The following is a 72,089-nucleotide window of genomic DNA, read 5'->3' on the forward strand; positions in this document are numbered from 1 at the left end:
TGTTCATTCTCCCATTATCCTCCACAATCTGCCCAGAAGTATTTTAATGTTGGAGCTGTTCAAGATGGTCATTTTAAAATGTGTTAAAAATATACTGTACATGAAAGACAAGACTGTTATTTGTTTTGCAAGGTTTTTTATTAAGAACAAGGTCTACACATGTTTACAGTCAAAGGAAATAAAACACCTTGGCTAGCAAAAAAATAATAAAATATTCAAACTGTGGAATAAAAAATCAAATTGGCTGCGTCCACTTCCAGACTTTCTTTGAACATAAAGTGCAACAAAAAACTGAAGCTCAGTGCTTTATCAGTCCTCTTGAAACAGTGACTGCCTGTATGTAATGTAATGTAATGTAATGTAATGTATGAAGCAGAGTTTGTTCTTGGTGTGTAGGTCGGTGTAGGCGGGTGTGGCCTTCTTTGCATGAATGGTGATGATTGCTCCTGGAAATGTCCATGTCCACCGCTGTTACTGTGGGGGACTGGGGGTGTGCATGAATTAAATCCCTCATCAGGGAAAAGCCATCCCGAATAGTGGCATTCATCTGCTGCATGCCGTCTGCGTTGCGGATGGATGTTTGCTCCTTTAGTTCCACCATCCTCTTTTTTATTTTGAGGTCTTCCTGCACTGCATGGTCAGCAGGAAGTTTCCTCTTCAGCCATCTGACTAAGTTATAGCAGCACACACACGTACAGAAAATCAATATCCATTATTTAATAATGCAATGTACTGATCCAACCGGTTTCACGGGCCTCATCCGTGGCCACAAGAGCATCGCCACGACAACAAGAATAACAGATAAACTGCTGGTGTGCTAATTGAATGCGCGTATATGTGTGTGTGTGTGTGTGTGTGTGTGTGTCTGTGTGTGTGTGTTAAATGTTACTAATATCAGCAATGCATCTTGGGTTACACAGCGAGTGGAAATTGTTGTGGATTGCTCACAGGCTATTTGTCGTTGAGCTGAGTACTTTGTAACTGTCAGTTTCAGTCTGACAAAGAGATAGAGATTTTAGGCTGTATGTGTTTTGGCTAATACAGAACATCGTTGCTGTGCAGGCCTGCAGGATAACATATGACACCCAAAAGTACCAACATTTGCTTTGATGGCAGCGCTGTCTGCAGACCTGTGCTGCGAACATAACTCTTTTACAACTCCTCTCACTTTTCTTCACTACACAGTAGGGGACCAGGTGTTTGTGGCCTGTGTCTATGAAGCCGTCTTATTGTCCCACCCACATTGAGGATGCTTCCTACGCCCATGAGTAGGCCTATAAGAAACAAATAACATGTACATGATTAAAAGCCAAATTAGCATTTTAGGCATCAAATCATTTTATTTACCTTTCATGTCATGCTGTGACGTAAACTCCCCTTCTGGGAATTATGAAACTGTGTGGACAGCTACTACTCAAGTATTTGAGAAGAAAGGCATTTGTTTAATATTATACATTTTAAATAGTTCACATAATAGCATCTCCAGAGCCTTGTTAATATTGTCCTTATAAACATTTTTATCTTATGTTTAAATGACTATTTCATGAGTAAATAATCCACACAACCCGATAGCATTATTTAAAAATCTTTATTTGTTGTCATTATAGAACATTAAAGAACAAAATCACAGTGTATAACTCTTAAGTGCAAACAAACAATGTAATAAAAAAAATAAAAGTATTTGATTAGCTCTACCTACCCGTCACATGGAAATGTATACTGCAAACAAAAGGTTTCTGAACAATAAAAAAAGAATGTGCAACACAATATTTGTCAGCAGGTACAATCTGCTCCGAACAGTTTCTACTTAAAATCATAGGAATTAGAACATATCTTTATAAGCATCTCCCTTTTTTTAAGACCATATGTTTTATTTCAATGCTAAATGACACATGAATAGAGTGCCACAGTGACGCGTCCTAAAACCCGGAAGTAAACTCCTTCCGGTTCCTTCGACAAAAACCAATGCAATTTCTCCATAGGATTTTGGAAAACAGCTGGAAATAAGGTCTGTGGTTGAGACACATTTAAGAGACAGATCACGTTTTGTTCAGCCAGATAACATCCACATGTCTACCCTACTTTTATCATTTTCTAATCATAAATCTATCTATTATTTTCCAAAATCCTATGGAGAAATTGCATTGGTTTTTGTCGAAGGAACCGGAAGTGGTAAAATGCTAACTTACTTCCGGGTTTTAGGACGCGTGGCTCTCTATTGTGAAATGGGCATCTTGACTTCCTGAATCGCGCTTCGTTGTTGAACATTTGCTCATAAAGACGCCATTTTTGTTTTTCTTCACATCAACTGTAAAGCCTGAGGTTTCCGTCAGGCTGCAGAACTACAAGCCTCAACATTTGACACATTTCACAACCATATCACCAAACCTCGAATGGGGAATTTTCAGAGAGCTCTGTGGCACTAGGACTGCATATAAAGTCAGGACTGTACTGCAATGATTTAAATTCATGCCAAATAAGGATTTATATACAGTACACGTATAACACTGCTTAATTCTAACTTTTTTTAAATTCTTTTAAACCAGCAGTTTTTTTATTTGTATTTGTTTTGAATTACATTTAATAAAAGAAGCCAGACAAAAATGCATTTACTGATGTTTTAATCCACCTTCAGGTACGTCAAAAAAGCTCTCCTCTCATTGGACTACAGCCCTCTCTGTGCTACAAAGCTTTCAGAAAATTACTTAAGAGGCCAGGCAATTTCTTAACTGCCCTCTCGACCATCTAGGCAATGTGGTTTGTGAATGCACTGTGCACGCAGAGAGAAATCACTGCAGTAATCAATAACATCACAGATATTTCAGCGATTCTCATCTTGTTGGTTTTTGTTTCTTGTACAAAAGACTCTCTTGTTCCACATGGCAGCCATCCAGCAGAGTCAAGCCTTGGAAGCGAGAAAACTTCCTTGCCAACAGCGAGTAAGCCAGTCTCATGTGAGTATACTGCTGAAAATAAACGCCCTCTCCTCTTCAGCAACTCTTGATATTTGCTGTGAACTGTATGGTATTAATGGAGCACTGTCAGCATGCAGTTTGTTACAGAGCCTGTGTTTCTGGGTGCATTAGCTGCTGCACGACCAGGTCTATATTAATGATGGGACTGAAGTACAGAGCCCAGTAGAAGAGGCAGTTGCACACAAACTGAGGGAAAAAAGGCCACAGGAGGGCGAAGGCAAACCCCTGAGATAGCATCTTCCACAAGTGGTTCCACATCTTGCGTGGCATAGCCCTATGGAAAGAGGAACATAGAAGTTAGTGTATAAAGTCTTCTCCACCTCCGAAACTGACCCACCTATAACTTCATTTGTAGCTTTAAGAGAACATAGTATGCTTATTTTCAGGTTGTATTTTGTGCTCCTACTGTGACATGTTTACATGCTTTAATGTTCAGAACGTGTTTTATTTTTCTCATGCTGCAGCACTTCTTTTCACCCTGTATGTAACCAGGACGTAATCTACTCTTTTTCCAAGTGTCCTTACACACGAGAGGCGACTTAAAATGTATTTAAAAACATAAAAAGACAGAACATAAAACCCCCTGCCAAGTGTTTAGATAGATAGATAGATAGATATAGATAGATAGATAGATAGATAGATAGATGGATAGATGGATAGATGGATAGATGGATAGATGGATAGATGGATAGATGGATAGATGGATAGATAGCACTTTATTGATCCCAAATTGGGAAATTGTTGTTGTTACAGCAGCATAAAAGGCATTTTACAATAAAACAAAACTACAAAATATACAAGAATAGAAAGAAAAATAAAATAAAATATAAAATATACATGTCGAAATAGAAAATATACATGCAGATATTATATATATATATATATACAAATATATATATATAAATATTCAAAATATATGGAATATGGAGTATAAATATTGAACAGATTATAGAGTAAAATGTGTTTACCTGATGCTGGCTCTCGCCCAGAGTCTCCACAGTGCGCAGCCCTCCAGCACGGACAGCAGCATGGCGTTCACGATGATGAAGCGAGACGTCCAGTAGTGCACGGCCAACCAGTCCCAGGCAAACTCTGCTATCAGCTGGTATGGGAGCAGGAGGTACTTCACAAGAAACTCTCCCCACTGCCGCCAGCTGGGCTCCATCTGACAAACACAGAAACATCATATGAAACAATTAATGAATGTTAAACATACGAGTAGAAATCAATTGTACAGTAATTAAATATCCTGCATTATATTTGTTACAGGTAATTTGTATTTCCACTTGTACATTTTCCACATGTATATATTTTTTACTTTTTAAATTTGTAATGCTATTTTATTTCTATTTCTGAAATATTTTGGAATGTTTATTTCTTGTGTCTTAATTTCTCTTATGTACATTGCCTTGTATTTTTTATGCTGCTGCAATGCAAACATTTCCCAAATTGGGATCAACAAAGTATCTATCTATCTAACTATCTATCTAACTATCTATCTATCTAACTATCTATCTAACTATCTATCTATCTAACTAACAATCTATCTATCTAACTAACAATCTATCTAACTAACAATCTATCTATCTATCTATCTAACTATCTATCTATCTATCTATCTAACTAACAATCTATCTAACTAATCTATCTATCTCTCTCTCTCTACTATCTATCTATCTATCTTCTCTCTATCTCTCTATCTATCTCCATCTATCTATCTATCTCTCTAACTCTCTATCTATCTACTTCTATCTATCTATCTAAATCTAGTAACCTCAATGAAGTACATTATATTTACATGCAAGTGGACAATCAGATGTTAAATCAAGATAGTCGTTGATGTGATATTTTAGTCGGAATAAGGTTACAACACATCATTGTTAGAGTACTGCCTATTTAACATTTCCAAAATATTCTTATTTTTTATTTCAGTGTGTGATCATGGGATCAAGATGACCCGAAGCCCCAACTTTGAAGAGGACCTAAGAGAAGGATACACCAAGTTTGCAAAGTGTCACCTGTGTGTTGAGGAAGCTGCTCTCCACTGACTGTCCGATGTTTGTGATGGCCGGACAGCAGGTGTGCAGGAAGGGCAGGAAGGTTTCCGAGTAGTCGAATAAATACAAATAGAAGAGTGTGAGGCGGGGGGAGCGCTTCAGCGCGTACAGCAAGAACAGCGACTTCCCTGCATTAGTAACCTGGCAGAACGTAAGAGAAGAACAGGTATACAGAGTAAGAGGACAGTCATTTGTGTGAGAAATATGGCAAATACTATCTGGAGATTCAGTGAATTCTTCAATAGGCGCTTTCACACCGGAGTACTTTTCCCAGTATAGTTCCGATAGTTCTTGACATTTTGCATTCACACCAAAAAAATCCGGAACTAGAACTTAGTTCATGAGAACCTTTTCACCCCCTTTTTAGTCCCTGCTAGAGAGGTGGTACTTTCCTGGGGAGGAAAAGGTTCCCATTTCTGATTGGCTGGGCGGATTGCAAACCACGCCCCGTAAAACTCAGAAATGTTTTGTGAAGCCGCCATTGTCTTTGCTGGCATTAGCATTATTAGCATTATTAGCATTAGCCCAGCGCACAAACGGAGAGAGACTAACTTATGGCAATACAAAAAAAAACATGGGAGCGGTGGAGTGATGAGGAGGTGTCGGCGTTCTGGCGATTTACTCTGAAGGCTTCAGTAGAAGCTGCTGGGAGTCCCACTGTGTGTGCTGTGTGCTCTGCATGTGAGACCATTAAAAGAGGGTTTCATCCCTCCCCTATATTAAATATATCAACTTCCTCTTATGATCATTGGTATTGTCTGTTATTACATTTGAAGCAGACCAGACTGTTTACCTTGTATTCCCAGAGGTTCTGTGGAGGTTTGACTCCGAGGGTTTTCACTCTGTCCAGTTCAGCCAGAATAGCCCGGCGGTGGGCCTGGTTGTCGATGCTGTAAGGAGCCTTCAACAACTCTTCATCCCCCAGCATCAAGAGCAACCTAAAGCAGAGAAAACAACATAATGACACACAACATGAGATTATGTTTTTCTCTCAACTGCAGGGTGGCCTTTGCAACCTCATCAGAGAACTACATTTAGAAGACTCAACATTCTGAATGAATACAGCTCATATCAGTTCTATTTTGCAGTGTATAGTTTAAGCCCGGGTCAAACTGTCCCGAAATTGACACCAGATGGACACACGATAAAGGAAATGTTCAAATTTGGCTCTGATCGTAACAACATCGGGCCATTCGTGAGGGCATCTTTTATTTTGAAGGCGAGTTCACGCTGTTGACAGGAAGTTGTTGTTGCTATGGAAACAACATGACGGAGTGTGTGGTTCGGGTGCCATCGTGTGGCCTTCTGTAGGCATCGTACTTGCTTCGGCTGTTGCTTGGCTGTTGACCGAGTTCGGGGCCATCTTCGTGCGAAATTCACAATTCCATATTCGTGTGTCCATCTGGTGTCAATTTCGGGACAGTGTGACGCCAGCCTTAGAAAAGAAACAAAAATGTTGCTGAAATAAAATGTAATTTCTCTTACCTCCCGTTGACACTCTCCTGCTGGAAGGGCTCCCTGTAAAGCTGAGCCCAGGGCCCCAGGAGCTCCAGCCAGGACACCACGTCCTCCGGCGTCCAGTGAGACACGGGTTTACTGATCAACATGTCCTGCTGCTCCACCACCCCACTGCTCCAGTGGTACACCAGCACCATCACCTGCAAACACACACACATTAACAAACAAGGTACAGTTTACATGCTGTTTATCACACAAGAAAGCATTATGGGTAAAAGCGTCATTGGGTGTATGAAAGGCGCTCTATACATTTAAGTAATCATTATTATTATATTTATTATGTTTGGATGCTAAGAAAATATGTATTTCACATGGCAAGGTTATTCTACAGTACATCTTATCGCTGCTCCGACACCTGAATTCTTCCTACTAATTAATAAAGGTTTATCTTATTTTATCCAGTTACAGTGTCTTGCATACAACAACCATGAAAACAATGGAAATGGGCGTGGTTAAAACGCTCATGTGTCGTTTCAAAGAAGAAATAAAACAATCCTAAAAACAGAAAACCTCCTGTGTATCACAATGTGCTGCAGCTTTTGTATCTCGAAACCTTTGAGGAAAAAAAAATATTTGTAATTATTGAAATCAATGATTATACCAGGTAGTTTCATACTGGGACTTTTTTTCGTGCTTTTACCCAGCAAGATGACACCTTTTGTAAAAATCAGCATTCATCGTAATTAAAAGATAAACCGTACAAATCTCAGTTTCCAAGGAACATCATTTCCAGTACAGTTCATGTGAGCCAATAAAACACAAGCATCCCAAACAAACTGAGTCTATGCACACAGGTCAAGGCTGCCTCTACCAAAATGACACACACACACACACACACACACACACACACACACACACACACACACACACACACACACACACACCACACACACACACACACACACACACACACACACACACACACACACACACACACACACACACACACACACACACACACACACACACACAACACACACACACACACACACACACACACACACACACACACACACACACACACCACACACTACACACACACACACACACACACACACACACACACACACACACACACACACACACACACACACACACACACACACACACACACCACACACACACACACACACACACACACACACACACACACACACACACACACACACACACACACACACACACACACACACACACACACACACACACACACACACACACACACACACACAACACACAGTAACGCTGCTCCAAAGTGCCACATGAACAAAATAAACATGGTCTGTCTACATGACATGAACCACCGACCTCCCGCAATACTGTGCTATTACACACCACTGTAGTTAAAATACATAACCTAAAAAGAACTGTCATTTTCCACGCTATAATAGTTACGTTTACAAGACTTTCCTAATATCATGAAGCAAGAAGAGGGACATAATGTATTATAAATAATATTGATTATTGCGCACCATTGCGAAGTAGTCTTTTATGCATACTGTATGTTAAGGAGTATGAATCTAATTACCAATCAAGTTATGTTAGGCAATCATTAAAGCTCAAAATAGAATTTGTTTAACAATATATGTCCTTTTTTTTAAGTTCGGACTGTTAAACACACAGGTTTTTAAGTCAAACAACCAAAAAGATTTACGTTTTTGACATAATTTCTATTTTCCAATAAGAAAAAACGAAATGACATTGTTTACAGTAAAAGAAAAAAGTGTTCAATAAGGTTACTTTTTCATGGCAACCTGTGGATTATTGTGCCATGTCAATAAATCAATATAAAACCCTAAAAACGTAATGAATCTGATTAAAGTAAAAGTGTCAAGCACAGGTCAATGGCACTGGTAAGAATGCAGCGGGGTAGCAAACTGGTTTAGGGCCAGTTACCATTTGATGTTCACAAAAAACGTTTTTTACTGATGTTAAGCACTTACAGCCACACACGTGAGTGCCGTCAGGACTCCAGAGAAGAAGAAGCCCGCTCCTTTGTGCTGGTTTGGCTTGGATTTACCCAAGTTGTCACCATACCTAAAAACGTGTAGATATATTTGTCAGACCAGGTAGAAAAGGTATTAAATACAAGTAAACAGATTGAAAAGACACTAGGGCAAAAAATCCTCATTGTCAGAGGGATCTCCATTCACGTTGCATGATGGGTAATGTGTGCACTAGGTTTTGAGAAGGAAAAGTGTGGAATAAAAAACATATCTCTCGTTCTGCTGAATCCATTTTAAGCATTTTTGTTTTAAACCATCCAGTGTGAGGTCTGAAAATGTTACCAGAGGGCTCTAATAATTATGTGGAGTGCTCATTCCGTGTATACTAGGTTTACACACTGTACCAAAGATTAGATTATACAGTACTACCTCTGAAAGGCCAGCAAGCTCCGGGAGATTTTGGGGTTCTCCTGGATCTCTGCCCTCCTCCGCTCAACCACCTCAGTGAACAGCTTGTCAGTTGCATCCCTAGAGATAAGAACATTCGATTAACAACAGCCAATAAAACCTTAAAAATACTTTGTGGGTAGCGACAGCAAGGTGTATTATATCATATCAAAACTCTCTAGTAGAGCTGAGTATTAGCCTACTGAAAGAAAATGAACCTCCAACTACGGCTGCTCAATTAATCGTATTTTAATCGCAATTACGATTTTGGCTTGCAACGATTATGAAAACAACATAATCGAAATAAAACTATTATTTTTTTTATTATTTTTAAATAATTTTCTTCATTGGTTTTTCAGTTGAATTAAACTTAAAGTTCAGGGTAATCAACTGTTAAAAATATACTGTTCACATTTTTTTTTTCAATAAATGGATGTTTTCAAAGTAAATGGATAATCGTTTTTAATAATCGTGATGTCAATTATTGACCCAAATAATCGAGATTATGATTTTTGCCATAATCGAGCAGCCCTACCTCCAACTATAGTGTCAATTGATTTGGTTAATTTTCAAGCAGCAATAAATAACTGGTTAATGGTTTTCTATTGTGAATATTCTTTTAATTCTCTTGAATTTGTAGGAATATAATTTCTGGGATTTTGAATGCTGGTCAGACATTTTAAAGACGTGGCCTTGGGCTCTGGAATACTGCAATGGAAAAACTGTATGTGAGACATGCGAGTACTGTGCTCAGAAAGACAAACATTCATCGCATGATATGATCTGGCCGTGAATAGCATACCTCAGCAGTATGTTGATTTTAGGAAAGCCTGCCCACTTCTCCCGGCACTCTGGGCACTCGTTCTTGTGAGAGGACTCCCACCACAGAGCCAGACAGTGGCGGCAGAAGTTATGGCCGCACGTCAACGTGGTGGGGTTCACTAAGATGTCGTAGCAACAGTGGCACGAGAACTCATGTTCTGAGATGTTGGTGGTGGAGGGCATCGACTGAGCAGACTCAGATAAGTAAGGGAGGGCCTCCATTGATCCTCCAAGACCGTCATCTGATGAATCCCACTCCATCTGGTGCAACAAATCCAAGTCTGAATGAGAAGAGAAACAAGGTTCAAAGAGAAGTGTCTAAACGTTTCTCAGAGAAAACCTGCAATATAAAGTCTGTACCATGATTATTTAACGGTTCTCCGATAAATTACTTGACTTTCAATCATCTCCAAAGAATATGATATAAGCAATGTCCTGAGGTGAATACATACATTACACTTTAAATAGTAAGAGGTGGAAGTAGTGAAGTAATCATATGTTGTACTTAAGTAAAAGTACCAGTACAGAGTATACTGCAGTCCTGCATTGCAAATGTTACTCAAGTAAAAGTATAAAAGTATGAGCATCTTAATTAAATATACTTAAAGTACCCAAAGTAAAAGTAGTCATTCTGCAGATTGGCCCATTTTGTTATCATATATATTATATGTTTTGATTATAATTATTGATGCATTAATGAGTTTATCAAAGCTGGTAAAGGTACAGCTTATTCTAATGATTTTGTATACTGCAGGTAGCTTGTGAATGTACTATTTACACCACTGCAGCTAACGTTTAATTAGCTGATCTCATACTGATCTGGACCAGGAATCTGGACGTTAGCTGTACTGTAACCAGTAAGCTTTTCGTTAGCTTATCAAAAGCATTTCATCAACATGTTCTGCCCTTTAAACCCGAAAAACACTCAATATGTACCATCGTTAGCTTTCAAACTGATATGCTAGTTAGCACGCAAATGATACCTGACGCTAGCATAACAGAAAGTGAGAGTAACACAACATAACCTGACATTCAACAAGATGACAGTTTTACCTCGTCTCAGAAATGGCCTTTGCTGGAGGATGACATCTTGTTAAAATATCTTCGGTGTGATTGTCGGAAGGTTATCCTGCATTGAAACGTCCGCAGATGAGATGAATATCCTGCCGGAGGAGCTGTCACCATGGCTCTGCGCCGTGCTCGCTCCCGTGTGGAAAACCCCAACCAAGCACACGCTTACGTCACCGCGTCACCGTGCGGGTTCCTGATAAACACACGGCACGTCATTGGTCGAGCCCACCTATCACATGTTATGCTGTGTATTTCTACTCGATTTTCAGTGGTAGAAGGCAACTAAGCATAGGCGTCATTTGCGCTCGGAACATGTCCCTACCACTTTTTGAAATGGCCAATTCTGTCCCCACCACTTATAAATGTTCTGAAAAATAGCGTGCACAAAGAAATGTTATAAACAAGAACACTGGTTTAGTGTCAAGATGTGCAATTTGGACATGGACGACATCTACCAAAATCACTTCACACTTCTCCTATCTCCTAAGTCCTAACACTTAGGTGTTACTCCATTAATAACATCTGTCTAAGATATAAAGACTTTTTTATCCAGGATTTTATTTATTTATTGCATGTGCTTATTTTTTGTGAATATTCTTTAAGGAATTTTATTTATATTTGAACCCACGTCTCACAGAGAACTACATTACATTACATTACATTTCATTTAGCTGATGCTTTTATCCAAAGTGACAATAAGTGCATTCGACCAAGAAGATACAAACTTGAAGAAAACAGAATCATATAAGTACATCAGTTTTCATAGAGCCAAAACATTTCAAGTGATACTCAACAGGCTTTAGATATGCCAGTCCTTTGTTAGTATGTAAGTGCTTAGTTAGTATACAAGTGCTTTTTATTTTGTTTTTTTTAGAACTAGATATGGACTGTCTGCTTTAACCACCGAGCTATACAGCAGCTTGTGCAGGCAGGATTGATTTGAAGTGCCTGGATCACATGACCTTTTTAAACATGAAATCTCACAAAGATAATAAAACATTTACAAAAAAAGATTCAAGTCTATGATAATGTTTTAAAAAAGCAATATATTTAATTATTATTTTTTTCACTTAATTTTAGTAAAACTTTTTCTTTCATATTAAATATCTTTATGTATTATTTTTCAAGTTAGTTTCTATGATTGTCTTATGTATTATATTATCATTTGATTTTTTTTTTTAAATAATTGATTTTCTGTTATATGTCAGAGGGAAATATTCAGAGATTCAAAGGCTTTATTGTCATATGCACAGTAGCTACAGTGTAGTTATTATCTTAAGTCCCAGGCTCCTCCATTAATGCAACATAAACATGTATATAAGACATAAAATAATAGACCAAATGTAAAGAAATAATGCAAATAAAAATAGTGCAAGAAATGACAGATTGAGATAAAAAAAAGTGCAAGAGAATGTTGCAAGACTGATGAGCAAATAATGCTAGAGAAGTTATTATATACATGTAAAATAGAATAAGATGTGCTATAATTTACTCCACTACTTTAGTTTGACACTTATTGCTACTTTATAAGTAAACAAAAAGAAATGGGATGCGTATATGATATTATGCTGTGTAATGCTTACCTACCAAGAATATGAAATTACAAATTGAGTACGACATTAAAGTGCTCTTCATATTCTTATTAGTGATATCATTTGCATAATATTATTGTTATTTGGATAACATTTTCATTTTTTATTTCTATTATGTTGTCTAGAGTATTCTTAGGTTTGCCTAAGTAGAGTAGTTTTTCAACCACTGTCTATATATCTTCTTATGGGATAAACCTGAATGTTATGGAGTGGTGTCACCAACTTGCTAAAAAAAAAAAGGATTATTTTTAAATTAAATGGAAAGTAGTCTGGAAATAAGAAAAGTATAAAATTCTATCTTAAAAAGAAAAATGGACAACTTTCCTGCACTAATTTTATGAATTGAAATAAAATAGCACCATATGCTTAACTAATATTTAAAAACAAGTCTGTGTATCTGTACATCAGTATTTGAACATGTGTATGATAAAGAAAGTGAAATGTGTGCCTTCAGCAGCAGTAGAAGAGGAAAGAGGAAAGAGGAAGATGTCGTCTAATCTCTTCCTCAGTGATGTTCAAACCAGCTGATGTCTGCCATGTGGCGTTTTGAATCTGCTTCAGTGCAAAGTTCAGATCAGATTCTGGACTGAACTTATCATGAGGTATTCCTGACCTTGATAATAACAAACAGTAACCTATTAACTTTCACGTTGGCTCTGCAGGTACAGGAGACACCACAAAGCCTCCATTTGCATAACAAACAAAAAAAACTATATTAATTTTTCGGTACCACTTTACAATAAGACTACCCTTATAAAGGGTTTACGAATAGTTTGTAATTCATTTATTAATTAGGTTGTGAACACTTTATAAGTCATTAATAAGCTTTTATAAGAAATTAGATAAACAGGGCATCTGTGACCGGTTGCTTGCCAAATAGTGAGCCCACATGTATCTGTACTGTTAAGTCTTATATTGGCTACCTAGCTTACTTCGTCTTCTTCATCAGCCAGCATCCTTGGTATCTGTTGCTCACTGAGTTGATTGAGTAGCCAATATAAGGCTTAGTCATCTTGCCAAATAGTGAGCCTGTGTTGATGTATGAAAACTATGTTACAACTGGTTTATAAATGTTTCTTAATGATTAATAAAGTGTTTACAACCTAGTTCATAACCTAATTATAAACCCTTTATGAATCCTTTATAAGGGTAGTCTTATTGTAAAGTGGTACCAATTTTTCTGCAATGAATACTTTAACTCCCAAAACTTTGAGTATATTTACCTGCTTTTACTTAAATACTTTTACTTAAGTACCATTTCATTTTTACAGTGAAGTATTAACACTTCTTCTTAAGTAAAGGATCTGTTATACTTTTATAACATCTGGTAGGGGGCGGTGTTATCCTCCAAGTTTGTAGCCTGCAGTCACGGAAGGTAAAAAAAAAAAAGCAGCGAAGAAGAAGAAGAAGTGGTGGCCTAGCAGCAGCAGCGGTTAGTTCCTAACGGCTGCTGTCACCACAACAACGCAACAACGTAGCTTCATTAATTCCTCACCCTGGTTTTCTTATGACATCCTTCAGACCCGGAGAACACTTCCCATTATGTTTGAGGTAAAGTGGCTGCTTTTCGGGGCTGTTTCTATATAGCTAACTGTGTGTAGCTTTACTGTTATAGTTAACTAGCAGCTGGGTAGATTAACATGGTAAACAGGTGAATCAAAAGTGATGTTGGGTGTGGGTGAAACTGGGTGACTTTAGTTTAAATATAACCCCTTCTCACTCCTATATTAAATATTTATAATATAGTCAGAATAGGTTTATTGGTAGCTAGTTAGCTTGTGACGTTTGTTATTAAACTAATGCTGGTTGCATTCAGTAACATATAAACAGTGGTGTAATGTAACTAAGTACATTTAACATTTTGAAGGACTTGTAGGCTTCGTTACTTGAGTATTTTAATTTGTTGCTACTTTGTCCTTCTACTGCTCCATTTCAGAGTTAAATCATGTATAATCCACACTTGAATAATACTTTAGTTAAGATCTGAGTACTTCTCCCACCTCTGATTGTTATGGGAACATGTGTTGCATTTGTTCCTTCAAAAACCCAAGAAAAAATATCATAAAAATACGTAAAAAGGGTATGTGTTTGAATCAAATAAGTACTTTAGTTTTATTTTATGAACCACTGTAATTTCTCCTGAAAATGTCAATGCGAGACACTTAGAATTATGATCACACACAATTTGTAACAATGGGATATTGTTTTATTCTACTGGAGTGCATGTGGCTTCACTCGTCCAGACTCCAGACGGATCTCGTATTTTTGTATAGCATTTTTCATTTAATGTATGCTGCACTTAATGTTGTGAGACATCTCCAAGGTTTCTGAGGTTGGTTTTTGTATGTCTTTGCATTTACTGAGCAGCATTATTGTCTCCGTCTGTATTTAGGATCCTGATCTCCAAGATCCGTTGTCACTGAGTTTAAATGAAAACTATAATGGCCAGAATTTGCCACAACATGATACAGAAAAAGCTAGCCCTGAGTATGATTGCGAGACACCAGAGATTCGAGTCATCATCAAAGAGGAAGAGGAAGGGTGGACTGTGAGTGAAAATCGTGAGTGGTGAAATCTTAAATATCTGCATCACCTTAATACATACACAAACATATACTTGCTCATGATTTTCACATTTTTGTTTGTATTTTTAAACACAGATGAGGGCTTCAGATCAGAAGGAGAAAAAGAAGAAACTTCCACACACTCATGTCCTCCTGATGTTAAAGCATGCGGGACGGAGAGCTCTGTTTTATACGGAGTAAAGAGACAGCAGAGAGATTATTCAGAGGAGACTGGATGCTCCTCCACCAGAGAGGAGCGGCCGACACACATGCTCACCGACTCGGAAAAAACCCCTAGGATTTCATGTATACAGGGAAAAGCAGATGGAAATGTGACTGTGCATCAGTGCAATAACACTGAAGAGAAACCCTTCTGCTGTGAGACGAACCCCGGACACAAAAGGAACATGAAATCCTGTCAGAGACAACATGCCGGGGAGGAGAGTCAAGAGCAGAGCTTGCATGTAAAACAAAGCACTTCAACAACAGAAGAAGCAGAGACCAAAATATCAGCACCTTGCCAAACAGTATGTACAAATAGTTATTGTGGTAGAAGTTGGTGAATCCGAATTGTACGAACAATCCTGACGGTTAAATTAAGAGAGTTTCAGAACAAAAATATACCTGTATCATGCGCCTTTTTAAAGGACGAAACTGCACAGAGACCCTATAAGTGTTTGACCAATCACAACAGAGCTGGCCTGGCAGAATGAGAAAAATAAAGAGCTTTTGGAACATTAGAGAATGTAAACATGTTCCACTGGGACAGTAAAATGCTTCAATCTGGTGCACTTTGAGCAGAATTACTAGAGACTAGATCTAGGGGGTACAACTCTAAAACACCCATATGAAAAAGATCGGTTTACATTTTAATAATCAAATAAGTATGTGAACATAACCAATAACCTACCATAGCCAATAACAAATAAATGTAACGTATTTTATTTTTTGTTGTTATTTCATATCTTATTTTACCTAGTTAACATTTATTTATTCATACATATTTGTTAATATCTCCAGTTTTAAACGATATTTTTGGTTACTGTCCTATAGTATACATTGAAATTATTTCAAACCTGTTGTTATTTATCCTAATAATTATAAATGAGTGCCTTGGAAATATTTGTTTACATAAATTGTGACCAAACAGTTTGAGACCCACTGAGATAACTTAGACTAAAGTGAACTATCTAAACACTCAGAGTCCTTTACCTCACTGAGCTGTAGTTATCAGCCTCAATCCAACAACAATCCGCGGTAGATGCATGCGCGCCCTCTCTCTCTCTCTCTTGCTCGCTCGGAGGCTCGCTTTCACTTTGGCTGTGAGCTGCGGGCGCCAGATAAGTCAACATCCCCCACTTTCATCACTTACAGCGCACATCGTACAGGGGGGCAAATGCAAAATGTTGCCGGCCCGTGGTGCAAAGGGTGTTTACTTTATTCAATTATTAATGTAAATGTATTACATCAAGGGTAGAAAATTAGGCAGAATAAAAAAAAATAATGAATTAATTAATTTCTTTTAATTATTATCTTTTTTTCTCCCAGCGCAGTGCCCCTCCAGATCTGGCGCCCTAGGCGACCGGCTAATTCACCAGTGCCTAGGGCCGGCCCTGTGTCCCACAACATGCAATTATTAACCTGAAAATGTGCATAATATGTCCTCTTTAAAGTGTTAAAGTTGTTAGAAATGTTTTTATCACTGTGCATTCCAACAAAGTTAGAAAACATTTCCAAATCTGGTTGTTGTGTATTCAGGATTCTGCTGAGCGTAGCCCCCTGAAGTCACAGGGACTGAAGATGGCGTCTACAAATGTAGAGGACCAAACGCTCCATCTGACTGTCAGGCTGCAGGCAGGGGAGGAGGAGGAGGAGGAGGAGGAGGAGGAGGAGGAGGAGGAGGAGGAGGAGGAGGAGGAGGAAAACAAACAAGATGAAGAAATCGGGGGTCTAATCAACTCTGATGGAGAAGTGGTGGATTGGGATGCCAGTAAGTGATTCATAAAAGAATGTCTGTTTCGTCGCATTCACACCCAATAGTCCATTTTCAGGTGCGCACCAGACGACAGTTTGTTACATTTTTCAGAAGGTTCGGTTTGCGTTCACACGGGCAAAACTCAAACGGACTATAAACTTTAAACACAAGTCATGTGCACGGAAATGCTGTTCAACCATTGGTCAGACATTAAGGGGGTAAAAACGCAAATCCCGACAATTTATACCGGAGCCTCCGCCATGGAGCATCGGCACTTTCGGTAGGTTATTTTCATGCTGCTGTTAAAATGGAGAGCATATCAACCGACTCTAGCGGCCCGCGCATATGATTATATAATCAGACAACGTCTGAGAGACGTTCTGCAGTCAGGAGGAGGTTTCACAGACGACAGGTGGCTCTGACTTTTATGTATAGTTGACGGAGCATTTGTACTGTTACGACACTGTTCAACACTTCATTCTGCTTCACTCTTTAACTAAACAACCGCGGATGTCTTCAAAAATCTTTAGCGACATCCGCGTTCTTGTGACGCGTAAATAATACACTTCCTATGTTTTGGTGCGGACTGCGTTCACACCAACGATGAACCGCTCCAGAGTTCACTAGCAAGCGCTCCGAGACCACCTCTTTTAGGCGGACCAGAGTCCGGTTGTTTTAGTTCACTTCAGTGGTCTCGGACTGCGTTCACACCGACCCAAACGAACCGCACCAAGCGGGTAAACGCACCAGGGTTCGATTCAACCGGACTATACAAGGCTGGTGTAGTTTTGAGATGATTTGGTAAAGCTTATTAAAGCTGTTAGAAATAAAAGATATTTCCTGGGAATTTGCAACCAAATAATTCAAGTATTTTCAAAACAAGAACTTGTTTCGATTAATGAGATATCTATTGTCTTTTAGTTTTCTGTTATCATTTTGTTTACGTTGTTAATGAATGGTATTTGAATGCAGCTATTTATGTTACACCTATTACAGGTTTAAACTTATAATAATATACTTATAATTATCTTGATTTCTTTTTACAGAAGACAGTCCTGACCGGGGCTCTGATTGCAGAAAAAGTCCTCAAGCTAGCAAGGTAATTTCTTCTTGAGACTCAATTTATTAATTTTCCCAAGTGCAGTTTTCCAAGTGCATATATATTTTCATTTTCAATAAAGAAAATAACAAGAACTCAGTACTGTAAACATATTGGTTGTATAATTGGACCAGGAAACGACACACACAACATTAATTTAATCACAAGATTTATTTACAAAGATTTTGAACATGAGCCAAACAATCCCTCTCTTAGTGAATTATATAACTTTCCTCCTACATGATTTTTAGAAGTTGCTTTCATTTTCTTACAATAAGATGAATTTTCCCCCCCAAACGGTGTCTCAACTTCTCTTGAAGGACAACATCAGATTTCAGAGATTTCCTACAATTGAACAGAAGGAAATTCATCCCAACAACCCACTTCACTTTTGTAGCCTTTCTCGCCAACACTAAAATAAATGTAATTGTTTCCTTGTGTAACTTCAAATTAAAGTAGGTATAAAAGTGAACTAGAGAGCAGTTGTTGCCCTATAACAGTACTTAATTCTTTACATGTTGCCCTCCAGACTAATTAAACTTGCAACCTAGTGCACTCAAAAGTACAACATGTTCTGCTTTCAGTTATTACTTTTGCATTTGGGACACTTTGAAATTGCTACTGATGTGAAATTACTATGAATATATGGAAAAATGTAAATTGACCGTTAAATATTCCACTGCATCCACCTTTACGATTGCATGTTGATATTCTTGAAGGCAAAAGCAGAATTTCTTCCTGTGTGTCTTTATCTCTTGCCACTTGATGCAGTGTGCGACCAGATGCTGATGGTTTTGAATGATTATGATCACAGGGTGTCGTCCCGTCCAAGTCTCACCTGCAAGGCCAAACCCAGAGAGGCAGCAGTAGTCCAACGCTCATCATGGAGGTTGTGTCTGTGGGGGAAGAAGGGGAGGAAAGAGAGAGAGTAGTAAAGATGGCAGCTGTCTCGCCCTTATATTGTGGTAAACACAAGTCAAAACGATACATTAAAAGAGTACAGGATGTAAACAATAGTTATGACTCGGTTATCTTTTCAATGAAATGTTACCAGGGAAGAGACACAGAAGAAAGAAGAATGTTCCAGAAATAACGGGGGTGTCATTGGACGACACAGAGAAAGAAGTTCCTGCCGATCCTGGTGAATGAAGATTTTTAATATAATACACATCTTGAATATTGGTTTAAGAAGTACATATGAAGGAATTAGAAGGGTTGTTTTTTGTAACATGGTACTGCGATTTCAGCATCAATATAATAACGGTGTCTTTCCATTTTGTAATTATGTTTCATGGTGCTTTCCTTTGTCTAAAAGTAAAAAGAAGGGGCAGAAGAAAGGTTTCACAAACTCCTCCAATGAGTGCCGAGGACCCAGAGGCAGAGCCAGGAAGTGAGTGTACTTGACTTTTATGCCAAATGTCTGTATATACTTTAAATTAATCCTTAGGATTCATTTCAAAATCCTTTTATTTACTTTTAAATCAGTAAATGGCATGACCCCACCATATCTTTCTGAGCTGCTACACCCTTACACGCCCAACCGCCCTCTCAGCTGATCAACTGCTCCTGAATGTGCCCAGAACCAAGTCAAAGCTCAGAGGGGCCTGCTGCTTCTCTGTAGCGGCTCCCACACTGTGGAACGATCTGCCCATGCATATCAGACAGGCCTCCACACTGTCTGCTTTTAAATCGCTTCTTAAAACCCACCTCTTCTCCTTAGCGTATTAACATATTTTAGAGTGTTGCTTTTATTGCTTTTAAATTGTCTATTGTTTTTACTTGTACTTGTTTTATGGTGTGTGAGCTGAGCTGTGTTACTTTTTGTATGTTTTGTTTAGTTTATTTGACTGTACAGCACTTTGGTCTGGAGGTTTAAAGTGCTCTATAAATAAAGCTGTATTGTATTGTATTGTATTGTGCATGTTATTGTTTTGTTATATTAACTTGTTTTTTTTCTTGAAGTATCAAGGCGTACCCTAAGAAAGAGAAATGTCCCTACCTACGTGGAAACAGAAGAATTTACCTCCAAAGTTGCCCGCCGGGTTGCTGGTAAAACATGAACAAATACGTTTGGATATTGTTTCATTGATTCCGATTTTACTCTGTGATTATGATGCCTTGCATAATATTTAAAAAAAAAAAAAATCACTGGTTTTAGAACAGAAAACAAGTCGGATTTGAGTCTTCTTGATACCCAACCAATTCGTTTGATATTTTAGCATAAATATGTTTTCCACTAAAAGCATTTGTTTTTGTTATGCTAGCAAAGCGACCTTACAGAAGGAGGAAAGATACCAAACTATCTCCTGAAGGGGAAGGAAGAAACGCTGGTCTTTCTGTTGGTAAGAGCAAATAAAATGGTCCACAATATTCTATAACAAGCATGGTGGAGCAGTTGCAGCTAATCCTGGAGAAACCATTATCATTGAGTAACCTATGGGAGGAAGGATGTCTGTGTTCTTAATTGATTTTTTTACCATGTTACCCAAATGTGAGTGTAGGATATAGTTAAAGTACTTCTGCAAAGCTGCCTGCAGTTAAATAAACCTGGTGCAGTGATTTAGTGCGATGGATATACTGCTGTGTAAACTATTATTTTGATATGCAGATTTCCAATGCAATGCAAGAAACATGGTTAGTTTGTGATGAATGTTGCATTTTATTTTTTATTTTGCCTTTATTATACAGGTGTAAAATCTCATTGAGACACAAGGTCTCATTTTCAAGAGAGACCTGTCAGTGGTAACACTACCACACAAAGTTACAGACAGACAGGACACTAAACACAGAGGCAACACTAAACATTGTATGTCTTCAATCTCTTTTTGTAAGCATTAAATCAACAGACAAACCTTTTAATTTCACTGTTGGTATTCCCATATGTAGGAAAGAAGCGCCCCGGCAGAAAGATGGTTCGTGTTCCTATAGAAATCCCTCCTGAGCTCCTGAAGAAGCCCAAAGAGAAGATGGAGTACTACTGCTCAGTGTGCAGCAAAGAGTTCCCTCATGCCTACAAACTGGAGAGGCACAAGCTGATCCACACCGGAGAGAAACCGTACTGCTGCTCCATCTGTGGGCGGGGCTTCAACCAGAAGGGAAACCTCAAAACACACCACAAGGTCCACTTAGGTGGGAGCTGAATCATATCTAATCATTTTAAATAATCTCATAGACTATTTGCAATTCTATTTCTCCCAATGAATACATGTCATGTAAATATTAACAGTTGTCTTTACTTTTTTTTAATTAACGGTGTCCGCGGGGTCTTAAAAAGTATTAAAAGTTGATAAATCAATTTAGCCAAAATTAAGGCTATTAAAAAGTATTAAAAGTATTAAACGGCATTTTCCAAGGTATTACATTTTGTAGCTTGTTTTCAATAAGTATATAAATGGTCCAAAGAGGTTGTATTCTACAGTCTGCCTGAATGTAATCATTGCGTAGGTGTGTAGTGAGATTCTGTGTAGTTTATTTATGGCATCCCGTTGGATTTGACGTCATCTGAACAGGACATCGCACGCTCACTGCTTGATAGCGCGCGAAGGTCCGTTTACGCCGGTTGTTAAACAACGTCGTTATGGGGAAATGCAAGTTTGCGTCCAAATGGTTGGAAGATAAGGAGGAAGGACAATCAATACTGTATATAGTCAATGTGAGGTAAAGTGTGTCGCCAATGTAACCGGTTAAAACTCGAAGTGGCGATGAGGTCTTAAAATGTATGGAAAGGGTCTTAAAAAAGATCTTAAAAGGCATTAAATTTGACTTCAGGATTCCTGCATATACCCTGAGCAAGTATTCTCAAAGATACCAAACAAACGATCTTGAAATTGGCATTTTGTTAAGATAATCTGAATTGTTTTTTATTTAATTCCTACATTTATTAAAAAACATAACTTCAGTCAAGCAGGCTTAAGTCAAACCTCATGTTTTCAGCAGATTCAGTAGCTTTTTTCTATTGCACATTATACACAGAGCAGTGAAGGAAAACCAGCATGAATGTCTTCCAAGTTGCCTTAAAATGACCTGTGACGGAAAAGTAATGCTGTAAGTCCTTAAGGAATGTTACAAAAAATGTATAGTTGATGAGTAAAACATGATTTTTCTCTACTTTTGTCTCTGTGAAGGTCTTAAGGGCTCTTCTGATCTTGACGAGGAGGTGAATCCGATAGCATCTGAACTCTCTGAATACTTAAAGTCTCTGCCGGGCGAGTCCAGGATCAGATCGTCGCTGCGCTGCCTGGACTGTGGAACAGAGTGTGAGAGTCATTCAGCTTTACAAGCACATCACGTTACTTCGCACACAGAAACAGAAACAGCCGGGGAACCAGACGCCGTCGAGCACAGCCCTTCGCCGCTTCTCTTCTGCCGCCGCTGTGGCGTTCAGTTCAGTGAGAAAGAAAAGCTGGAAGAGCATATGAAAACACACACCAAGGCCAAGCCCTACTCCTGTCCCGACTGCGGGAAGAAGTTCATCAACGAGAGCTACATACAAATTCACCAACGCATCCACACTGGGGAGAAACCGTTCCTCTGCTCCGACTGCGGCAGAGGTTTCCACACCGCTTCCTCTCTCAAGCTCCACGAGATGCAGCACTCTGGAGAGAGGCCGTACGCATGTTCCATCTGCGGGAAGACGTTTCGGATAAACTCGTACTTAACGGCACATTACCAGACCCACATTAAAGACAGGCCGTTCATTTGCAGTGTCTGCGGGAAAGGCTACTCCAGAGCGGAGGAACTGAAGGTGCACCACCGGCTGCACACCGGGGAGAGACCCTACGAGTGTGGAGAGTGTGGGAAGAGCTTCATTTACCGCCAGGGTCTGCGGCAGCACCAGCGCACGCATGCTGGGAAACGCATCGGACCAACCAGGCAGCTGGGCAGACCCAAACAACTGGCCAGCATGGACATCTAACAGTTGATCTATTGATGTTAGCTGTTTGAAGATATTACAGTTAATCAAGTGCTTATTTCCTGTTCTTCTTCCTTCCATTCCTCCACTCCCTCCACTCTTAAACAGCAGAGACAACAGAGTGGTGCCGGGATGACGTATTTACCCGGAAGTAAGCTGCGCATGGGTTCCCTCGACAAAAAAGCAATGGGATTTCTCCATAGGATTTTGGGAAATAGCTCAAAATAGGGTCTGTGGAAAACGAACCTGTTTGATAAATGCACGTTCTGTTCAGCCGGATAATCTCCACATGTCTACCCTACTTTTATAATTTTCGATTAGATCATAAATCTAATCGCCAGAAGCAAAATGCTAACGTTATGCTATAAACGAACTACGGCCGAGTACAGCAGGGTCGCACGACTTCAACGTCACGCCAATTTCAGATCGATATTAAAACATACAGATTCTAAATGGTACAAGTTGAAGCGTTTGTTTGAACAGTTTGCAGGAGGCAGGTACTTGCTTTCAAGCAGAACACGGCAAAAAAACTTAGAGGAGTGTTTACGTGTTCGGCGTAATGACGTACAACGTCCTCCACAACTTCTGTAGTCCTATTCAGCCACTTGTTAACAACCATTGTTTTTCAGACACGTAAACTCTTCAAAAATCACCAGTGGGGTCACTGCTGATGGATTTAATGTCGTAGAACAAAACGTGATCCGTCTCTTAAATTTGTTTCAACCACAGACCTTATTTCCAGCTATTTTCCAAAATCCTATGGAGAAATCCCATTGGCTCTGAGACGAGGGAACCGGTAGTGGTAAAATGCTAACTCACTTCCGGGTTTTAGGACTCGTCACTGCACCACTCTATTACTGTGTTGGAAGATATTCGCTACAGAGTCGGTGTGGGTTGCCAAGAATATTTTTAAAGATTTATTGTGTTGTCTTTCTCGTATCATGTTTTGTACCCATGCTCGTATGTTTACTCTTCTCTAGTAGCCCATCTGTGCAATTTGAGTGCCTTTGTATCCTGCATGCCAAATACTAATACTTAATGTTAAAAGAATTATGCACAATATCCTTGTTATTTTAAGAACCATGTCAAATGAATACAGATTTTTTTCAGAAACCTGTCTGGGTTGTTTTTTCAACTGTTCAATAACGTATCCCCACATTATAAAACTTATAGTTCAAGACAGATTCTCAAACAAATCATTACATGCATGCATAACTTACTGGTTCCTAAAGTTAGAAATCATTCCAAATCTTGCCATAAAACCCTGTCGTTTTAAAAAGGTTTCTTTGGCTATTTTAATGTTTGCCTAATGTGTTTTCAGTATATATTTGAAACTTGAGTCCTTGCGTTTATGGTTCCGTAGATGAGTGTAAAAAAGCAAAAACACTGGTTTTGATTCAGAATCGTCACTGCATAAATGCTCCAGGAGGCTTCTGTTTACTTTTTTTTCCGACATGAAAATCCTTTGAGTACTCTGGCATAGATTAAAGCTGACTACGCCTGCTGTTCCCTTCAGGAGGAAGTAGGCGCCTTGAGTCATGCCTTCATATAGAATAGATGGTGAGTATGACACATATTTGTATTTCACCTTATTACCAAAAAATTGTTTTAACTGGCTAAGTATGTACATTTCTAACAACATTTATTTAATCACGGACCCAGGTTTTTCCGGTCACCCTTTTGGATAATGAGCTACACTCAGAGAAAACTACTTCAGCACCACGGACAGCACCTTAGATTTATCAATACTCTGCACATTAACAGGACAGGCTACAGGGATACTACTAACTTGCAAAAATGTGTGTCAAAAAAAGGATCAATGAGTCAGGCAGAATGGATTAACATATCAACTGAACAACCCTCTGACCCTGCACTGTGTCTAAAGAGAATAGAGGTGGCAGGTTAACGGTTGTGGTGGAATTCACAATAGTCTTATCCCTTGTGTTGTGTTCGAAAGCTGTTACCGTTCGTGGTGTTCGCGGGTCAATTTTGACCGATGATTTATCTCAGTCCAAAACACACAAAAAAAAAAGACTATCATCCAATATTGTTTTAACTACATCATAACTAACTTATAATGCATTCATAACCGTACAATCCTGTTGTAACTTAATGTTATGGCCCAAAACACATGACACCACATATTGCACACGTGCAAGTGTTAGAGTACATATTCTTTGAGAAAGGTGGAGTTCCCGTGGGGGGAGGGGGGCAGAGAGAGGGGAGACCAGGTGCATGTTGCGAAAGATTATTGTTACAGTTGATGAAGGGGGTGGGGCTGGGGTGTCTAAAGTCAAAGATTAATCTTGATTGGGCCAAATTTGACCTCGAGTCACCCAAAACCAGACCCGAACACCAAATTATACACTTTTTTTTTTTTAGACCTTCAGACTTGGCAAAAATGGTCAAAATCTGTTTTGTAGTGTTTATATATAATAATAATATATGAAAAGACAAAACTTTCTTTGTTTACTATTTTCTCACTGATTAGTATAAGGCAGTGGTGCATAACATACTCAGATCCTTTACTTGACTAAACGTAGAGACTCCAAGTAAAAGCTCTGACTTGAAAATGTCACATAAGTAAAATGTAGTTATGGTTTTGTGGTTTCTTGCTTTCCTCCACTGACACTGGAAATTCATTTCAAACAAGGCTACTTTCGATAGGTACAGTTTGCGGATACTTATGTTACTGTTATCTAATTGTGGCCACATTAGGGCAGAAAACAAAACGGTCTAAACACACAAAATGAACATGGTATTACATTTGAATAATAATTTACTGAAAAAGACAGTATAAAGAAAAAAATCATTGTAAACTAAACCCATCATTAACAAAGTATCACAATTAAATAATAATTTACAAAAAAAGACAAGAAAAAGTTATTGAGTTTTATTCAAACGTAATGTAATTGTCAGACTTAATCTACCTGATTTGAATACAATACATGTATTTATTAAATATATATAATTGAAAAGTCTAACATAAACCCATAGACTGTATATAAAGCATAAACCACGTTAAAAAAAACTAACAAAAATGGGGCCGGTATTTTGGTTTGAAAAGTCAACCGGAAGTACAGACACTGCTTTAGGTGGCTAGCAGCTAAAGCTAGAAAGGTTATCATCAGAGCCAAACGCTTTTTTTTAACTTAACTCATGAGTTAGGGGGCATTTATTTGACACATTATGAGGAGATATTGAGCATGAAAATGAGAGAGAAGTAGAAATATATCCCTGTCTTTCATATAAACTTCTGTCGAGGGACTACTTTTTTTTACCTGAGGGGAAATCAATGCTGAGGTTGGTCAAAACGTCTATTGTCTGTTAAACGTTAGCTAGCTGAGATAGCGAGTCTTAAACATGCAAAGGTAATGTTTACAGATAATTACCGTATTCTTTTCACGTTGAAAAGTATAGTGGGTATGTCGCAACTGTTATTTGTTATTGTTGATAAGCGTCTATAGCTTAAGGGGAGGCAACCGTTAGCTAATTGCTAATATCAGCGATGCTCGTGAACGTCAATGGCTAGCAGGCTAATAACAGTTTCCTCAGAAGGTGGTCGCTGACCAAAGCGCTGGTCATCTCCTTCAGAGGTCAAATACTGGCTGCTGTGCTGCAGGGGAATCCTCATTACAATGGGTTAATTACACAGAATAACCGGATTGACAATCAGGTTGCTGCTTAACTTAAATCTGTATTAATGTGAGATTTAAAGGGATGTAGAACAAGTGAGTGCCATTAAGCTAGCTTTTGAGCTAACAAGGCTACTCTGTGTTGACATTCACTTACAAGCACTGTCAATTATTTTGATAGTGAGCACCATGACAGTTCCAGTGCTTATAGTGTTGCAGCTGAAATGCATATTCTTTTTATAACACGTGTTTAATCTTTAAAGGTAGTCTGTCCATCAGATCAGGCCCAGCCATGTTCACACCCCCCATCACAACAAAGCATCCGCCCTGCTGAAGTGTCCTTGAGCAGGACGAAGGATGTCTTCCAGGGTGGAGGCTCTGTTTGGCAGACAAGAGACACACATTTCCCCCAAAGAGATCTGGTGCACAACTCAATACTGCTTAAACATGAGATATAATACTTGGTTGAAATATAATAATCAAATGTATTGTGTGAATTGTAAAGATATCTAAAACAAGAATTCAATGTTCACAACCACCATATGTCACAAATGTTTTAAAAATAATTATTTAACCAAAATTAGAATACGCCTTAATGTGATATTTTGAATAATATGTGAATAAAGGAAAGTCAATTTGTATATTGTTCACAGTCGGATTAGTCCGTCAAGGCAAGTTTGGTTCATGCTAATTTGAAATAATGTGTATTATTAAGTATTTTATCTGTGACAGTTCTATGATTCACTTCCAGCCTTTGAGTGATCAACTTTGCTTGCAAAATACGTTTTATATATACAATCACCTGTTGTAAATGTTATTGTAATTCCTGTTCACTGACTCTTGTTTTTTCACCTCTTAAAGGTTGTATATCTGAGAGATGAGCTCTGAAAACCCAGAAGACTTTGGACCAGCTGTGACTCTCGCTGAGGAAGATCAGCAAGAAATTGGAGGCCTGATCAACTCCGATGGAGAAGAAGTGGAATACTCAGATCTCAGTGAGCAAGTATTTTGTTACACCAACATATACACTGAGTGACAGAAACTACCGAGGTATCTACATTTTAATGCAAAACAATGCAACACTAGTAAATCCTAGCTTTGTGAAACGTAATAATTGGAGTTGACACTGAGTTTTTGTAGTTAGTGGTGGACCCCTGAATGTAAATTACATTCACAATATATTAAGAATTCCTTCTTATATAATACTTAGCAATACATTTCAACACGGTAAAGACTAAAAAAAAGAAAAATAACAACTGAAATAGAAGTATGAAAAAATAACTTTCACGTAAGGTTTTATTACATTTCTAATTTTATTGTAAATCATGTGTAAAGATTGGAGATTTTATTCAGGAAAACATTATCATACCGACCTACAGAATACAGGACTTCATTACATGTCTGAACAAAATAAGTATAACTGTTTGATGTGCTCAGGGACTTACTATTTTCTCATCTTTTTGATCAAACAGGAGAGAATGACCTCCCTGGCACTGAACCTGCAGAGTCTCCCTCCAAGACATTCGATCAAAGCGAGAATGAAAAACTGTCGTCCCTTCACAGCTGCTCAGTTTGTGGGAAAGACTTCCCGTACGCCTCTAAGCTTCAGCGACACCTACGCACTCACTCAGGCGAGCGGCCCTTCCCCTGCTCCATGTGTGAGAAGAGGTTTCCAGAGAAGGGCTTGCTAATGATCCATGAACGGGTCCATACCGGGGAAAAGCCCTTCCCATGCACTTTCTGCGAGAAGAGATTTGCCAGTCAGGGTGAGCTCAGGCTGCACCGGCGGACACACACAGGCGAGCGGCCGTACCACTGCTCCATCTGCCTGAAGAGCTTCTCCCGACACTGGCATCTGAAACGCACTTAGAGGCGATGCACTCTGAGGTTGTAGCGGGCTTCGTGAGGAAGAAGTTCCCGTGTTCGGACTGCGATAAGAGCTGTAACTCAGCCGCCGAGCTGAGAGATCATCAGAGGACTCACACCGGAGAGAGGCCCTACCAGTGCTCTTTCTGCGACAAAAGGTTTGCCTTGTCGGGAACACTAGTGAGACACGAGCGTCTGCACACCGGCATCACGCCCTACCACTGCTCCGACTGCGGGAAGACGTTCGCTCAGCAGTGGACTCTGACCACACACATGCGGACTCACACGGGGGAAAAACCCTACAGCTGCACACAGTGCGATAAGTCCTTCGTAGCTCCTGGAGAGCTCCGCAGGCACACCAGGATCCACACGGGAGAAAAGCCGTACACCTGCAAGGACTGCGGGAGGCACTTCTCCCTGGCAGGAACGCTCAGAAACCACAGAAGATCGTGCACACTGAACAAGGATGTGTCAGTTACAGGGGACGTCTCAGAGCCAGTTCAAGTAGATGGAGAAGCACCCCAGCAAGAACCGCCCAACAACACCAGCCCTGAGGTAGAGATGATACACAGCTATAACATCTCTGTCAGTGATTTATACATAGCTCCTAAACCTCCTATCTAGGGCTAATCCATTTGGAAATGATTACCAATTGCGATGATTTTTGACTGATTGCAATTGTGATATGATTTACAATATTGCATCATAATCCTCATTATCATTGAAGAAAATAGATCTTGGTTTGAGGAGGATCTGTTTAGTTAAGTCTGTAGATTTGTATGCAGGGCTATCTCTGCAGCTTCAAAATACTTTATTCAAAAGGGTATTTTAACACATATTTAGTCTTTAACAAATATTATGTCCATTTTGAGATTTCGATGAAATAACCCCTTAATTATGCAGCCTTACTCCTAACATGATGTTGCCTCTGTTCTTATGAAATTGTCTTCATAGGTGGCTGACAGTCAGAGTTTGCCCAGTGCAGGTGAGCCGCGCGCCTCAGAGGATCTAACCTGTGACAAAGCAGCTCCTCGTGAAACTAAACTGCGAGAACCAGAAGACCGACCAGAGGACAGGGCCGCCAGTCCGCATATGAATGTAATAGTGAAGGAGGAGGAAGAGGAGGAACCTTTGTGTGGTACATAAACATGAGATTACACATTTCTCTCACTATCATTGTTTATCTTAAAGATGCCTGAGGTCTCAAACATCATCAGAATGAAATACAAACGGTGTTCCTACTTTCAAGCCATTGATCAGTGCCTTGGTGTGCAATTGTATCAGTAAGTATTTTATATTAAGTGTTACGGTTTAAAGCAAACAAGACATTTACTCTGACCATCTGTACTTAAAGGTAGGGTAGGTAAGAATGGAGAAACCAGCTCGAGTGCGCGAGAATTTGAAAGTACGCAGCCGAAAAAAATCTGCCCCTTCCTTCAGACTTCCTTACAGAGCCCCTCCTCCAACACACACGAACGCGCACATGACCAATGAGGGCACGAGATAAGTTTGTGCACAGATGGAAGGCTGACAGGCAGGTAGGCCATCCAGTTATTTTAGCCGGGCCGGCTCAGATGATTGGTCGTGCTTTATACAGTATTACTGCTTCCACAGATGACATATTTGTATGTATTTATTGTCAAAGCATTTAATATATTCATTGCTATCGGGATGTTAAGAGCATTCCATGGAATATAACAAAAAGTGTTTCTGAAGTGAATTACCTACCCTACCTTTAAGTTCAGTGTTTTATTCAATCATTACACGTAGACAGGATTAACATCCAGTGCCACTTTTTTACATTCCCAAACAAGAGATGATTAGATAATCATGTGATTGCATGAAGGTACCTGAATGCACCATGTCTGACAGTTTGCACACAGAATAGAGATGCAACGTTGTAACAATCATCTTATATTTTAAGCCTAGTTACCGTTGAAAAAGTTCGGGAGCTATTGTGGTAATTTAACTAGGCAAAGAGAGTGGCTGATACATTAAGAGTGTCCTCGAAATAATAAAGTTCCCCCCCCGAACTAAAACCTAGACAGAGTCAGTCTGACATCTCAAAAACAGTTTAATTAGCCCAAACACATTCAACACCTCCAACAAAAGTACAAACACAAATTACAACTGGAGTAATTCTCCGGCAATGTCCAACTTAGAATGCAGTCTTCTTGATATGGCTGAATAATCCCGATGAAAGCAAGAATAATAAGTCACTCCACAAAAAGGTAATCCAATTCAACTGCCAAAAGAGGAAAAATCTCCAAAAAGAAGGGACTCACTGGTCGCCGAAAAAGTGAAATAATATTCGTAATCTCTCTGGGCTTGTGATGCGAGTCCATGCTGGTCCTCGGGCTCTTTGAGTGTCAGCTCCTAAAGCAGCCCTACAGTATCCCCAACCTCCTCCACCAAAACCTTTTCTTTTCCCCCCCTCAACAAACAATTCCCTCTCCCTTTGTTCCCCTTTCCCTCACCTGTATCCAATGCACACCTGATTCCCCTGTCACTCCCTGAGGGAAAGCAGGAGGGGAGAGAAGGACCCACTGCATAGTAGTGATGGCGAGATGAAGCTTTCCAGCCAATTGGTTCGCAAAAGGGTTCATCTCATGAGGCTTCATCATGGGCTTCATTTGAACACAAACCCCCCCTGTTGGTCAAAGTGTGTAAAACAGGCAGATTGGACATCTCAACAGTGTGCTCGATCTCATACCGAGTTCCCAATGAGTAAAGCCTTAGAATAACTCTAAACAACGAACATAAAATCATATGTTCATGTTAACAATATTGTTTTTATTCCAGTTGAATGATTGTGATTGAAAAGCCTAAGGAGGCTGGTAAACATTGCAAAGAGGGATTTGTATTCCTTAATCATATTCATAAACGTAACCATGTTGTAGCCTGAGAAAGGCTCAACCCTATCAAAGAATACATTTATTAACTACATTATCTCATTTAGCTGTAGCTTTTATAAACAAAAACAATACATATTGACCAGTCGTTGAACCAGGGACGCTGCGGTCGTGAGTCAACTGCTTTCCAGCTGAGCCACAGCACACACACTGAATCCATCTGAAAACACTGAAGAGTACTTATTCCTGTATTTATTCATGTTTTTATTCCTACATTTATTTATGCTTTCATTTATTTATACTTATGACATGTTCCGACCTCTATATAAGTGAGGGTCTGAGCTCTCTTAATTCCATCGTGTCACTGGGCCCGGGTACAGGAGGGGTAATATATCGTTCTTATTATACATCCATGGGTATTATGAGCGTTGTGGTTCAACCAATCTGAAGCAGTCACGTGGTATTGAGGGGCAGCGAGGCTTCGTTTGTCATCGATGACGTCACTGGCCCAAAACGATACAAGCCTCGATATTACAAGCTTCACAAAAAGCTTCGGGGATTACTCGACACACACTCCGAAGCCTCGGCGCAATACGTAACATCACTACTGCATAGTAAGGACAGCAGTATATTTCTACAGTGATGGCTCTGTCACAACGTTTCCACATTTCTCTCCAAATAGCTATTCTGATACCACAATCAAAACACTAAACACTTGAATTATTAAAATGTTGATGGTTTTAACATGTAGGTGTTCTCTTGTGTTTTTAGAAGAAGCTCCTGAGCAGCTTTCTAGCAGTGAGGATTGCACCATGCAGGAGGAAACTGAGGAGCAGCGTCACGAAACCAACACTGAAATTAGGATAACAGTAAAGGAGGAAGCAGAGGAACTTGTTAACAGTAAGGGAATTAAGTGAATTTCAATTGAAATAGCTAAGACCTTGGGTGTTTCTCAATGTCGAGGACGCTTCCTTGGTAGGACATGTCCCTCCGAGTCAGGTCCTTCAGAAGCGAGGCAAGAATCCTTCCTAGCCTCGGAAAAAACGAAGAATGGTGGAACAGGCTAACAGGTGTGCGTCATATGCGAGGCCCCGCCTTAAATGGAGCGCGATTTCCGCCAAAGATTTTGGACATTGGTCCGTGCGTGCGCAAAGCATTGTGGGGATTTTAAGACCGCGGAGGATACACATGTGCAGCCTCGAAATTTCCCGCAACGAAGTACGCCGGGCCTCGGTAGAATTCCAAGGATCCTGGACATTGGAACAGTCCTTTGGCGGGACTCGATGATGTAGCATCCTTGAAATAGTGGCTCTGGAGCAGCCTTCCTCGACATTGAGAAACACCCCTTGTCTTGTCTTTAATTCATTTGACTGGGACCTTGTTCTAGTAAATGAATTGGATTCATACGTGTTTTTCCTGACTGAATTCAGCCCACCCTTTTCTCTTTTTACCCTCTGTTCTTTGATGCTGAGTCTGCATCCACACTAACCTGGGGTATGCTGGAAATACTGATAGTATGAAATGCAGTGTCCAATGTCAAGTGATTTTCTTTAAAGATTTCTGTCACACACAAACCTGTCATCACAGAGTCGGTTGGTTTAAAAAAGTGTTAAGGAGTTTAAATCCTGGTTATTTTGGAAAGGATAGGAAAAATGTAATTTATTTTAGATTAAGCTAGTTAAGTAGCAGGCTTCTCATTTTTAGCCAATCTTTTATTTGGCAGGATCATTCCCTGCAACTTCATTCTGAGTTCAAATACATCCTTGGCTTTGGTCTGGAAGATTTGCTTTTTATAAGCTGTTTTTATACTGTGTTTGTCTCACGACCAAAAGGTGGTTTCTAAGAAAAAGTGGACTGTGTCTTCTTTCAGTTCACTCTGACTGACTCTTTGCTGTCTCTGACTGGTTTGAAAATGAGAACCCTGCACTTGTGGTTAGTGTTGATTTTATATTTCTTCTTAAGGCTCCTTCATTTCGAAACCATTTGACCACCTATGAATATTTTGACTATGAAAAACATACACAAGCAAATATTCCTTTCGGGTATTACTAAACTGTGTAACCTTGCATCTTCTGTGATAAACCTTTTATTTCTATTTTATATCAGTGGAACACTCCTGAGATGGTTGTACCCGTTAAGATAGATAAATGAGGGATGCAGTATTCTTTTCTAAAACTTTACTATATAATGTCCGAAAGTACAAAAACAATTCTATTCACTAAGATGGTGTCTTAAAATGTGTTGTTTTTTAAGTCCAAATATTTTTGTCTTTGTCTTATATGATATCAAATAGAAAAATACGAAAATCCTGATAATTGAGAGGCGGAAAACTGCATTTTATTGCCAATTATTTTTCTGCCGATCCACCAATCACTGCAGCTTTTGAGCCGCCTGTCCTAGGTGGCTCGAGACATTTGGTGCTGCTTTATTTGCCCTTACATAAACTCACATGCACTTCCCTGCTTGACTGGACTTGAATTCACACAAATGAGTTGAAGGCTACTAAGAGGATCATTTGTTTTCATCTACTTTTATCTCTTTTCAATCTCGTGTCATGTTGTTGGGAGCCGTGTCTTACCGTCCACAAGGTTCAAATAAGTTATTTTTTCAATCTTGCCTTTTTTTTAACTCGTCATTTCTGTTTCCACAGTGTCTGGAGAGGATCCTGAACATGACTCAGACAGCGGTGGGGAAAGTCCTCCTGGCTCCCCGGGGCAGGAACAGGGTGACGATCTGACGAAGAGCTCGTTCTGCTGCGGGCTCTGCGGCAGAGACTGTTACAAGATGTCCGCTCTCCAGATCCACATGCGCATTCACTCTGGAGAGAAACCTTACCAATGCTCTCTGTGTGGGAAGCAGTTCACCCAGAAAGGTCAGCTCAAAGGTCACCTGAAGGTCCACACGGGAGAGAAACCGTTCTCCTGCCCCGACTGCGGGAAGAGCTTCGCCCACTCGGGAGCGATGAACCGCCACCGGCTCACACACACCGGGGAGCGGCCGTACCACTGCTCCGTCTGCGAGCGCAGCTTCAACCAGTCGGGCCGCCTGAGGGAGCACGAGAAGATCCACTTTGGGGAGAAGTTTGACTGTCCCCAGTGTGAAAAGAGTTTCACGAGAGCGTCGAGCCTCAAGAACCATTTCAGGCTCCACACGGGGGAGCGGCCGTACGGCTGCGACGTCTGCGGGCGAGGATTCAGCCGCTCGCAAAGCCTCCGCCTCCACAAGCGCAAACACCAGCAGACACACACCGAGGAGGACTCTGCGTTCAGTGAGAAGAACGAGGACTTATCACAGAGTGACGACAACTCCCCAATTAATATGTGTTTAGCGGACAAAAATGACTGATAATGTATTTATATAAACCATAGAGATATGTACCAGTAGTAGTATGATTATACAACGATTTAAGGCAGTGAAACATGAGCGGAAAGAAGGGAAAGTAAGGTTGAACTTTCACATGAAAAGCTAAAATATTTAACTCCCTGCAATTAACAACACACACTTGTCAGGTGGTGTTCAGCAACTAACTACAGACAAACTGACCAAACTAATATTTACTACAAACACTTCCGTAGAAATCTTGGAAACTGTTCTGATGATACATTTTAGAGGACGTATTTACTCGCTTTTATCACACTCACCTATGTTAGTTGCGTCAAAATATCACTCTCCATTTAGAGTATTTATTGTAGTTCAAAAATCAAATTTAAGGTCTGTGATTTCAATTATTTCCTTGCAGTACTTGCCATTCAAAATAATGATGTATGTGGTAATTGGATTAAAGAGTAATTATGTTTTTGCATCAGACGTTACCAAGGCCAATGAGCAGTCTACGAATCAGGTGAAACTGGAATTCGTTCTTTGATTATGAGCTACCAAAATATTAAAAGATGTAAATGAAGCAGTGAGATTATAATGTTCATCTGATTGTTTGCCAAAACCATTTTTGCCTTATTGTTGATTTATCTGTGTCTCTGTTTATGCTACTCAACAACCACGTTATGAGTCAGGTTCACCTGGTTTGGGAAAGTCTTAAGGCCAAGTAACTATTGTGAAAAAGAGAGTCATCCTATAAGGCTGTGAAACAGAAGGGTATAACTTCAAACCATGTCGATGGTAAATGTTGCCCAGTGCTGCCTCTGTCTAACTGTATTGGACATGTTATACTGAAGAATAAAAGTAAAAGTACTAATGGCTGTTTGCATATTTCTGACTGGAGGAGTTTATGTACTAGAGGTACAAATACGCCTACAACAAGTCCTTCATATTTAATATATCAAATAGTATAAATGCTCATTCTATTCAAAGGTGTACTGCAAAGGTAGTGCTATAATTAGTATTAAGCCAAACTGTTTACTCTAGGTAGTTTTCTAACTAAAGTAATACATTGTTTCAACCAATCTTACCTGGTTTCAACTCATCTTAAGCTAGTCCCTTTTCTGCTGGAGGTCAGGTAGTTTCTCCTAGAGAAAAAGTCATCTGTGAAATTAAGTAATTGATGTTTGACCCCCATTGTAGTATATTTGCCTGAACCCACGCTGACATCTGCAGAAATGAGAACAAAGACATATTGGGGGCACATGAACAAGGTATATGTAATTGTTTGTGAGAGATAGTTACAACATATAGATACAGCAAAACTAGTCAGTTCACATTAAATGGTTTTATAAAACAGCCAAAAATATGCCAGAAATAGGTAGTCTACATTATATTTTGCCAGGCTATATGAAACACTTTAAACACATATTTTAGCAATATATGTTTGGAGCAATGATACATTTGACCATACAGGTTCCCAAAAGCTACTCACATTTGACTGTTGCTTTGCAGGCTTTCACAAAACGTGAGCTTCCCCTGAAGGCAGCACTGTGGCCAGGGGACACCTGATTTAAAATCAAAACGATAAGTAAACAAGACCAATCATACATTAGTACTCTCTCTATAGCATAACGATGACGACATAAGAATAACATGATCTTTGGAGTTAAATGTACTTTCGGAGAATCCGACATGGAGATAGTAAAGGGTTCTTCAAACGGAAGTTCCGTAAATTCTCAATATGCAAAGGGAGTTGAAGGAAAAGAAAGAACTACTACCAGTATGGCGCATAGTCCAGAATTATTTTGCAAGATATTACTCAGACTCAACAATCATATTTACAGATGGCTCCAAAGATCCAGAGACAGAGTGCAGGGGCAGCAGTTTATATCCCAGTGAGTAATACACATATAAAGAAAAGGGTAACAGACCATGTGTCAGTATACACCACAGAGTTGTTGGCATGGGTATTGGCATTGAAATGGATAGAGGAGAAAGAAATACATAATAGTGTAATCGCATCTGACAGCTTTTCAGCATTATCAAGTATACGATCAGGCAGATCTTCATTTAGAATGGACATAATAAATGAAATATTTCTAATTTGATATAAAATGCAAATCAAAGGCATAGCAACTCGTTTCATCTGGGTTCCTGCTCATGTTGGTGTGGAGGGTAATGAACAGGTGGATATTCTGGCCAAACAAACACTCAGAATTATGAACATAGAAGTTCCACTTAGCAAAGCGGAGGTTAAAACATTCATACATAAATATGCACAAACAACATGGCAAGAACATTGGGACCTTAGTGATACAGGAAGACATCTTTATACAATTCAAAGGTATGTGGGGGATGGAAGGAAGGTGGGGTTTAAAAGAAGGGAGGAAAATGTCATTTCTCGGATGAGAATAGGTCATACAGGGCTCAATCATACATTAAAGGGGACCTATCATGCAAAATGCACTTTTGTACGTCTTTTATACATGAATATGTGTCCCCGGTGTTCCAGGGAACTCACCAAGTGTCAGAAAACACAACCCTCTCTATTTTCCTCCATACCCAAATCTCTAAAAAAAGGGGCTGCAACGGATCTGATAAAAACTGATCCAGATTTGAACACTGTCCTGACGTCAGGACGGTGGCGCTACGGCTATTGGGCCAACTCCACCAATCAGGAGGAGATAGCCACGGCCATTGCCGTTCGAAAGCGCTGGAGACACTGTAGTACATATGCCAGGCCTCTAGAGGGTGCTGTTCTCACTGAATCTGCCCTTGCTAAAACAGAGCTAGAAATGGTCAAATTGAGCAAAATGAGGCATGGCTAAAATGCATGATCTGTTTGGTATTTTGAGAAAAAAAAAGTATAAATATGCCTTATGGTCCTACACTATATTATTCAAATATAGCATGATAGGTCCACTTTAAGTAGAATAGGAAAGCATCCAACCGGATAATGTATACACTGTAGCCAGCCAGAAATGGTTGAGCATGTTTTACTGCTTTGCAGGAAATATAGTACTCAGAGAAATGTGCTTTTCCAGACACTGAAGAAAGCAAAATTCCATGACTTGTCGCTATCAGGGCTGTTAGGGAAAACATCAGGCAATATGTATTGTGAGATTATTGCGTTTCTAAGAGAAATTGATACATTTAAAATAATCTAGAGTTTTGGTTCTTTTTTTGTTTTGTTTTGTTTTGTTTTATTTCTTTGGTTTATTGTTTTCTGCATAGTCTCTTGTCCACAATTTATGATGAATTGGAAATGGGGGACCCTGATGTAAACAAGACGAAAGTCTTTCTCTGGTCTGCATCCCCTTAACAATTGTATGTTTTGAGCTGTACTGTACTGTACCCAATATACAAGCTGTTAATAAACTTTTCAATCAATCAATCAATCAATCACACTCCAGTCCAGTTGGTGGCGGTAATGCACCTACAAGTTGGTTTGCCAACCGCCAATAAACACCGAAGAAGAAGAAGAAGAAGTTCCGTAAATTACGAGGTGCAGTGAACGGGACATGAAGATAAACAGACGCACATCATGCAGCAGAAGAAGGTTAGCAACGCTACGGATTATTTAGCTAACGATACATGTATTTAAAGGGGACATTTTCCTCCGTATGCTGCATATTTTCCGTCTCTAAGACTCTAATAATATCCAGGTAAGCGTTTCTGATGTTAATGCCCTTGTCAGCTCACGTTAGCTAAAGTTACACAGCTGTTAAAGTTAGCTAATGCTAATAACCGTTGCTACAACAACGTCTAGGGCGACTAACGGTCAGACATTAACGGCTTCTTGTAACTATGATATTGTGTCAGCAGTAACAGCATTTTATTAAGTGGTCAAATGTCTCCCTGGTGAACTTTGACATTCACATGTTTGTTCTGTGCAGCTAAAGTTAGCCACATCATATTGAACAGAATGTGCAACAGGCCATATCAGTGTGGGCCTCTTGGTACCTGAATGTTACATAACAACAACCAGAGGTGGAAGAAGTACTCAGATCTTGTACTTAAGTACAAGTACAAAAGTGTTAGCATCAAAATATACTTAAAGTTCCAAAAATAAAAGTACTCATTATGCAGATCGGTCCATTTCAGAATAATATATATGATATGTTTTATAATTATTGATCATTAAAGTGTTATCAAAGCTGATAAAGGTGCAGCTAGTTTGAATGACTTTGTATACGGCAGGGTAGCTTGTGAATTTACTCCAAGTGTAACTAAAGTCTTGATTATAATAGTGTAGTAGTATTATATAGTGTTGATTATATTTCACATTATTAATCCAAATTTTCAAAGTAACTAAAGGCATGAAATATATGTAGTCGAGTATTAAAATGAAACCATCAAAATGAAACCATCAAATCAAAGCAACACTCATTTTCACTTCACTCGTTCTTATGCATACTTCTCCCCCTGAAATCCAAACAACAGGAAATGATTCTGGCCATCTGACTGACCTTTGATCTGCTCTCTCGCTCTCTCTTTCTGCCTCTCATGTGTTCAGGCGCTCACTTTGACGAACACACACTCTCAGGATGGTGTCGTACAAGCTGCTGAACCCTGAAGATGTGCAGTTTTCCAGTGCCGTTCTGTCCGAAGAGCCGGTCCGGGAAGAAAATCCAGTGAGTTTATTTCTACTTCTTCCTCTGCCTCACAGTTTTTTAAAGTGCAAATGGTTGGTTCCTTTCTGTGATTTAAATCCTTGCTGCAGAAACGTCCTGCTCTTTCTTCTGGCTGCTAATGTTTTGTGGCATATTTTACATACTACATGCAATGCTCTCATTATTTGAGATAGTTTTATCTTCCTAAACGCTGAATGTCCTTCCCTACTTTCAGCTTCTCAATTGTGAGAATTTGCTGCTTTTCTTTGACCTAAGTGATAGGAACTAAATGTTTGTTGGTTTTGGACTGTTAGCTGAAAAAAACAGGACATTTGAAGACAACAAGCTTGACTTTAAAGGGCCCATGTCATGCTTTTTCGGTCATTACCTGTCCCCTTGTGTGTTATGTAGCTTTTTCTGCATGTAAACGGTCTGCAGAGTCACAAACCCTCAAAGTACACCCTGTAGCGAGTAAAACTCTAACACAGAAAAGACCTGTCTATGCTGCCCCAGAACGCCTCGTTGGAGATTTCTCTTTTTTCATTGTTTACTTCTTGGTTATAGTGACGCATTTCGGGTATAGTGACGTTACGTCCGCGGAGCCGTTACGTTTGGACCAATCCGTGGACCTCCTCACACACACACACACACACACACTCGGCGGGACGTTGCGGTTGCGAGGCTCGCTGCTGCGAGGAGCGGGACACTGTGAGCTGGCTCACTGGTGTGGGGACAGCGAGACACCGCGGAACTCAGCCTGGGCACAAACACAAACTCCCAGCCAGGCTGCGGGTGTGTGTTTCGGGCTGGGTTTCGCTGTGTCTCGCTGTCTCGCAGACGGCCACTGGGCTCACAGGGAGGGGGCGGCAGGCTGTTTAGGACAGAGAGTGAATACACATGCTATACAGAGATGCTGTATGAGAAACCAATGTGAGTTTGGAAAATTGCACAATATAAATCTATTTTAGTAGACTTCAACGATGGAATTATGATCAGTAGAAATGGCCATGACATGGGACCTTTAAAGAAGTTGGACATTGAATTTTTCACAATTATTTTCAATTTGAAGAACAAATAAGTGATTGGTCAAGAAAATAATGAATGATTTATAAAAACAAACCAGAACTCACAGCCATAGTTTGTTTCTGTTATGATTCAAGAAGATGTTTTCCAGTAAATCAATGCAGAGCTGATAAAAGTGTATCCAGGTTCGACCTGTTGTCTTTGAAAATGTTTTTAAGTTGCACTTTAGACTGCTCTAGGATTGTTTTTTCCCGTCTGTAAACGAGAAGAATTTCTGCATAATTTGGGTCTGTGACGCTAAAAATATGTATTTCATAATTAACAAAATAAAAAAACCCTCACTTGTTGGGTATCCAAACTGAAAAGGATCAGCCATTATTATCAGTATACATTTGTTGAATGGTTGCCATTTGGTGCTTTTTCCAGTTTTGATTATTTTATTTCCTTTTTTGTTTTTCCAATATCCCATTTTAGATTGTCCCACATTTTGTTTGTGTTTGTGTTTTGAGTCTATACCACACTGCTGTTGCTGCCTGTTTTATACATATTGAAATACTTCAATACTAAAATATATGTTTGATTCAAGATTCAAAGATTCAAAGGTTTCATTGTCATCTGCACAAAGCTACAGTGTAGAAATGGCAATGAAATTCTTCTGACCCGAGCTCCTCCAACAATGCAACATATATAATAAAATACAAAATAGTGCAAAAAGTCTATACATGTCAATAGAATATGAAATTAAATAATGTAAATGAAGACAAAGTTAAATACGGTTTATTGCGGTGATAACTATTTATATAAATTAGTATATTGCAAGATGACAACAGGAATGTTTGTCGGGGCACTTAACCGAGCTCAGGTATAGGATAGTTACCCTAACCAGAATAGAATCAGATGATTTCCTACAGTGTAAAGTATTTGATTGTGTTCCTCTTGGTTTCTTCTCTGACTGTGCTTCCTGTCTATTTCCCTTGTTGTGTGTTTAGGTGCGTGAGCCAGAGGAAGCGTCGCTGCTCCCTCGGCGCCGTGGCTGCTCCGGCACCACGGCGCTGCTGGTGATCGGCTGCCTGCTGCTGCTGCTCTGTGGAGGCTGGGTGCTGGGCACCATGTTCTGGCTGCACCGTCCCTCCAGCATCCAGCCGCACAGACGTCCGTCACCGGCCTCTGGACACACTCCAGACTCTCGAGTAGAAACGGGAGTAAACGACACTGCAGCAGCCGCTTCCCGCCGCGAGGCCTGCAGCTTAATCCCCGAGGCGTGGAGGTTCGACTGCTACCCAGAGAGAGGGGTGGGTGTGACCCGAGAGCTGTGTGAGGCGAGGAACTGTTGCTTCATCCCAGCATCCTCTCCCTCCTCCTCTGCATCCCGCCCATCAGGGAGGAACGGCATCCCGTGGTGTTTCTATCCCGAGGACTTCCCTTCATACTCGCTTGTGTCGATAAATGACACATCGCTGGGACAAAAAGGGACGCTCGTACGGGAGGTGAAGACCTACTACCCTGCAGACATCCTCACTCTAGAGGTGGAGATACGACACGAGACAGACTCAAGACTACGAGTCAGGGTGAGTGAGGGAGTGAGCATTCAGTCATATTTGTATACGTTACTCAGCATGCACTTGCAGTTTTTGTACAGGAACTTAAAGAGGACATTATCTGTTCATTGTCTGGTTCATATTTGTATTTAGTGTCTCCACTGTGACATGTCTCCATGCTTTAATGTTCAAAAAGCTCTTTATTTCTCTCATACTGCCTGTGCTGCAGCACCTCTTTTCACCCTCTGTCTGAAACCAGAGCCCAGTCTGCTCTGATTGGCTCTGTTGTGATGGGTCAACGGATTAGAGATGTCCCGCCCCTTAGCCTATCACGTGCAATGTGTTGGGAGTGGTATCCAATAAATGTGCGAGTGTTACATAGTGATGTCACTATGTTATGGAAGTAAACAAGGGAGTCCAATGGAGGCGTTTCACGGGAGGGGGGGTAACTTTAGAACATTGAAATCCACAAAAACCTACAGTATGTAACACACAACAGGAAAGGGAAGGTATTGCCTCTTTAAGAGTCATTTCAGGTCATCTGAGAAAGGGCATTTATTGGCCAATGAGATCAATGCCAATCCTTTGATTAAAGCAGGTGGGGATAAAGCTGTCATAAACTGAAATAGGTCAGTTGATATCATTGTTATTACACACCGCCGCAAAACATTATCTGGCCTGTAACTTAATAACCATCTTTATTTTTCTCATGTTTCGCAATCTAGATTACCGACCCGGCTAATTCTCGGTTCGAGGTTCCCATCTCCGTTCCCGATGCCACGAAGAAAGCAGACAGTCCAGAATACATCGTGGAGATTTCCAAGCAGCCGTTTGGTCTCATCGTGAAGAGGAGATCTACTGGAGCAGTGCTGTAAGGCTCAAATAGGAAACGTTAGGATAAGAAAGAAGGATGTTCACAATCTGATATTAGTATGTTGAATACAAGATAAAACACATTTAATTGTAAGAATAATCGAACATTGATTATGGCTGAATGATATAAAGAAAATCATATATCAAAATTGTCCCATCAATATTGATATTTTGACGATATTGTGGGGTTTGATTTGATTTATTTTCCTTTTTTTAATTTTTCGAACGTGTAAAACAATAATACAAAAAAAATAAAAATAATTAAATGAAACATGATAATTATTATACTGTACACACTTAAGCAGTGTCAAATTGATAAACAAAAAATATGATTGACTTACAAATAGTTAATGTAAACTTGGGTTTAACATTGAAGCTTTCACAACATATTTACACAATGAGAATAGTGTTGAAGAATAATTCTCAGTAATGTTTTATTTATATGTGGGCAAATAATACAACACTTATTGCATTCTTATACAGCCTGTAAAGTCAAGAAAAGACATCAGTTAGGACATTTCTACAATATCAGAAAGCTCCGTTAACATGTATCATGATCTCCATAAAATATTGTTATATTGCCCAGCCCTATAGATAATAATAATAATGAACATGATATCACTCTCTCTTCCCTCTGCAGTCTGAACACCACGGTGGCTCCTCTCCTCTTCGCGGATCAGTTCCTCCAGCTCTCCTCCTCCCTTCAGAGTCAGTTCATCTACGGGCTGGGAGAGCATCGATCCTCCTTCCTGCACGACGTGCACTGGAACACTCTCACCATGTGGGCCAGAGACGTGCCCCCCATGGTAGGAGAGGCCTGTTTATTTCACTCTTCTGCTTACAGTTTGAGTTTTTGGGGCTAGAGGGTGCCTTTAATTCAGATGCAGTGTTGAAAGGGGGAGAGAAGGGGATGCAATTGTTAACACATTTTAGACTCACACAGATATTAACATTCAACTAATAGGACTTTTATTAGGTTTTCAACATTATATCAAATCAATAAACTTATAATAATGATAATAATAATCAATTTGATTTATATCACTTTTCAATTGAGTAAACAAAACTCAAAGTGCTACAGAGTAAAATGGTTCAAACCAAACAACAACAAAATATATATATATATATTTAATAAAGTAAACAACAAAATAAAAACAGTGACGTTTAGGCCGTCATGGCAACAAGTGGGGGTTTTAAAGATCTAGGAAAAAGCTATTCAAAAAAGATGTAAAACAAGCCCCCAGGAAGTGCGCTGGACTCTGATGAAAATATTCGTTGTGTCCAAACGGTGGTACTACAACTTCCGTATCAGTCCGTGACGTCACCCGGCCCAGAAAGACTTTTCCCCATTGACTAACATTGGGAAAGAAACGTCTGTAAATCAGCGGATACTTTTTAAAAAACTAAATAAACTACCCAGTATGAACTATTGTATAGCCCATATTAGAATCATTAAGTCCTTAAAGTTGTAAAATGCACTAAAAGCCGAATCTCGATGTATTTTCTGTCTCCATTCATTCTACTGAGCCGAGAGTGGGAGCTCCGGGGGCGGGGCTTAAGGGCTGCATGCTCTGTGAGCGCACATACGGGTTCTTCTGCTCTGACAGCCAGGCATGACGGGTAATCTGTGACGTTTCGCTCTCTCAAAAGTTGGGCCATTTTGTCTTCATGCGCCAATGAGCAGCTCTCATAGGAAAGAACAAGACCCCGCCTCCCATGCTGTATCCAGTTCATATTCTACATCCATGGAGTAAATGGTTCAAACCAAACAACAAAATATATATATATATATTTATAATAAAGTAAACAACAAAATAAAAACAGGGACGTTTAGGCCGTCATGGCAACAAGTGGGGTTTTTAAAGATCTAGTAAAAGGCTATAGATAAGGCCAACATGAACAACATGAAAAACCCTTTAATTTACTGCAACGACATGTCGGGAAACCCCCTCAAGGCGGCCCCATGCATAGCACGCCGTGAAATGCTGCTTCTTATCTTAAAGTGGACCTATCATGCTATATTTGAATAATATAGTGTAGGACCATACCTATATAAGGCATATTTATACTTTTTCTTTTTCAAAATACCAAACAGATCATGCATTTTAGCCATGCCTCATTTTGCTCAATTTACTACAGCGTCTCCAGCGCTTTCGAATGGCAATGGCCGTGGCTGTCTCCTCCTGATAGGTGGAGAGTTGGCCCAATAGCCGTAGCACCACCGTCCTGACGTCAGGACAGTGTTCAAATCTGGATCAGTTTTTATCAGATCCGTTGCAGCCCCTTTTTTAGAGATTTGGGTATGGAGGAAAATAGAGAGGGTTGTGTTTTCTGACACTTGGTGAGTTCCCTGGAACACCGGGGACACATATTCATGTATAAAAGACGTACAAAAGTGCATTTTGCATGATAGGTCCCCTTTAAGTTTCGTTGCCTTGCTCCGCTCCGGGGGGGTGCTGGTTCGAGGGGCCCCCAGTGAATGTTTGCCTAGATTATAATTATATAGAAATAGACATGATACAAAAAGTATGAATGAACCAAAACCTCAACCAAAAAAAAGTAAATAAATAATAAGTTAACTTAAATAAATACATTAAATGAAAAGTAATGCATAATTAATACTTTTTTTAAATAAAAAAATAAAAAGAAGAGGGGTAAAGTGTGAAAAATATCTGTTAAGGAGTTACATTGGGAGTTAAATTGAATCTGTAGTTATATAATATTCAATAATTGTGCTCTTTAATATAGGAACAGACCAACCTGTATGGAGCTCATCCATTTTACCTGGCCATGGAGGAGGGGGGCGACGCACACGGCTTCTTCCTGCTGAACAGCAACGCCATGGGTCAGTCAGGTTTCACTACGTGCACTCACACACACATTAGCAGCTGATTCTTCCAGTGTTGCGACAGCTCATGTGACAGGAAGAAGCAATACAAACAGAAGTCTCTCAGTGTCACAGAAGCACGAGTTTCATTCAATATGAACTGTCCAGTGTGGTGCAAAGAAGTCATTTGGAGGTCAGGCTGTATTTTTAAGATACTAAGCTTACGGAAAGGTGGAATTGATTTGTGAACTAAGTTAAACTTCATTGATTTCATTTTGCCAAAAAAATAGTGTTGAAGATTAGCTTTTAATGCTATATTGCAGATATTTTTTCTTTATCAATTTCCATCTGTTTTCTACTTATGATAACATATCTAAAAAATATAAAATATGTGTATTTACTCATTATTTCCTGTGTCAAATCTTTTATTTATTTGCTTTTTGTTTCATGAATGTGAGTTTCTCCTTGATCCCTTATCGTAGATCATTACGATTTTAATCTCTGTTCCTCAGATGTGGTCCTGCAGCCGGCCCCCGCCATCACCTGGCGCACCATCGGAGGAATCCTTGACTTTTACGTCTTCCTCGGGCCTGATCCTGCTTCAGTGATTGGACAGTATGTGGAAGTCATCGGTCAGTAAGAGTCTTCTTGGATGTAGTATAGTAGTATTCGTTTATTTGTCCCCGAGGGGAAAATGGGTTGCTGCACATCACAAAGGCATTTCAAGAGATAAGACGTACGTCACTGACAACAACATAGACACAGATAAAAACCAACAGACATAGAAAACAACAGATATCGGCAGACATGACTATCTCATTTGCAAATGGGGGGTGGGGGACAGTGCCAGATCAGCAGTGCGTCCTAGCCATCACTGATTCAGGAGTTTGATGGCTTGTGGGACGAAAGACAGCCGAGATCTGTTCTTTTTTAACAGAGGGGCACGATATCTCCGCCCGGATGGCAACAGTTCAAAGTCAGAGGCAAGCGGGTGCCTCAGGTCACTCACAATATTGTGTGCTAATTTTAAAACTCTGTCCTTGTATAAGCATTCTATATTAGCAAATGAGATTCCTGTCAATTTACTGGACAATGTTACGGCCCTCCTGACTGACTTTGTCTGTGCCTCAGTGGCGTTGCCCAACCAGCATATGATGCCGAAGGAGAGCACACTTTCAATAAAAGCATGATAAAACATCTTAACCATTCTGTTGCCGACATTGAAAGACAATCATTTACGTATAAAAACCATTCTTTGTTGAGACTTGGCATTTACTTTACCAAACATCCCATCTGAGCTTGTGGTCAAGCACGACACCAAGATGTTGGTACTCAGTGACACACTGAATGGGCTCGCTATTTAAAAGAGTAGGGTTGGGCGATTGTGCTATTCTAAAAATCAATTTCCATCTCCTTTGTTTTTGAGGTGTTAAGAAGCAGGTTCTCACACCAGTTAATAAAGAAGTCAAGGACAGGTCCATGCTCCTCTTCCTCATCAAATAGGAGGCTGACCAGGGCCGTATCATCTGCATACTTGATCAAGTGCCTGTTGGGAAAAGTGCTAGTGCAGGAGTTGGTGTATGAAATAAATAAAAGAGGGGATAAGTCCCTGGGGTGAGCCTATCCAGGTAGTTATTGTATCAGAAAGTGCCATGCCTATTTTGACCTGCTGAGTTCTACAGCTGAGGAAGTTAACCATCCAGGAGATCAGACCAGGTTCAAGTGAGAATTCTTCAGTTAAAATATTTGCTAAAATACTTGGCTTGATGATGTGGGACTGTTGACAGTAGCTGCATGACTCTAACATGTCCTACAGTGAGTACACATAGTAATTTATCAAGAGACAGACCCAAGGGTACACCGATATGAACAGATTGGCTTGCAATGAAAACGCATTTCTGTAGAGTAGCTGCTGTGCATTTTGTTTGCACGAAGAATATGAACGTGACAGAAAACACTAGATTTGTGATGTCATCTTTTAGTCATTCTTCATTTTGATATTGTTTAATATAAAGTGTTTTGATAAAACGTACGGCAGTTCAATCTAAAGAAATTAGTAAAACACTTTTTTTACTCTTGATGTCCTCACTACTCAATTCAATTCGCTTTATTAGCACGACCATAATTACATACAGTTTACAGGGTTCTTATGGTCATTAAAAACCTGGAAAAGTCATGGATATTCAAAATGCTAATTCCAGGCCCTGGAAAAGTTATGGAAAACAATATTTTTCCCAAAGTTTTGGAAAGTCATGGAAATGTAACTAAAGTTGCATCAAATATAATTTATATTTTATCTAATTGCCGAAATAATAATACTATAATGATAATAAATACTGTATCGTATAGTAATGAAACATAAAATGGCATTTAACTGACGAGGTATTTTGCTGGTGAGAGATTTTAGTTGCTTTAGCGTGTAGAAGCTAGTAAGCCTACTATTTGATTTGTTTTAGATAGGCACAACATGTTTCATATGCAGACCTTATTTTCCTGTTCCATGTTAAAATAAACCATTTTCAGTGGTACCGCAGAGAGTAATTTTTTTGGTCATGGAAAATGAGGTAAAGGTCATGGAAAAGTCATTGAAAATGAAAAAGTGAAAAAGTGTATGAACCCTGAGTATTGCTAAAGCTCTGTATAGTTGCAACATCCATACACAAACACATACATATAAACAAACTGCTGAATTCTGAACATAAGCAAACTACTCTCTCTCTCTCTCTCTCTCTCTCTCTCTCTCTCTCCACCCTCCATGTTTCCTCAGGTTACCCAGCGATGCCCATCTACTGGGCTTTAGGCTACCATCTCTGTCGCTGGGGCTACAACACGAGCGACTCCACCTGGGAGATGGTCAAGAGCCTGAGGAATTATAAAATACCCCAGGTTAGGATTACCCAGAAGTCTGTTTGTGTTTATGTTAGGGCTGTGCAATTAATCGCAAATTACGATTTTGGCCTGCCACAATTACGAAAACAACATAATCGAAAAAAACAATTATTTAGCTTTGCTAGGTTGTGACAGTGCACTGCAACATATTTGATCTCATTTATTTGTATTTATCATCAAAATATTTGTTGATCTTGTTTATTGGTATTTATTATTTTGATATTATTTATTTAAATGTAAATATATATTTATCATTATTTAATCATTTTGTATTGGTTTTTCAGTTGAATTATACGTTCAGGGTAATCAACAGTTAAAAATATACTATTCAAATTATTATTTGTATTTGTTTTAAAGTTCAATAAATGGATGTTTTCAAAGTCAATGAATAATCTTATTTAATAATCGGGATATCAATTATTGACCAAAATAATCGTGATTATGATTTTTGCCATAATCGCACAGCCCTAGTTTATGTCAGTGTTTTCTGTTTGTTCTTCTGTGTAAGTAATTATTCTCGGTGTGGATTTGTTCACAGGACGTCCAGTGGAACGACATCGACTACATGGATCAGTTCATGGACTTCACCTTTGACTCCAAAAAGTTCGGCACACTGCCCGACATGGTGAAAGATTTGCATGTTCATGACCAGCGCTACGTCATGATTCTGGTACACATGAGTTTGTATTTGCTTTTCAGTCTGTGTACTTTGTCTGTTGTGGTGTATTTGTTTAACAGCTGTGCCCCCCCCCCCCTGCAGGACCCCGGGATCAGCAGCTCTCAGCCTGAGGGATCCTACTGGCCGTACGACGAGGGGCTGAAGAGAGACGTGTTTATTAAAGACGCCGAAGGAAAGACACTCATCGGGAAGGTGAGACACTGTAATAATGTTTCACCAATAACATCCCATGACACAATTACTACTCTCGCCTCTCAAGGTTCCCATGGGTTCTCAAATTCATTGACTTTTTATGAATTTGAGGAGAAAAAATCAAGACCTTGAATGTTTATTTCTTTGATTTAATATAAGAATAAAAGTGACTTGTTACTGTAAGAGCAATAAGACCTTAGTGAGTTCAGAGAATACTTTTCCAATACACCTTAAACAAGCAGAAACGCGTGTAGAAAAGTGATTTTATTCTACTCTGTCTGCAGTCTTTCATCCAACGCCATTATGTTTTAACTACAGAAGGCTAAATGTGAATTGTTACTAACAAGCTAAAACAAAAAGGTGTCTGTTTTTTAATTTCACTTTTTATATGTCTTACACTTTGTCACTTTGGACCCTTGCATTTGAGGAAATTGGGCTTTCAAGGTCTTTGAAAAGTCCTTGAACTGGAAGGTGTGAGACTGAGTATATTAGAAATAAGACCTTCCCTCTCTTGCTCCAGGTGTGGCCGGGTCTCACAGCTTATCCTGATTTCTCCAATGAAGTGACTCATGAATGGTGGTACGAAAACCTTCTGAGGTTCCATGAGAAGGTGCCATTTGATGGGTTATGGATTGTAAGTACTGAAATATGAGCCACTATTTAAAAAATGACTCTCTGATCTTCATTATATCTTCTCTTTGACCTCTGTCTCATCCGTGTTTAGGACATGAATGAGCCGTCAAATTTCCTGGATGGATCTACTAATGGATGTCCGTCAAACAGTCTGGAAAACCCTCCTTACACACCTGGTGGGATCTCAAGCACAAACCTGACATATACAACATTACAGAGTACATATAATGGCCAAATAAAAAATGGTATTTGTCTTATTTGTAGGTATACTAGGAGGTTTGCTCCGAGCCAAAACTTTGTGTGCCACTGCCCAGCAGAAGCAGTCCATTCACTACAATATGCACAGCCTCTATGGACTCATGGAAGCTAAGGCGTCTTCAAGGTAAAGACCCATAACACACACAAATACAACATCTTGAACATCATTTATGTACATCTTCTTATTGTTTTTTCATGTTTTGTGTCCTCTTGTCCAGCGCCATGAAGCGGATCGTGGCGAAGAGACCGTTTGTGATCTCCCGCTCCACCTTCCCCTCTCAGGGCATGTACTCCGGTCACTGGCTGGGAGACAACAGGAGCCAGTGGAAAGACATGTACACTTCTATAGCAGGTTAGACACATGCATTAAACATTTCTACAGCTAAATAAATTAGATGTTATTACATGTTACTTGTTAGACGCTTTTATCCAAAGCGACTTTCATACTCAGTACTGTGGGCAATCCCCACAGGAGCAATTTGGGGTGAAGTGTCTTGCCCAGGGACACAACGACATGCTGACTGCAGTGGGGTTTGAACCTGTGACCCCCTGATCCGAACACCAACGCACTAGTCCACTGCGCCACACACCTCCCCTATAAATCAAGTTTTGTATGGGAATCTATACAATTAGAAGTTTGGTGGTATAGAAAAAACATATTGTATTGTCAATTGGCAGACGAGAGGTGATTATTAAAGCATTTAAAAATATAAACACACACATATAATTGTTTATTCTGCATTAATCTGATATTAACATTTGGTTTTTCCAACCTTCATCTAGGAAATATTAGTTTTGTTTGATCGAAATAGACAAAAGGGTTACTTCATTATATAAAAAGGGCTGTTTGTTCACAGTATACATATATTCAGACTTTTTACAATTTTTCAGAAATTGGGTAGATTCGATTAGATAAACATTCTTCCAAATAACGCACATGTCTCATGGGAGGTATGTGGTGCAGTGGATTAGTGCGTTGGTGTTGGGATCAGGGGAGTACATGGTTCAAACCCCACTGCAGTCAGCATGTCGTTGTGTCCCTGAAGACACTTCACCCCAAATTGCTCCTGTGGGGATTGTCCACAGTATTGAGTATGTTAGTCGCTTTGGATAAAAGCATCTAACAAGTGACATGTGATGTAATGTCTCTGAAGGTGTGTGATTTCTTTACTAAGACGTAAGCAAAAGTGACCAAAAATAATGAAAAGCAATTTAAAGTGATAGCCTAATCATTGTCATATTGTGCATCCAATGCAAACTAGTCAGCCATTTTGAATATATTTATACAATTTATGTTACATATGTTGTGGTATAACTACCCATTTCAAGATTTATTCTAAAAAAACATATGATTTCAAATGTTTCATTGCACACTACTTTACGCTTATTCTGTAAACTACAGGACCGTTATGAGGAAGAGTAACCCCACCACCATGTTTCTTTAAGCATGGTTAAATGTGTCTCTGTCATGTTGGTGCCTGTTTTGAGTTGTCCACCTCTCTGTGTTTTCTCCCTCAGGTATGTTGACCTTTAACCTCCTGGGCATCCCTCTGGTCGGGGCAGATATCTGTGGCTTCAGCGAGGAGCCGCAGGAGGAGCTGTGTGTGCGCTGGACGCAGCTGGGAGCTTTCTACCCCTTCACACGCAACCACAACGCCATCGACATGCAGGTCAGACGATAACCACAAAGCACAAAAGCTGTTCTGTCCTTCAGTTCTTTATAGAAATGTCCTGTAACACATGTCTTTGTTTTCTCTTCAGCCTCAGGACCCCACAGCGTTCAGCCCTCTGGCTCGGACAGCGATAGAAGCAGCTCTGCTGCTGCGATACTCTCTCTTCCCCGTCCTCTACACACTCTTCCATCACGCACATGTTCACGACACCTGTCGCACGGCCGCTCATGTTTGAGGTACGTATCAGAACTTGCTTATTAGGAACAAAACGTGGATGTATGTACCATGTTGTGATATATAAAAGTGAACCGCAATCTCAACTGCTCCTTTGAGGTGAGAGGGCAATTAAAGTGTCATACATTATACAATGATGGCTTATTAAAGCACAGCCAAGAATAAATATGCAATACTCTAATTTGGAGATTAGTTTTGGATGCAGCATGATAGCCAACATCAGCATGATTGGATATTGGTAAAAGAGTTTTAACGCAAGCTTCTAGCAGTAATGAAACCGTTTCTGGAATCTTTTTGTTCTCAACATAGAAACATGGTATTTAATGAAAGTTCAAAAGTATTGTATTTGATATTCTGGCTGGATTAGGATGTTTTTGCCTCACTGTTTGTTTCCTGTATGCACTCCAAAGGTTTCCAAAAGATGTGAAAACCTACGGGATCGACAAACAGTTCCTGTGGGGGAAGAAGTTTGTTGGTGACCACCAGTGGCTGGATCCTGAAGTGGACTATGTGGACGGATACTTCCCAGAGGGTCTGTGGTATGACTACTACACGGTAAGACACGCACAGAGTGCACGGTGTAGTATGATACAGGAACGACACGTGTAAACATTCCTCTTCTGTCCACATGTGACCCTCCTCAGGGCGACTCTCTGCACAGTCAGGGGGAAGACCTTCGACTGCACGCTCCTCTGGATAAGATCAACCTGCATCGCGTGAGGGCTCCATTACTCAACACAGGTAGAGAAGATTTGTGGTTCAAATTACACTGGAGGTTCTTTTTTATATTAAATGTCCTCACTTAAAGGTCCCTCTAGAGCAGGGGTGTCAAACTCAAATACACAGTGGGCCAAAATAAAAAAATGGGTACTAGTCGAGGGCCGGACTGGTTCAATGTTTATTGCAAAACTTATTGAAATGAACTTATTGCACATATTAAACCTGGAACTAACAAAGCTTAAATGATTGCCTATAAAAACAACATTAAACATTAAATAATCAGTTGCATTCATTTCTTATGGCTCTATCTGCAGCTTTTCCTCAGTCATTTCTTATGATTACATTTCTCCACAGGCCAACAACAGCTTCAAAAAAACTATTTCCCTCAAAGAAAACCCAAACATGCCCTGTTGTCTCAAGAAACAAAGTGTAAAAGGAAACATCCATTGAAACTCAGTTTGCTCTGTGATGCTAGTTCAAGCCAGATACTTGGCATCTCATCTTGGGTGCAAGTTCATCAATGTTTGGGGTCAGGCTCTGAGCTGAGGAGATCCTCAGGATTGAGTGAAGGTGTGCGTGCAATATACCGGCGGGCCAGATCTAATAGGAATTAGAAATGATCCTGCGGGCCGAAATTAAATCCACCAAGGGCCTGATTTGGCCCCCGGGCCTTGAGTTTGACACATGTGCTCTACAGTGTACAATGTCAGACAAAGTCGATCACTTCCTTTGGAGATTTTCAATGCATAGAGTTGCCTGCATAATGGCCATATATTAGATTTTTCAGCATTTAAATTATTTATATGTGCAAATATCGTATACAATGCCATAAATAATAAGTGAGATGAAGAAAAGAAAAAAAACGATGGCATGTTAAAGGAACCCACCTAACATTCAAATTAAGATGGCTGAATATGCTTGCAACCAATTTAAAAAACAGATATAAATGTTGTTCAGATATCTAAATGCAAAGAAAATATTAAATGTTCCACTCGAGATCTGGAAGAAACAGAAAATCCTCTACCAGGAAAATAAAGGCTGGCATCCAATGGGTGTGAACAAAGATATATTATAATATATCTATTTTTCTGTAGATATTCAAACAAAAACAATTTTGCAGTAATTTAATATCTACGTTAAATCATTAATATTATCAAGCATCTGTTTTTTAGTGTCTCTAACGAACGCACACTATACAATCATTCATTTCCCATGTATTTATCTTCCACCTTGTGTGATCAGGCGCCCAACCTGACGCTGTGGGTGAGCAGCGGGCAGCCGCTCCACCTGGTGACGGCGCTCTCTGAGGGCGGAGCGGCCAGCGGGGATCTGTTCTGGGACGACGGAGAGACCATCGACACCTTCGAGAACAACCTGTACTCCTACATCCTGTTCAGCGTCGCTCAGGTGATCACACACAACTAGATCTGCCTTAGAATGAGAAATGATAAGAGTGGAGAGAGTGAACCAAAACAATAACGTTGTGGGAAGCTAGCATGCTCCATTGAACTCGGGTAAACAACTCTTAGTGGGTTAATCACTATGAAATGAAATACAATTTTAAGACCTTGACTACACTGGACTTCTTAATAAGGGAGCAAGTGTATGTGGTTCATCTAAAATTCATCCGTCTATTTTATAGAACGTGATGACGTCACAGGTTCTGCATAGCAACGTCGAGGCAACCTACATCACCGTGGAGACGGCCTCCTTCTACGGTGTGAAGCAGAAACCGAGCAGAGTGATGGTGAACTCCCAAGATGCAACGTTCACCTACAGAGACAAGCAGGTGAGGAGCGCAGGGTTGGAAACTATCATTGCTGGGTCTTTTGAGCTTAAAGAGGACAGTTGTGATTTTATAAAGTGGGGTTATATGAGGTGCTTATAGTCAAGCGTATTAGCAAGAACACTTCAACAACATTCAATAAGTGTTATCAACCACGAGGACACAAATTCAGAACAGAGAAAGTGCATTAGCTTTAAATAAGCCAAACCATTTGAAGTGCGACTTTACTTTTAAATGATGATTTAATGTAAGGAGATTTAATATGGCACACCGAAGTACTAACACAGAAGCTGAGCAATGTACTGCCACGGATGAGGGCTTAAAAAAAATCAATATCAGTTTTAAATGTATGCTATATTTTCATTGCTTTACCCTGGTGCCAAACTTACCTTTCTTAAGCCGTTATATCTATCTATGTTCTCTTCAGACTCCTTTGACAAAAAGCTATAATTGAACCTAACAGGAAAAGGGGGTTGCTGGTAAAACGCCGCCTTGACTGGTTAGTTTGTTTTGGGCATTGTGTGACTTTTGGTGAATCCAAACACAATAACATAAAACGAACCGATCATGGCAGCGTTTGACCAGAAACTCCTACTCCTACACGTTTTGCGTGGTAAAAATACAGTTTTTGTCAATTAAAGGTAGGGTAGGTAAGTTTGAGAAACCGGCTCGAGATCGCTAGAATTTGAAAATACACAACCGGAGAAAATCTGCCACTTCCTTACAGAGCCCCTCCTCCAACACACACGAACGCGCACATGACCAATGAGGGCACGAGATAAGTTTGTGCACAGATGGAAGGCTGACAGGCAGGTAGGCCATCCAGTTATTTTAGCCGGGCCGGCTAAAATGATTGGTCGTACTTTTTACAGTATTACGGCTTCCACAGATGACATTTTTTTATGGATTTTTGGTCAAAGCACTTAAGATATTCATTGCTATCGGGATGTTAAGAGCATTCCATGGAATATAACAAAAAGTGTATCTCAAGCCGGTTTCTCAAACTTACCTACCCTACCTTTAAGTGCAGCACTTGTGTACATGTACCAAGTTATTTTCAACCACACTTTGAATACAAAGTGCAGAGTGCACATAGATACAGTAAATGAGTCTCAGCTAATTGTTGTGTAATAGTGAGGTTATCATGTTGTCATGCAGCAGGCTCTGTTATATCAGGAAGAAGCTCTTCATGCTGACTTGTTGTGTTTTCTCTCTGCAGGTGTTAACAGTTGCAGATCTCGGTCTCAACCTCAGTCAGAACTTCACCATCAGCTGGATGTTTTGAATCAGATGTTTATATTTAATCGTTGTTTTTATTTGCTGTTAAAGTCTCAAGCTGGTACTCTGTACAGTCTTTTATGTTTTAGGGAAGTGATGATGTTTAGCTCTGTACTCCAGGACAGTGGAGGTTAAAGGTAAGGCACGTTTATTTTCAAAGGCACATTTCAGCAATAAGGCAATGAAAAAATGCTTTAGATTAACCATAACAAGCAGTGAGATGAAGTGCAAGACAATCCCATTATAAAATGACATTCAATTGGAATTAAAAACCTTATATAAAAGTACAATAAAACAAGTCAACCAATAAAAGGGATGATAACTGGTTAACATTTTAATTATCATATTTGTTTTGGGTGAAAAGACTCACGGACCTTTTCTTTCTTCCCTTGAGACGTCCATTTTAAACTGTCCATCTGATTTGGTTGCAAACACACTGAAATGAAAGATCAGATTCATCACTTTAACCTCTGAGTCATTGTTTCATGCCATAATGTGCCGGAGACAAAACAAGCTGTCTGTGTGTCAGAACATACGAACAGATACTCTGGAGTGAGTCAGGTCAAGTTTGTGTTAATCATATTTATGCTACGTGCTACGTTTAAAAAAAACAACACACACACACACAAAGGCTGTTGAAACGACAACATGCAGCCATTGACCTGCAGTAGTCTGGACACTGCTTTAAATATCTAATGTATTGCCTGTAAACACGCCGCTGAACTATCCTCTGATTCAAACCAAAAGCTTGTTTTTTATTTCCTTTTTTTAAATTCTCATCAGCAGAAGGATTATGTGCAATAACGAGAAAGAGAGGATGATGTACCTTTCTAGAATTGGAGTCTGAATATATTTCATGATGTGATTGAATGCGTCTTTACAGCTTATTGTTGCACTGATTAATTCTGCAGTGTTGTAAAGGTAGATGCAGGTGCCTTATGATTCCTGTGTGTGTGTGTGTGAGCCTCTCTGGGTTTTAAAACGCTGCTGGCTGATAGTACTTCTGCCATGCATGAGGATTACTTTCATGCATTATTGCAGAATACTACAACAGCCATTCATGTTCTGCGTCATGTTACTGTGAGCTTTCGCTGATACATTTCTGTTTTTACAATCTTTAAGCTTAACTTTGACCGTAATGCTGTGAAAATCTGATTTGAATTTATGGTCACAGAACATGGCTGAGAAGAGCTTGCACCTTTTCAAAGCAGATCGTCAATGCATGTGTGCTTTAAAAAACAAAACAAATATTTCTACGCATGTAAAATACGTTGCAAAGTTTATTTTACTCTGTTGTGTCAAGGTAACTGTTATTGTGCCTGAAAAAAAATGCAGTATTTTTCATTAATTGTTGTGTTTATTTTTGTGTAGCTGCTTTTTATGAACAAAATAAAAACTATTCGAGCTCTAACGGATCTGTGTTTTCTGTTTTTTGTGAAGATGAAGTAGTAGTATTCGTGTATTTGTCCCCGAGGGGAAAATGGGTTGCAGCACGTCACAGAGGCATTTAAAAAAATAAGACCTATGTCACTGACAACAACATGGACACAGATAAAAACGAACAGACATAGAAAACAGATTATCACTGAAGATAATCTAGATCCCATTATACTGTCATAATGAAGACTAAAGGCATCGTGAACTCACAGTTTCTTGTCAGTGTTTTCAAATAGAAAACGTACGCATAATATTTACCCTGATTTAATTTAAATACATTTATTTTTATTTTGCCTGCATTTGGATTTGCACCTTGAGGTGCTGCAGCCACTAGAGGACACACTTTCTCACAAAGAGGGACTTTTACACTCAATTCTAATCCGTTTTAATTGCTTAAAGAAGCAGATTTGAAGTCTCCTCCAAGCAATGCACAATAGAATATATAAAGAATAAATGAAAAATATTGACATGTTGGTTGTATACATAAAGAACGTTTCAAATGTATTTAGTATTGTATGAACATGTTTTAATTGGGGGGTGGGCGTCACATCGTCTAGGGGGGTCCGGGGGAAAGATTTTTTTGAACAATTTACAGTAAAATGCTTCAATCTGGTGCACTTTGAGCAGAATTACTAGAGACTAGATCTAGGGGGTACAACTCTAAAACACCCATATGAAAAAGATCGGTTTACATTTTAATAATCAAATAAGTATGTGAACATAACCAATAACCTACCATAGCCAATACAAATGAATGTAACGTATTTTATTTTTGTTGTTCATTCATATCTTATTTTACCTAGTTAACATTTATTTATTCATAAAACATTTTTTATATCTCCAGTTTTAAACGATATTTTTGGTTACTGTCCTATAGTATACATAGGGGTGCTAGTGAATTGTCCGACCGGCCCACTTCGGTACCGGCCCACCGGGAAAACTCCCGGTATTCCCAATGGCCAGTTCGCCCCTGCCGGGGTGCAAAGGGTGTTTACTTTATTCAATTATTAATGTAAATGTATTACATCAAGGGCAGACAATTAGAACATTTGAATATTTTCTTTATTATTATTTTCCTCCCAGCGCAGCGCCCCTCCAGATCTGGCGCCCTAGGCGACCACCTAGTTCGCCAGTGCCAAGGGCCGGCCCTGCCAAGAGTAAGAGGTTAAACTACAAACTGCTTTACTGTAATGTTGAACTATATATTATTTGACCGTCTTATCTTTTAATACCCATTGTTAGAGGGGATTACAACCTTTGCATAAGGAGTTGCAAGGTTAATTTTGACCTTATCTATTTTACAACAGTTACTAAGGTTGAAAGCCTTGTCTGCATTCACTCGTATCAACACATATCCAACATTAATATCTCTTTATAATTATAACTTTATTTAATAAGCATCTTTAAAAACTGAGATTTCAAAGTGTTTTTACAGACAAAGCAAAGCAGGTTAGAAGGCAGTATGAGAAATAGTGCTAGTGGCGAAACTGGGTGCGCCGTATTTGCGCTTCAGATGAGGCTCCCTCCGCAAAATGAAGAACCCTCCGCAAGATAAGCCCCCCTCCGCGAGGTGAGGCCCCACGCAGTCTGCGTGATCTGCCTGCAGGGAGGGGCGGCCCTGGTGTTTTCCGTCTGCTCCATGTTAAACCCTGCAGTTATTTACTTTAGAGAGGAGTCTCAGGATGTCGCTCATTAAGATCCACGTCATCTGAGGACTGAGCTCAATTAGCTTGTCTCTTCAAAGTAACATTCTTACATAATTTCTTACATGCTTTTCAAATTGTCTAAAACAGATTGGGTTAAACTCAAGCCACTTTTTAAAACTCTTCATATGGTCTGCATTGCCATCTTAACCAGCTAATCTGACCTCCAAAAGTCACTTAAACAACCATTAAACAACACTTTTAAAGTTTGTACTCCACATTTTTCCCAGCATACGACAGTAAACACATTGTAACCCACTGACTTATAACACTTTTTTAAATCTTTGCATATACTTAAACAAAATAACTTTGTTGAAAAAATTGCAACAGTGTTGATCTAATTGTGTTTTTGAAACAGGGAGTTAGCATTTTTTTTGTATGTACTGAAAACATATGTAGTGGAGGATGAATGTGAAAAGAGTTCATGGATTTTTGGTAAAATGGGCTCATTGAATATACTAATATATACAATTAAGTCCTCATAGACTTCTGTTTAGCTGGCTGTGTGAAGGGTTGTATTCTTTATTTTATTTTGGACATACATTTCAATATGGTAACTGCATTCTTTTCAACAGTTTGTTAGCATTCTATAAAAATACGCTGCAAACATAAAGTGTTTTGCAGGTGGTAGAGGATGGAAACATATGGTAACTAAATCCATTTTGTGGGAAAGCAAGGAATAATTATTCACAACTTAGTCCACAAAGACGTCTGTTTAGCTGACCGTGTGAGGAGTTTTGTGACTTCAGTTGTGACCGATGCATGTTCGCAGCCTAAGCGTCTTGTTAAGTGCTGCTCTCCATAGAAACTAACCAGAAAACAAGCTGTGAACTCTGAGAGAAAGTGCAATTTCTCATGAGTCATAACACCAAACAAGCATTTGATTGTCCCCACACACACACACACACACATATATACACACACAGACACATATACACACATACACACACACGAACACACACACACACCCTCTGATAGTGAGTGAATTATCCTGCAGTGCTGATAGACCTGCGAAAGACGTGATGTTTTTTTTGGCTCTGTGCAAACGTTCACAGGCTAACTGTTTCCAGATGGAGGTTTGTGGAGGCACTATATCATCAAGCGGAGGGGGAGGGAGGAGAGAGAGGAAGAGAAAGAGCAGCGGGGGTCAGTCAAAAGCATTCTGCTCTACTGACGGGGGCATTTCCTGTCTGGATTTGGGAGGATTAAGTATTTGTGTGTGGGGGGTGTTTGTATGGTCGGCATGCAGAGGGAAAGAGGGACTTCATGGGACTTTGAGGGGATTCACTGCATTAGACTGAACATGCTCCTGATGCCTGTGTGGGAGGAATGGATCACATTTAAAAGGAAATAGTGATTAAGAGTCAGGGTTGGAATTTCTTTTAAGAAAAAACAATTGTTGGCACATTGTTTGTTTCCGGGCATGCTAAAGTTGCGTGTTGTCCCGTATTTATGCAGCTCATTTCCTGCTAAAAGCTTCATGAAATGCTGTAAAATGCATTTCTGTTACACATTGTTCTGGCATGAAATTTGATTGTACTTATTTTTAACAGATGGTTATTGTGCAACAGAGTCTTAGGGGTCATAAAAAAGCAGCTTCATTGTCTGATTGTTACTCTCGTTTACTGTCTGGGGGCTTTTTTTAAATGGGGTTTGTTTCAAAAACAGTTCAACAACACAAACTACAGCTTTAAAGAGGACAGATGCTCCTTTCAGGTTCATATCAGTATGTAGTGTCTCTACTGGGACACGTCTCCCAGCTCTAATGTTCAAAAAGCTCTTTATTGTTCTCACACTGCCTGTGCTACAGCACCTCTTTTCACCCTCTGTCTGAAACCAGAGTCCAGTCTGCTCTGATTGGTTAGCTGGCCGGCTCTGCTTCTCTCAGGAGGGAACACAGAGATGTTAGCCTTTGCAGACCATTTACATGCACACAAACCTACAGTATATAACACACTACAGGAGTTGGAAAACCCCAAAAGGGCCTCTTTAAAGGGTGTGTGCTCCTTATATTCTTAGGAAAACCAGTTTTTTTAAGCCTGAGTTATTTGTTTACAGGTATAAACCTTTGTTAGGTTTGTGATTAAAGCTAGATTTGAGTCATTGATCGGATACATACTGTGTGGACATGGAAACATACTGTACTAGTCAAAATGATGCACATGGGAAAACAGAGGTTCTGTCATTTGTTCAGTCCGTGTTACACTTGGCCTCCACACCTGCCCCTCTTTAAAGGCGTGGTGACGACTGCAGCTCTGTGAAAGCACAAATCAAACAACCAGTCACATATTAACTCTGTTATCAGATTAACTTTTCTCAATCTTGCTTTCTATTTTCGATATTTTCTCTTTCGTTTAACTAAAGCAGTGTGTGTGTGTGTGTGTGTGTGTGTGTGTGTGTGTGTGTGTGTGTGTGTGTGTGTGTGTGTGTGTGTGGTGTGTGTGTGTGTGTGTGTGTGTGTGGTGTGTGTGTGGTGTGTGTGTGTGTGTGTGTGTGTGTGTGTGTGTGTGTGTGTGTGTGTGTGTGTGTGTGTGTGTGTGTGTGTGTGTGTGTGTGTGTGTGTGTGTGTGTGTGTGTGTGTGTGTGTGTGTGTGTTGTGTGTGTGTGTGCGTGCGTGCGTGCGTGCGTGCGTGCGTGCGTGCGTGCGTGCGTGCGTGCGTGCGTGCGTGCGTGCGTGCGTGCGTGCGTGCGTGCGTGCGTGCGTGCGTGCGTGCGTGCGTGCGTGCGTGCGTGCGTGCGTGCGTGCGTGCGTGCGTGCGTGCGTGCGTGCGTGCGCTCTGCAAACTAAAGCTCTTATCATTGTTTGCTCATTGGTCTGAAAGTACAGTAATCTCCGCTCAACCGACAGAAGCTTTAACTCAGCGTTCGTTGGGTGTGTGGATGATGAACATCTGATTTTCGTGTAAATATAGAATAAAATAGTTTGACCCCTGACATAAGAGAGGAAGATGATGATTCATTAACATGTGGACTAAGATGTGATGGTCACTGTTAAGTTGGCACATCCATTTCAGCCTGATCACTTCTTCAGCTCGATGCAGAGTTCACAAGAACAGAGAGTGACCAAAATTAAGAAAAAAGCTCAAAGACGCTAAAACACAGCCCTCTGTAGAATTTAAAGAGGCCCTTTTATGTTTCGGGGGGTTTCCTGTAGTGTGTTATAGGTTTTAGTGCATGTAAATGGTCTGCAGAGGCTAAAATCCCTGTGTTTCCTCCAGAGCACATGTGTCAAACTCAAGGCCCGGGGGCCAAATCAGGCCCTTGGTGGATTTAATTTCGGCCCGCAGGATAATTTTAAATTCCTATTAGATCTGGCCCGCCGGTATATTGCACGCACACCTTCACTCAATCCTGAGGGTCTCCTCAGCTCAGAGCCTGACCCCAAACATTGATGAACTTGCACCCAAGATGAGATGCCAAGTATCTGGCTTGAACTACATCACAGAGCAGCAAACTGAGTTTACATGGATGTTTCCTTCTGCACTTTTTTTCTTGAGACAACAGGGCATGTTTGGTTTTTTCTTTTAGGGAAATAGTTTTTTTGAAGCTATTGTTGGCCTGTGGAAAAATGTAATCATGAGAAATGACTCCGGAAAAGCTGCAGATAGAGCCGTAAGAAATGAATGCAACTGATTATTTAATGTTGTTTTTATAGGCAATCATTTAAGCTTTGTTAGTTCCAGGTTTAATATGTGCAATGAGTTAATTTCAATAAGTTTTGCAATAAACATTGAACCAGTCCGGCCCTCGACTAGTACCCATTTTTTTTATTTTGGCCCACTGTGTATTTGAGTTTGACACCCCTGCTCCAGAGGGAGTTTCTCTCCAACACACTCCCCCCCTGCCTGAAACACCTTCATTGAACTCCTTTGTTTACTTCCTGAATATAGTGACATCACTGTGTAACACTCAACTTCTATAATGTAAATGTAGAGAACATTTAAAAGAATTATACAAAAACTGTTCAACATTGTGGAAAAAATGTGGCTCTTATGAAATACATCCTCATGATTTATTGCACTTATTGATAGTAGCTTTGGATAAAAGTGTCAGCTGAATTAAGTATAATGTATAGTAATTGTTCATGTTTATATAACATGTGTGTTTGTGTTGTGATGACACATGGTGGTGCTATCAGCACCTGTAACTCACTTTTTCATATACCTTGACCTTTAAACCTTCCACGTAATTGATCTCAAATCCACAGATCACTCCTTTAACAAACAGAGAATTAAACATGACAAGAAACACACTTTTGACGACAGTGAAGCAAAGCACAGAAAGTATATCTGAAACTGACTCAGCAAAAGAAAACGGTGCTGTCGGCTGCTGTTTGTGAACAAAGCGTGAGCAGGTGTCAGGTGACTGAAACGCCCCGCAGACAGGACAGGACAGGACGACTCACTCAAGAAACAACCACACCTGGTTAACTGGTTTCACTTACCTTTATACTACATTTACCAAAATAGCTCCTTGTTAAAATCATTAAATACATATGACATGTTCCCTTTAATACAGTGTAAGCATGTCATGGTAACTTATTGTTTTGGAGGTTATTTAGCAGGAAACTGGAGGATATAGACCTTAGTTTTGCTTCTGAGAGGTTTCTTTTTTCAAGGAGCTTACATGACTTAATTGTGCTCAAATTACATGTGGGTGGGTGGGTTTTTATTCTTTCTTTTAAAGGCTGTGGTATTCTTTGTGGTTCACCATTCACAAGTTAAATGTGCCAGATGGACAAAAAAAGAAAAATTGGAATAAAATAAAAAAAGTTTCCAACAGAAGCAGCGTTTATAACTTTGTGTATAAAGATGAAATGAACCAAACAGTAATATTTTGTTAACGTTTTATAAAAAGAACAGACTTTTTTGAGTGGCTGTAATTAAAATGTCCAGAGTAAATTGGACTCATGTTCTCTCCAAAGTCTTATCTATGGCTCTGTGATTAGTCTGCATGAACACACACACACACACACACACACACACACACACACACACACACACACACACACACACACACACACACACAAAGCGGACTGAACGCCACCCATATGCCGCGTCACTGTCAACCTTTCGCAGGTGTCACATCCAGTTTCTCCTCAGACGCAAAAGGGTGATTCCCACACACACACTCACGCAGAGTCCTGGCTCTCCGTCTGTCATTTCCTGGATCCAGCGTGTCCAAGCTGCTGTGGAAACTTTTTAGCAGTGTGTTGTTGAAGGGAAGGAGGGAGGAACGAGTGGGGGAGCTCCGGGAGATCTACAGCCGCTCTGCAGCACTCGAACTCGGATCAGTCCGCCTCTGAGCTCCGGGATGTCGGCCGTGAAGGCTCTGCAGCAGTGGTGTCGGGTCCGCTGCGAAGGATACCGGGATGTGACCATCACCAACATGACCACCTCCTTCAGGAGTGGCATGGCTTTCTGTGCCCTGATACACAAACACAGACCCGATCTCATGTGAGTAACAAAGAGGGAAACTAATGGGTGAAGTTTTCCTAAACACACCTTAACAAGCAGGTTGGTGCTGTTTGAGTTAGGGTGTTTGACAACTGTTTAGAGAAGAAGAGGGACATTGGTTTTACTTTCCAGCTTTATTGTAGGTTTGTGCAGTTCTTTAATGAAAGGGAACACACTTTATTGGTCTGCAGGAAAAACAGGAGCAGGAGCTCAGCTGAGGGCTGTGGAGATCAGCTGGGACACTAGTGGGAGTAAAGTCTGCATGTTTTAACATCAGGACAGATTTCATTTTGACCTCACAGCTTACTTGACAAAGGCGATCAAACATTTAATTCATCCTGGTCCATCCTGTTCCTCAGTATTTATAATAAAGAAGGCAGTCAGACTCAAACAACAACACGACGTGAGAATTAAATCTGTACAGGCTGATCTCTTCGTGATACTCAACACTGAAATGTACTTATTGTGAAAGACATGTGTCTTAATTTTTGTGGTCTGATCTGTGTCGTCACACTAATATTCAAGATAGGAAATTACTAGTTTGACAATGCTTGGCATTCAATCAAGCATAAATACTTATTCGCTTCAATAACATATCTTGAATACTATAGGCCTGAAAGAACATGCAACATTAAAAAAAACACTTATAATAATCAGCATTCACAGCCTTGTAGTTGACAGGAATATTGATTCAGACCTGACTTGTTGTTTTCCCAAAACATTTATTTGTATGTGTTTGTTCTTGTAGTGTAAATCAAAGTAGCACACACTTCTGCTGTTCATAAAGTGTCATTCAGTTAAGGGTTGATAGCTGCTGTTGATTCATTAAGATGATTATTATTTTGTTAAGCTTTGTTAAAAGAAATGTCAGAATATACAGTAGGGTAAAACGTCCTTCACAAGTTTCCAGAGCACTTGATGTCTTTAAGTCAAGTGTGAAACCCAAAGATATTCATTATACAACAATAGAAGCAGGAAGTGGTGTATGTTTGGCAATTCTTGCTTCACATGTGTTTTAAATGTTTAAGAAATGTGATTTTCCTTCTATTGACAAATCAGTTCATCGACTCATAGTTTCAGTTTTGTATGTGCACTCAAAACTGAAAATAAAAGTTGCATGGTATCTCATAACGTTGTCTGTGTGTTAAACATCCTTTCAGTTTGAAGCTTTGGAATTTAGTGTTTGACAGGACATTTCCTCTGGGTTTTCCCTGGACTTTCTGAAACCTAACAGGGGAATATTGGGAATATTTATTACTTGACAGCTGTACAGATGTTTCCAGAGATGTCCACATTAGGCTTTGGCTTAAATATTCCAAATATTTGACCGATCAACTCTAGTAAATCTTTGTCCAGTTTCACACAGAGTTGCCTGGTTTTGTTCCAGAGTAGCCATTAGGACGGACACACAGTCGTTTAATTTGAAGAAGACACAGAGCTGTTCCACTCCACGTTTTCCTCACAGCCAGATGAGCGTGGTACACTTCATGTTTACATGGGCATAGTATGAAACATTGGTTTAAGGCTTTGCTTCGGTTCACTGAATTTAGACATGCTCCTTTATGAATGCTGGCTGATCTTCATGTACGTTTCAGCTGCATGACAAACTGACATGAGATCATGTGTCACCGCAGCCGTGTGTAAAGAAGTCATCAGTCACCCTGTCAGTGTTATATATATGTTTATCTGAGGTGTGTGTATGCCTATATTATACATGTTTATGTCTACACTGATGGTAAACAAATAAAGGAGGAAGCGAATCATGTGTTTGTAACATATTATCCTTCTTCCTCTGTTGCAGAAACTTTGATTCACTGAATAAGGAGGATGTTTATGAAAACAACAAACTGGTGAGACATGTTTACACTCTGCATTTTGACCTTTCAATGTATTTCGTAAGGAGAAACACAGCAGGTGGATAGGGTAAACATTTACATTTTAAAGGGGCCCTATTATAATCCTTTTTATTACCTGTTTTCTCTAATATTAGGTTTAAATATGCCAATGAGGCTTTCTAATACAAACTTTTGATGTATTCAGGAGAATTTTGCAGATGCAGATAGACAAAGTTTGTAAAAGAAACACCTAAATATGATTTTTAGATGTTTTCATTCTGACTTTAAGGTTCCCTGTTGACTTTTCATCCCCTTTTAGCGATATGGAGCTGTTTGTTTACGAGTAGGTGCGGGTGATGTTTATCTTGAGTGAGACGACACGCAGTCCTCCCAACAATTTCACATCATCATGTGGTGGTAACATGCATGGATATACTGCAATGTGCCCACAAAAGCAATGAAGAATACTGCAAACTCGTAAACATTGATGATTTCGGATTTTATATACTTTGGCTTTGAAAATATGCACACAATTGTTGAATGCATGTATACAGGTTTATAGACTAAACGATGGAATAAATCAATCTCAAAGGCTATTTTATAATCTATTTATTATAAAAACGACTTACCTGCTGGTATTGCTTTCAGCTTGTGAGTCAGTCTGCCCGTCAGAATGTTTCATCTCAATGGCGTCACAATCCAACAAGATGCATTCAGAAAACAGATGTTTAGTCCAGATAAAAATGTATGTTGAGTCCCAAAGGCTGGAATTAGGGAATGTGCCATTGCCCCAAGACCACCAACAGACAACACACAACACACAACACAAAACACCCGACACACAACACACAACACACAACACCCAACACCCAACACCCAACACCCAACACCCAACACCCAACACCCAACACCCAACACCCAACACCCAACACCCAATACCCAACACCCAATACCCAACACAACACAACACAACACCCACAACACCCACAACACCCACAACACCCACAACACTAGGGATGGGTATCGTTAAGGTTTTAACGGTACTACTACTTTTATCGATACCGCTTATCGGTCCGGTCTTTTAACGGTACTCTTATCGGTTCTTTTGGAGAGAAAAATGAGGTAAACTAACTATATGTTGTATGTCAGGGACGACGGATGGAAATTAGCTCAAAGCTAAAATCCGGCATATTTACACTTGAAGCTAGGGTGACCAGATGTCCCGCTTTGCGCGGGACTGCACAGCATTTTCACGACTTTTGGTGCGTCCCGCAAATTGAGACGATGTCCCGCATATTTCATTTTGATTGGCCAAAACGCTTTTCTGCGGAGAAAGGCCAGCTCGGTTCGCTGACGGCCGGCACCGCCCATTATGATATGTTTTAAACGGCATTATGTAAGTTGCGCTGACAGGCGACAGAGGTCCACAGTGTACCCCCCCGTTGACAGTTCATGCGTCAACATTACATTTACATGTCCCACATTGTCCCACACAAACATACTCTCTGTCCCACTTGTGGCTTTCTGGCACCTGGTCACCCTACTTGAAGCATTATTTGTCTAAAGTGTTCATTAATGTGCATTGTCCCTATTCAAATAAACGATTAAATGAAAATTAACAAATTGTGAACAAAACTAACATTGCTTTTTATTTAAATGAAATACATAATATTTCACATCAACAGAAACAACAACGTTTTAACAAATCATATTAAATAATCTGATGACAGAACTGTGAACAGAATGGCTGAACACAACCCATCCCTACACAACACCCACAACACCCACAACACCCACAACACACACAACACACCCAACACCCAACACACAACACACACACACACTTTACGCCCCTGTCTTAATTTGGCTGGAGTGATACCATTACAATGCACTCTCTAGTTGTTACTTGCAACATTTGGCCTTATCGTGCTTGTTCACTCTGATATTGCATGAGCACCATTTAATGTGAGGTAACAGGGAATTTTCAAAAACAGTCATTGTTCAAACATAGCAGAGAGGAGAACCCGTGGCCAAATATAGAGTGTTTCAGTCTGTGCTTTTTGTCGTTGGCGGCTTCATTGCATTCTTACTTTCAGTTTCTCCCTGTAGATTTATTACTGGACTCTGAACTCTGCGGCTGCTCTTCAAAGTGAGATGGAATAAAGCCTAAATGAGCAGCCATTATTTGTCACAAGTCAGGATTGTAGCTGAAAAAACTGATTAGACCAAAACAACAATGAGCTGTAAGACTTTTGCAGAGTAAACCGTGTTTTTATGGCTCTCTGGATCGTCTGATTACTGACTATGTCGTGCCTCTGCTGCACGTCGACTTGCCTCTACTTGTTGTTTATTTCTGCTTCCATGGAATCAATGAATGTGGATCTAGCTTGGAAATTCCTGACTCACTTTCTCTGTTAGCACTTGCAGATGTAGATGTAATCTCAAAGAAATAAAACCTAAAACACATTCTTAATTCTTATGTTGTTGCAATTTTAAGCAGTCGTTGGCATAAGAATATACTTTGTGATTAATAATAAGTCATATGTTTTATCTTTTTTCATCATACACGTTCAAATCCATAGGATGCACATCTAACATCACAGGCACTCAAATAGGTAAAAAGAATATATTTAAAAAACATATTAAACATAGGCAAACATATATTGGCACTCTTGCTTTCTTTAGTGTAAAACACACTGATTTTGGACAACATCTTCCAATAATAAGATACCCTGATTCTTATAGAAGACTGGTCAAATAAAGCTGAAATAGAAATTATAAAGAGAACATTATCTAGAACACTAACAGTCCCAAACATGAACTCACAATACAAACATGCTTTGAATATCTGATAGTAAGTGTGTTTAGATACAGGAAGTCTCATGAGGATATCTGCTTCTTATGTGATTTATTATTCCATTTCCATTTTGGCCGCTCGCTCAAGATACTTAAAATCCACCCTGAGCTTCCTCTGTCTTGTTGGATAAAGTCGATGATATTTGCAGGCGTTCAGGGTCGCGGAGGAGTTGGGAATTCCAGCGCTGTTGGATGCAGACGACATGGTGGCCCTTAAAGTTCCTGACCGCCTCAGTATCCTCACATACGTGTCGCAGTACTACAACTTCTTCCATGGACGCTCCCCCAGTGAGTATCAGTTTCTCTGTGTGGCCGACGCCGCCTTTGTTCCTTTGTTCCTTTTGTTCTTGTCTTTCTGTCTCATCCGACCCCAGGGGTTCAGCCCAATATCCCTCCTCGACTCCTCTATCCTCTTTCCTCATTCCCTTTACTTGAAAGTGGGTTCTGATATCCAATTCATTAAATGCCTGCAGAGGAAGTGAGGAGAGGGGAGGCTTCCAGAGGATAGGGTAGTGAGGAAACATGAGGGCAGCCTATGCTGTAATTGTATTTTTAGAAGCGTATAAATGCTCGGCAAATTGCTCCAAATTAAAGTTTGAAATATACAGGGTCTAAAGGAATGAACTTTGCTCCCTTCTTGCTGACTCACCTGACTCCGGGGGTTCATCCCAATATCCCTCCTGCCTCCTCTGTCCTCTTTCAGGACAATTAAAGAATGACAATGTAACGGGAAAAGAAAACACAAGATACTAAATGATAATAAATTAATGAATAAAATGGCATAAAATTCAAACTATTCCAAAGTGGTTCTCTGGCAGACCTCCAGTAAGTGATTGCACACTTGTACAAACTGTGTGTCTCTGTTATTCTGTGTTTCAGTCGGGGGTTTGGCAGGTATAAAGCGCCCGGCTGACGGCCCCTCAGACGGCCCCTCAGGCGAACCGTCTGGGAAGAAGAACCAGCCGGTGGTGGCGAAGGTGTTTCCATCTTCCAAACCGGCCAGAGAGAACAGCCCTCCACCCTCCGCCAACATCACACGGCCCTCGTCCTCCCCGAGACAGACCAGAAATACCACAAAGGTAACATCTGCTGCCTGAATATAGTATACAAGCGTTACTAAGAGTGTCCAGAAAGTGTACAAATGTTTTAAGACTAATGCAAGACGGCCCAAAATACACATTTGAGCAGCTCTACGAAACTGCTGCTGCAAAGCTAAACAAAACGTATTGCCTCAGATAACTTACAACATCACCTCTTGAAACCTCTGTCTCCTTCTTCCAGGATGTTGTGGTGGAGAAATCTCATCAGACAAGCACCTTAAGCAACAAGTGTGCGTCCTGCAACCAGCATGTTCACCTGGTGCAGCGACACCTAGTGGCCGGGAAGCTCTATCACAGGCACTGTGCAAAGTAAGGACCCATGTTAATTCAAGTCTTATTTACACTTATGTGATTTTGTCAATCTGTAATACCGAGTTTCTCAACAAAGATTCAATCAAAAGCATCACTTGAATCTTATTTTTAACAGAGATGTTTAGGTTTCTTGGTAATAAGTAATTAATCATGAATAAAGCATTACAAAAATTAGTCAACCACCAGTTACTCTAATAAGAAGGGGCAGCCCTAAATGGCACCAACTCTGATTGGCCAGAAATGACATGCAATGTTTTTCTGTGTTTCAGGGCAATGTCGCCTACAAACCCCACTGCACCGTTCAGACCCCCAAACACTCCTGTTTCCAGATTCACGGCGTTATTAGAACCAGCCCAAACCAAACCAACGCCTCCAAATCATCAAACTCCTTCAACTCCTCCATCTTACCGAGCTCACACAACTCCTTCAAGTCCTCCATCTTACCGAGCTCACAAAACTCCTTCAAGTCCTCCAACTCAAACCCGTGCAACACCTCCAACTCCTTCAACTCCTCCATCTTACCGATCTCATAAAACAAATCCAACTCAAACTCCTGCAACTCCTCCATCTTACCGAACTCATACAACTACTCCAGCTGATCCAACTCCTCCAACTTATCGAACTCGTACAACTACTCCAGCTGATCCAACTCCTTCAACTCCTCCAACCTACCGAACTCATACAACTAATCCAACTCCTCCGACTAATACTCCCTCCAGATTGGGACCATCGTGGCTGACGGAGAAACCCAGCCCCCCTCCCAGCATCTCCACCACTTTCTCTTCTTCGTCTCCTTCCCGGCCTGCTTTGAATCTCTCTTCTGCTGCTAAAGAGACCCCGACACCTGTTGTCTCCAAACCTGCGGCCTCACGGACTACAAATGTGTCCACCTTCGCCACAACGACCACGAACAAAGACACAAAGACACCGTCTAGCAGCAAAACGACCACGTCTATATTTACAACAACACCATCAGAGAACAAAACGACAACGTCTATCAACACCAAGACACCGTCTACGGACAAAACGACAACGTCTATCAACACCAAGACACCGTCTACGGACAAAACGACAACGTCTATCAACACAAAGACACCGTCTACGGACAAAACGACAACGTCTATCAACACCAAGACACCGTCTACGGACAAAACAACCACGTCTTTATTTGCAAAAACACCATTTAAGAACAAAACGACAACGTCTATATTCACAACGACACCGTCTAGCAACGAAACGACAGTGTCTATTAACACAACACCATCTAGCAACATAACATCAACATCTAGTAGCACAAAGACACCGTCTAGCAACAAAACGACCACGTCTATATTCACAACGACACCGCCTACGGACAAAACGACAACGTCTATCAACACAAAGACACCGTCTAGCGACAAAACAACCACGTCTATGTTTGCAAAAACACCATCTAAGAACAAAACCACAACATCTATATTCTCAACGACACCGTCTAGCAACGAAACGACAGTGTCTTTTAACACAAATTCACCGTCTAGCAACG

General features: G+C 40.0%; 4 protein-coding genes across 5 annotated transcripts in view; 3 read left to right on the top strand and 1 right to left on the bottom strand.

Annotated features, from left to right (window-relative positions):
* Window positions 1-2,604: 2,604 nt before the first annotated feature.
* LOC117482236 (bifunctional apoptosis regulator-like) lies at window positions 2,605-10,978 on the bottom strand. Of its 2 annotated transcripts, none has more exons than XM_034130280.1 (9): window positions 10,819-10,978; window positions 9,746-10,026; window positions 8,926-9,024; window positions 8,494-8,587; window positions 6,518-6,690; window positions 5,826-5,970; window positions 4,994-5,173; window positions 3,944-4,140; window positions 2,605-3,249 (listed from the first exon to the last, which is right to left on the bottom strand). In XM_034130280.1, the coding sequence occupies exons 2-9, from the start codon at window positions 10,024-10,026 to the stop codon at window positions 3,057-3,059; spliced, it is 1,362 nt and encodes a 453-aa protein (XP_033986171.1). In that variant the 5' UTR covers window positions 10,819-10,978; the 3' UTR covers window positions 2,605-3,056. The 2 variants fall into 2 exon arrangements, with proteins under 2 accessions (XP_033986171.1, XP_033986170.1); XM_034130279.1 differs by having other exon boundaries at window positions 9,746-10,046.
* Window positions 10,979-16,884: 5,906 nt separating this feature from the next.
* On the top strand, window positions 16,885-35,519 carry LOC117481959 (zinc finger protein 721-like). The gene is made up of 15 exons (XM_034129904.1): window positions 16,885-16,982; window positions 18,014-18,066; window positions 18,881-19,031; window positions 19,121-19,207; window positions 19,382-19,456; window positions 20,029-20,115; window positions 20,331-20,408; window positions 20,953-21,195; window positions 22,191-22,978; window positions 27,491-27,608; window positions 28,086-28,271; window positions 28,385-29,034; window positions 29,434-29,617; window positions 32,103-32,231; window positions 33,982-35,519. The coding sequence occupies exons 3-15, from the start codon at window positions 18,950-18,952 to the stop codon at window positions 34,674-34,676; spliced, it is 3,402 nt and encodes a 1,133-aa protein (XP_033985795.1). The 5' UTR covers window positions 16,885-16,982; window positions 18,014-18,066; window positions 18,881-18,949; the 3' UTR covers window positions 34,677-35,519.
* A 2,647-nt stretch (window positions 35,520-38,166) lies between these two features.
* Window positions 38,167-57,276, top strand: si:ch73-12o23.1 (lysosomal alpha-glucosidase). Its single transcript, XM_034130178.1, is given in 22 exon segments — window positions 38,167-38,314; window positions 39,166-39,283; window positions 41,275-41,853; window positions 42,549-42,694; window positions 43,337-43,502; window positions 45,445-45,541; window positions 46,036-46,155; window positions 48,291-48,409; window positions 48,951-49,082; window positions 49,173-49,283; window positions 49,804-49,917; window positions 50,008-50,092; window positions 50,181-50,298; window positions 50,393-50,526; window positions 51,693-51,844; window positions 51,936-52,054; window positions 52,056-52,082; window positions 52,492-52,636; window positions 52,726-52,820; window positions 54,040-54,208; window positions 54,444-54,590; window positions 55,807-57,276. Coding segments are annotated over 21 exon segments (2,928 nt in total). The 5' UTR covers window positions 38,167-38,314; window positions 39,166-39,196; the 3' UTR covers window positions 55,873-57,276.
* Window positions 57,277-64,079: 6,803 nt separating this feature from the next.
* The window catches only part of LOC117481715 (MICAL-like protein 2), an 18,899-nt gene continuing 10,889 nt past the window's right edge, over window positions 64,080-72,089 (top strand). Inside the window, exons 1-6 of the mRNA XM_034129557.1 lie at window positions 64,080-64,461; window positions 66,263-66,311; window positions 69,302-69,440; window positions 70,032-70,231; window positions 70,434-70,561; window positions 70,834-72,089. The exon at window positions 70,834-72,089 is cut by the window's right edge and continues 592 nt beyond it. Coding sequence (XP_033985448.1) covers window positions 64,319-64,461; window positions 66,263-66,311; window positions 69,302-69,440; window positions 70,032-70,231; window positions 70,434-70,561; window positions 70,834-72,089 — 1,915 coding nt within the window. The 5' untranslated portion in view covers window positions 64,080-64,318. The remainder of the gene's footprint in view (window positions 64,462-66,262; window positions 66,312-69,301; window positions 69,441-70,031; window positions 70,232-70,433; window positions 70,562-70,833) is intronic.

This window comes from Trematomus bernacchii, unplaced genomic scaffold (genome assembly GCF_902827165.1).
Source record: "Trematomus bernacchii unplaced genomic scaffold, fTreBer1.1, whole genome shotgun sequence".
Taxonomy (NCBI): domain Eukaryota; kingdom Metazoa; phylum Chordata; class Actinopteri; order Perciformes; family Nototheniidae; genus Trematomus; species Trematomus bernacchii.

What these genes read in the sequence shown, in the direction of transcription:
- LOC117482236 (XM_034130280.1), bottom strand. Translation starts at nt 10,026, where the DNA reads ATGGAGTGGGATTCATCAGATGACGGTCTTGGAGGATCAATGGAGGCC. An exon ending in CGGCACTCACGTGTGTGGCT is followed by an intron (nt 6,691 to 8,493) that starts GTAAGTGCTTAA and finishes GTGTGTTTGCAG; the next exon opens with GTGATGGTGCTGGTGTACCA. An exon ending in CAGGAGAGTGTCAACGGGAG is followed by an intron (nt 5,971 to 6,517) that starts GTAAGAGAAATT and finishes TCTCTGCTTTAG; the next exon opens with GTTGCTCTTGATGCTGGGGG.
- LOC117481959 (XM_034129904.1), top strand. Translation starts at nt 18,950, where the DNA reads ATGGAGGTTGTGTCTGTGGGGGAAGAAGGGGAGGAAAGAGAGAGAGTA. An exon ending in AAACGCTGGTCTTTCTGTTG is followed by an intron (nt 20,409 to 20,952) that starts GTAAGAGCAAAT and finishes TCCCATATGTAG; the next exon opens with GAAAGAAGCGCCCCGGCAGA. An exon ending in ACACCACAAGGTCCACTTAG is followed by an intron (nt 21,196 to 22,190) that starts GTGGGAGCTGAA and finishes GTCTCTGTGAAG; the next exon opens with GTCTTAAGGGCTCTTCTGAT.